This window comes from Carassius auratus, unplaced genomic scaffold (assembly GCF_003368295.1).
Source record: "Carassius auratus strain Wakin unplaced genomic scaffold, ASM336829v1 scaf_tig00016366, whole genome shotgun sequence".
In the NCBI taxonomy this organism is placed as follows: domain Eukaryota; kingdom Metazoa; phylum Chordata; class Actinopteri; order Cypriniformes; family Cyprinidae; genus Carassius; species Carassius auratus.
In genome coordinates this window covers 75865-146659 of record NW_020524669.1, presented here as the reverse complement: position 1 = coordinate 146659, position 70795 = coordinate 75865, and the positions used below count along the sequence as shown (strand labels likewise).

General features: G+C 38.2%; 7 protein-coding genes, 1 long non-coding RNA gene and 1 pseudogene across 10 annotated transcripts in view; 4 read left to right on the top strand and 5 right to left on the bottom strand.

The window, feature by feature from the left end:
* LOC113075097 (uncharacterized) overlaps positions 1 to 3710 on the top strand; it is a 4418-nt gene extending 708 nt beyond the window's left edge. Inside the window, exons 2-3 of the mRNA XM_026247821.1 lie at positions 701 to 1098; positions 2028 to 3710. Of these exons, the coding sequence (XP_026103606.1) occupies positions 701 to 1098; positions 2028 to 2283 (654 nt within the window). The 3' untranslated portion in view covers positions 2284 to 3710. The remainder of the gene's footprint in view (positions 1 to 700; positions 1099 to 2027) is intronic.
* Positions 3711 to 3714: 4 nt separating this feature from the next.
* Positions 3715 to 10793, bottom strand: LOC113075096 (phosphatidylinositol 4-kinase type 2-alpha-like). Its single transcript, XM_026247820.1, has 9 exons — positions 10311 to 10793; positions 7112 to 7312; positions 6748 to 6879; positions 6370 to 6523; positions 6189 to 6250; positions 6000 to 6099; positions 5694 to 5827; positions 5518 to 5577; positions 3715 to 4541 (listed from the first exon to the last, which is right to left on the bottom strand). The coding sequence occupies exons 1-9, from the start codon at positions 10647 to 10649 to the stop codon at positions 4380 to 4382; spliced, it is 1344 nt and encodes a 447-aa protein (XP_026103605.1). The 5' UTR covers positions 10650 to 10793; the 3' UTR covers positions 3715 to 4379.
* A 2842-nt stretch (positions 10794 to 13635) lies between these two features.
* Positions 13636 to 17402, top strand: LOC113075095 (phosphoglycerate mutase 1-like). Of its 2 annotated transcripts, none has more exons than XM_026247818.1 (4): positions 13636 to 13950; positions 15048 to 15322; positions 15415 to 15595; positions 16441 to 17402. In XM_026247818.1, exons 1-4 carry the CDS (start codon positions 13812 to 13814, stop codon positions 16608 to 16610), a joined length of 765 nt encoding a protein of 254 aa, XP_026103603.1. In that variant the 5' UTR covers positions 13636 to 13811; the 3' UTR covers positions 16611 to 17402. The 2 variants fall into 2 exon arrangements, with proteins under 2 accessions (XP_026103603.1, XP_026103604.1); XM_026247819.1 differs by lacking the exon at positions 13636 to 13950 and adding an exon at positions 14784 to 14827 and having other exon boundaries at positions 15004 to 15322.
* A 534-nt stretch (positions 17403 to 17936) lies between these two features.
* LOC113075094 (exosome complex component CSL4-like) lies at positions 17937 to 22190 on the top strand. 2 transcript variants are annotated; one of them, XM_026247817.1, is made up of 8 exons: positions 17937 to 18042; positions 19174 to 19289; positions 19383 to 19457; positions 19605 to 19693; positions 20126 to 20159; positions 20330 to 20380; positions 20459 to 20543; positions 21309 to 22190. In XM_026247817.1, the coding sequence occupies exons 1-8, from the start codon at positions 18015 to 18017 to the stop codon at positions 21413 to 21415; spliced, it is 585 nt and encodes a 194-aa protein (XP_026103602.1). In that variant the 5' UTR covers positions 17937 to 18014; the 3' UTR covers positions 21416 to 22190. The 2 variants fall into 2 exon arrangements, with proteins under 2 accessions (XP_026103602.1, XP_026103601.1); XM_026247816.1 differs by having other exon boundaries at positions 17960 to 18042; positions 19165 to 19289.
* A 1423-nt stretch (positions 22191 to 23613) lies between these two features.
* On the bottom strand, positions 23614 to 26293 carry LOC113075092 (lysine-rich nucleolar protein 1-like). The gene is given in 5 exon segments (XM_026247813.1): positions 23614 to 24352; positions 24464 to 24517; positions 24604 to 24663; positions 25157 to 26127; positions 26130 to 26293. Coding segments are annotated over 5 exon segments (1428 nt in total). The 5' UTR covers positions 26167 to 26293; the 3' UTR covers positions 23614 to 24046.
* On the bottom strand, positions 26061 to 34787 carry LOC113075093 (G-protein coupled receptor family C group 5 member B-like). Its single transcript, XM_026247815.1, has 5 exons — positions 33888 to 34787; positions 29276 to 30346; positions 28005 to 28111; positions 26692 to 27922; positions 26061 to 26296 (listed from the first exon to the last, which is right to left on the bottom strand). The coding sequence occupies exons 2-4, from the start codon at positions 30342 to 30344 to the stop codon at positions 27878 to 27880; spliced, it is 1221 nt and encodes a 406-aa protein (XP_026103600.1). The 5' UTR covers positions 30345 to 30346; positions 33888 to 34787; the 3' UTR covers positions 26061 to 26296; positions 26692 to 27877.
* A 9080-nt stretch (positions 34788 to 43867) lies between these two features.
* Positions 43868 to 50457, bottom strand: LOC113075113 (lipopolysaccharide-induced tumor necrosis factor-alpha factor homolog). Its single transcript, XM_026247851.1, has 8 exons — positions 50288 to 50457; positions 49314 to 49423; positions 48561 to 48644; positions 48444 to 48488; positions 47541 to 47588; positions 47265 to 47291; positions 44654 to 44792; positions 43868 to 44578 (listed from the first exon to the last, which is right to left on the bottom strand). Exons 1-8 carry the CDS (start codon positions 50440 to 50442, stop codon positions 44473 to 44475), a joined length of 714 nt encoding a protein of 237 aa, XP_026103636.1. The 5' UTR covers positions 50443 to 50457; the 3' UTR covers positions 43868 to 44472.
* An 11110-nt stretch (positions 50458 to 61567) lies between these two features.
* Positions 61568 to 65163, bottom strand: LOC113075112 (uncharacterized). The gene is made up of 3 exons (XR_003280891.1): positions 65023 to 65163; positions 64667 to 64772; positions 61568 to 61605 (listed from the first exon to the last, which is right to left on the bottom strand). It is a non-coding gene; the product is annotated as an uncharacterized LOC113075112 (long non-coding RNA).
* Positions 65164 to 68667: 3504 nt separating this feature from the next.
* LOC113075090 (tektin-4-like) overlaps positions 68668 to 70795 on the top strand; it is a 4109-nt pseudogene continuing 1981 nt past the window's right edge.

Genomic DNA, 70795 nt, shown 5'->3' with positions numbered 1-70795 from the left:
TAATCGCTGCGTAATGCATAGTTTAAAACGAATAGTATGCATTGCACACTGTAAAGTACACAGTGTTCTGTTCTGAACACAGCCATGGTTAGTTGAGTAGGGTAACTGCTGCTAGATATCAAAACTACATCATAACTTGACCTTTTCTACCCTGAAGACCATCCAAAATTGATCCATGCATTCTGACTTGATTATATATTTTCCATAGAAAAGAAAATATAACAAGTACTGCATCCCATCCATGTAGTGTATGATTTTTCTAAGGTTATTTTGTCATTAAATAATCAGAGTCTGATAGCCCCTCCCCCTTCGTTGACATAATTACAGCTGCAACAGTTGAGTGCATGTCCAACATAAAATACACTGAAAACGTAATCCTCTGAAAGCTTTGAAATCTATGCAATTTTCTTCATTCTTTTTGCTCTGGCAGCTAATTTTATTTTGATTGTGACTATGTAATACCTCTTGTTGTTGTGGCACTGAGAAAAAGAAAAGTCCTATATTCCACACTTCATTTAAAATGTACTTTTCTGAGTTTTCAGTGTGAACACACTACTCGCACTATGTGTACTACAAAACGCCATAGAATAGTGCATAAGTACGTGATTTGAGACACACCTCTAGTTTATAAAAATTGCTTGTCATCTCAGAAGGGCTACATTCTGTTTAACCCTTGTGACCTACACCTCTTGTTGTGCAGATGGAGGACGTGGCCTCAGCTTCTGTTCTCGCAGGCCCGTCCCAGCCCACGTGTTCCCGCCCGCCGGGCTCCGTGCGCCGGAACCGTAAGTCCGGCACCGCCAACATCTTCCAGGGCGTGAACCTGCGGCAGCTCCGGCAGCTCTTCCAGGCGGCAGGAGACCCGGACGCCGAGCAGAGGGCACGGATGGTGTGGAGGAACCGAGGAGCGGCGGCTGGAGAGGACGGAGCGGACCGGGAGGAGGAGGACGAGGACAGAGCCATGGCGGAGGTGGAGACGGGTCTGGCCCAGGCGCTCGTGGGGCTCAGAGTCCGAGCGCGGACCCGAAGCGGCCTCAGGGTGGAGGCTCATAAAGACAGCACAGGAACACGATGGATGCGAGCGTTGGGTCATCACAGGTGAGACTGAGGGAGAAATGATTCTACAATATCATTATTATCTACAAAATAAAGCCTGCTTTTGTAAACTGTCACTTTGTAAACTGTAACCAACATCATTGTAATATTTTTGTACAGAATTGCATGCACATTCAATTTTATTAGCTTATTGAAATACAACTGTGTTAAACTAAAATTGTGGATATCATTTTTTTTTTTTCAATGTCAAGTTCACATTATACCCAAAAATATAAAGATAAATTTGCATAAAGCGAATTAAGCTTGAATCCTTACCTGTCATGTAAAAGTATTTTTTAATATCAGTTTTTTGTGTGTATATGTATTGTATGTATATAAATAATTCTCCTTATTTGCAATGTAAAAAATTATACATTATAAAAAAGGCATTCTCATATGCAATTAAAAAAATTATAATATTAAAGTATTTATACAAAATTGTGGTATTTACTGCTTGATTGCAATTGATCAAAATCATTACATTGTTTTTTTTTTACAATTATTTTAATAAAAAAAAAAGAATCATCTTCGAGATTGAGAATTATAAAAATGATTAGGTGAAAATCATGCACAAAAATATTTGTACAAAATTGTAAATAAATAAGCAATTTTTTATTCAAAACGTAAGTTTTTCCTTTAATTTTGGGGATGAAATGTGATTTGCATGTGCTTTTATAGAACTTACCCTAGTAGATTTACTAGTGTTTATTCAGATGCACCTGGCGTGTTGTGTGTGTGTTAATGGAAACATGCTAATCTAAACAAAAATAGGTCACAAGCCTGCCACATTAAAGACCCTGTAAACAAACTAGAAAAGGCATGGGTCTCACCCAACCTCCCGTGTACATCAGATGTGCACGATACTGTAATTACATAGCATATAATGATTTACATAGAAAAAGTGCATTCATTATTATTTAATCCCCCATCAGAATCAACGAGGGCTCACTGGCACAAACCTCTGAAGTCATAACTGGAGATGAAGACAATAATGTCAGTGATCATGATGATGCATCTGCTTTGGGAGCCTGTGGAGGGCAGAGCTCTTCTGAGGCTGGATCATGTGACCAAGCTGACTTCCTGCCCCCAGAGGAAGAGCCTCAGGGGCCCTCGGGTGGCCCCAGGTGGAGCTGGAACACGGTTCAGGAGAAGGACCCGGAGCGATACCTGCACCGGATCCGACACTGACGCAGCGGAGCAGTGCATCCAATCAGATTCCCGTCTGAGAGACTCGCAGACACCCTAGATTTACTTGAAGCCACCTCCTCAATCAAACACTAGTCTTAATCAAGCAACAATCAACACTACAGACATTAACAATAATCCCACAGGATTACAGTCCTGCGAACACACTGTTTACGGGTTTGTGCCATTCTCACATCCTCAAAAGTCAAACACTATTATAGGATAGTTCACCCAGAAATTTCCATTCTGTGTCATTTACTCATGCGTTACAAACCTCAAAACACCTTCACTCTTGTGCGGAGCAGAAAAAGATGCTTATGCTGCTCTTTTCTGACAAATATGAGTGAACCGAGGCATTCAAAAGATTAACAATGAGATAATGTTTCTCTTTCATAAATCAAATGACAACAAAACACATTGTCATAAGTTGCAATGCAATAAGGATACTTCTCTATATCGGTTAAGTATTTATACTAAAAAACAAAACTAATTCCCATTAAATGCACTCCAAAAGTATTTATGATACCAAAAAAGTCAAATAATAATACATTTATTGACTTTTTGATAAAATATTTATACATAATGGTGCTATCTGTTTGCTGTCTGTATGTTGATAAAATCATTGTATTACAGTATTTGTTTTACTATTATACAGTAAAAATATAGTATTTCAGTAATGAGAATTTGAGAATTATGAAATCTAAAAATATTGGGTAAAACTGTAAACATTCTTCCTTTTGATTTCAGGGTGAAAAATGACTTGATTTAGTTGGATTCACCAAAGTAGATGTATTTCAGTGAATTAAAAATTGTAATTATTTCATACTGAAAAACCAGAAAATCATACAGGTTTGGAACTACACGTGGGTGAGCAAATGACTCGACTTTCGATGTTTTGGGTAATCTTTTCCTTTAAATGCAGTGATTTCAGTCTCATTGAAGCTTCCAGAGCCCCTGTTCTAAGAAATGTATGGGCCGAAGAGTGCTGGGTTTGTATTATTTAATGATATGTGCTTGTATTTTATTTTTGAAACACTAGTTTCTCAGTAGTTCTCCTTTTTTACGGGAGCATTTTGCCTTCCAGTGGTGTTTAAATGGTTAATAACTAAAAATATAAAAGAATGTATTAGCATTAGCTTTTTATTGCAACACCGCAGTTCTCATTAATCCATTAGTGTTGTTTTCAATACAGATAGTCTTTGGTAAAATGTAAATTATAGTATTATGACCTGTAGAAGTATGCTGGACACTATTAGTGCTGATTATTTAATGTCTTCTTCTGTCACTCAGACAGACATTTAGAAGCAATATGGAAGAAAATATGTAGCTGAATTCAGTAAACACTACATGCACAAAAGTTATTTTTATCCTCGTGATTATGCTGGAACTTCCAAACAAACTGTTTTTGAAATAAAACTCAAGTCTGTTTATTTTATTCAGTACTTTATGGTTATAGATTTAGCATCTCTCATTAAATACATTACATACAATTTATACAAATTATACAGTTCATTTTCACGTTTTAAGGTCAGTTTTGTTGACACCTGTGAAAACATAGTTTGAAAAAAATGGCAACATCTTAAATTTTCAAATTAAATCGAACAACGAACAAAAGAACGATGACACTGTGAGAATGGAACGTTCGGTGTTTCTGCACGCGCTCAGTTGAGCGCCAAAGTGACTCTGCCTCCAAGTAACGAACGCCTAACAGGTGAGCGTTAAAAAAGTAGAAAAATATCATACTAATGGACAAAAAGCAGGAGAAAAATTGTGACTTTTCAACGACTGTGAGAACAACGAAACTAACACAAAAGTGAGGCAAGAACCCCCTGACCAGAATACGCTTATGAATGATATATTTGAGCAGTTCCAGAGCCGTGAAGCATCGAGGTTTCACTACAACAGAAAGTTTCTCCTTCATCGTCTTACTGACTCGACATGCAGGTCACTCTGAACGCGGCTATGTGTGTTCATAACTGTGCAACAGTAAACAAGGCAATGCTTCCTTCAGAATTATATGTTCAGCATCAGTTATTCCTTCTCGTCTGTTCCCCAAATCCCAGTGAAAAACGCAACTTAAATCGGGCTGTGCTGGCGCATCAACACCAGGTGAAGAAGGGTCTTCTGCTCTGGAAGCTCTGTGTGTAGGACTCGCTGTCGGCTCGCTGCGGCGCTCGCGCGGTCTCCACGGTCACCGGCGGCATCTGCACCAGCTGCAGCGGGGTCTGACCCTCCATCAGCGCCTGAGTCAGGTTCAGGATCTACAGCAACACGGGACAAGAAAGAGAGAGTTGAACGATGCCAAACCAAAGGGGGGTTTTCATTCAACTTCCCTGCTCGTGCTGGTCTCTTTTCTCTTCAGTGTGGACATGTCGTAAGGTCACGTCTCAGAGAGATATCTAGAATCTAGGAATGTATTCAGTGTCAAGCAGCTTTGAGAAACGAGTTTCAAACGACGCTCATTGTTGCAAATCTGGCTGATGAGTTTTTTTCCCCCAGTTGTTAACCATATTAAAGTTCACATGAGCCCTTTCCCTTTTGAAAACCTATGAGGACATTTTCAATGTTTACATAATATATTGTGGCCAAATAATAAGGCCGAGTGATAGCATTTAGTCAACATTTTTAATCCCAGTATTTTCCCCATATCATTCCAAATGTTTGTTAGACCTAAAAAAAAAATAAATAAATAAACCAACCCTGTGATTATGGAAACTCCATAGAGAAACCAATTCAGGGCCCCATTTATATATAATATTATTATTATTTATTTATTTATTTTCCCAGTGTTTGTTTTAGGCTTTAAAACTATCAATAATCAAAATATAATTTTTACAACAGAATAAGATTATGCATATCAGAACTTATTGTATATTGTATGCATTAAACATGGACAAAAATATCTCACTTAAATTATATTCCTTAATTCTTATTTTGAAAAGTTAAATTTACTATACAATTGTAATACACTGTCACAATTTCAAATTAAACCTAACTTATTTTGTCATGAAGACCTTCATGGTTTAGTGTGAAGCTTTTCACAAATGAAAATGAAATGCTCATGAGTGTCTCTGAAGATTTAGGCTTAATATAAAATCAAAGCTTTATTATCGGCATTTACAGATGTATTTTTTGGTGAATATCAATATTGCATAGCCCAATCGTATAAAATATTGTAATGTTCTAATGCAGATTATTGCTTTTAGTATCTTTAAACACAAGTGATTAATGACTCACCTGCCCCCTCATTACGGAGATCTGCTTCTTGAACTGTCCTCGGTCAAAACCCGGGTCTTTCTGTCAGTGTTAACGTAAATATTATAAATTCAATACCAAGCATTCATTTCATGGAATATAAGTCAAACAAACTGGTGAAAACCCAGCTGAACATCAAGGTGATCTCTGTGACTCACCTTAAAGAGCTCATATAGATCTTCCTCAAGGTCTTTGATGAAGTTGGGGTCAGATAATTTGGGCAGAACTAATTCTCGGATCTCTTGGGAAAACGCAACTTTAGCCTGAGGCAGCCAAGCCCAGTAAAATGGGTCTACAGGACAAACAATCAAGAAAAAGATTGAACCGACTACTTCAAATGAAACAAACCACCTCAAAATAAATGATACTGCAATGGTGATATATGAATTGTTGTCAAAGAATATAACCATGTGATTGGCCAGTAGCTGGTCATGTGTTTGTGAGGTGAATGGTGATTGGCTTACAGGCTCTCCATGAATCCGGGTGTTTGAGAGGGAAGGCCAGTCCATTGTCAATGGCTGCCAGTTTAATGATGGGGTCCTTCACAACCACCCAATCACTGTCCTGCACAAGAAAAGCATTCGATAAACATATCAATAAAAACACAAACTGGGACAGAATGTCTCCCAAAAAAATCAAATCTGGTCACTCACCCTGTTGCTTGACGTGTCCATCGGACAGTCATATTTGATAAGCCAGTTGTCATTTCCTCGATCTACAGATCCATACAACAAGTTATGGATGTTAAAATAAAGACAGTATATAGTTAATATATATATACAGTGTTTTTGGCTGTTTCGTTTGACCTTAATTCTGCAGGTTTCCGTGAGTTACCTGTGTTTCTGATGATGTAATCCAACACCACCAGCCTCTCAAACTGTAGCAGCAGTTGACGATTAGTGTTTTCTGGTAAAGGCTCTGCCTCGAACCGTCGGAGCCAGAAATCAGCATCTTTATATCCCTCTACGAAGAGCTGGAATGAGCCCACCTATAAACAACCAAAGGAAAACTATTCACAAACTTACACAGCCAATATATTTATATTGAAATGAACCGGGAAAATATTCAAATTAAAAACAAATTAAAATTATACTTTAAATTTAAAATTGCATCTCAATGATACTAAAATAACACTATAAAAAGTGAGTTCAGTAACATCTAAAATGTCTCTTCTTCCTCCAGGCAGACAGGTGGCGCTGTCATAAACCTTACCTTGGGTGGCAGGCCAATCCGGTGGAAACGTTGGCCCACCTTGGGCACTTTTTCTAGCGCTAACCTCTTTCCTCGAGACTTCACTCGGTCGATGGCACTGTAATTAAACGTCTCGCTTGCTAAATACACCACCTGAGGGAAAGAGAGCACAGAGAAGGCTTCATATAGCACATGTCAGTCCACAGTCACTGTTCAGCTCATATGTTCAGCTGTGCGGTTGACTAGTTTGTTTTGGTGCATGCCAGCAACAGGAAAAGAAAGAGGCTGACTAACAAACACCAAACTATCAGAAGTATTTCTACTTACACATGTCCTCACTCACCTCGGTTTTGGTTTTGCACAAGTGTGGGTGTCGCTCTCATACCTTGGTGCGCGGCACGATGTTGAGATCTAGTTTCTGGTCAACCAAACTGGCGCCGGCCTCTGACAGGTAGCCCTGATTCAGGACCAGACAGTCCCGGCCGAAACAGCATGGACAGCAGAGCTTCTGCAGCCATTTGGTCCATTTGGGGTTCAGCTGGCCGTACGGTTCCTCATTCTTTGGTTTGAAGACGCCAATGGTCTTCTGTTTTGAGATTAGAGAGAGAGAGAAAGAGATTTCAGGTCAGGTTTTTCTGAAGCGACACGTGCGGTTCACATCTTACGTGTAAGGCACCACAGTCTGCTCAAACTGAGACTTTCACAAGTTGCTCTGACAGTAAAACAACATTTTTCCTATGAGCAAATCAAATAAAAAATGCTGTCGTACACTTTGCATTGCTTATATTAGACTACGGTCACAATTATAACCAGGGATTTTAAAGTCATTAAACTTAAAACTATAAAAAAAATACTAGTTTCATTAACCGAGATAAAATATTACAATTATTTTTAACTTCATTTATTTCAGATTGTTTTTAAGGCAAGATTTTTGTTTAATTTACTTTAACATGAAATACTAAACTAACTAAAACGCAGAATAAATCAAAACTATTCTGCATAATTAAAAACAAAAAACAAAGAAAATGCACAAAATTGCTAACAGTAAAACAAAAAAAATAATAATAAAATTAACTAATTCAAAATATTCATAAAAACTAAAAACTTTCAAAAGATGAAATCTCTATGATACTTATGCCAATCTTCAACATTCAGTAATCATAGATGCTTTCCAGAACCTTTAGACACATCATTTTGGCTTGAGTTTAAAGCAATTTCATTAAAACAATCAAAGAATGCAGTAAAAAAAAAACATCCAATATGGGAAATGTCAGTTTTCTTTCGAGGTAAAACACTGTTTTCAACACTGATAATAATCAGAAATGTTTATTGAGCAGCAAATCAGCATATTAGTTTGATTTCTGAAGAATCATGACACTGAAGACTGGAGGAATGCTGCTGAACATTCAGATTTGATCACAGGAATAAATTATTTTTACTATATGTTCACACAGAAAAAAGTTATTTGAAATTGTAATAATATTTCACAATATTACTGATTTTATTTTCAATCAAATAAATGCAGCTTTACTGAGCATAAGAGACTTCTTTCAAAAAACATTTTTAAATCTTACCGATGTGTACAAGTGTCACACATTTAATCTTATTTGTCAAATTTAGTGATTTCCCAACTAAAAGTGACCTTTAGCAAAGACTTCATCTGGCCTCCGTGACTCATGTGTGATTTGATTTTACCAGCGCACCACCTGACCATACACGTGGTCATGTGTCTTGTGACTCGTGAGTGAGCAGATGAAGCTTGCCACATGTTCACTGATGAGAGACAACACCAGGCCTGCACCGCTGGAGATCACAACACCGAACTGATACCACATCAACTCAGTTCTGCCCCCTGCAGGCTGGAGCATGAAGCATCACTCACTCAGCTCTCATCTGACTAACTAAACTAATCAGCCTGACTAATAATCAGGTCCTAAACATTAAAAAAAAAAAAACTTCTTGAATGAAAAATGGGTTTGTTTGCAGTTAGGAATAATGTCTTTTGGTCACTTCTGGTCACCTCACAGCCTATTTTCTTTGTCATTTTTAAATTAAACACTCAAAACTTTAAAGTACTGAAATCACTACAACTAAGTGAGAAAACAATCGAAATTGAAATAATAATAAAAAATAAAACTCCTGAAACTCCTGAAGCACATAGTAATATAACATAGTTTTTGGAAAGATCTGAACGATTGCGGAGAAAAACCTCTGAACGTTTGCAGAGTGGGACAGAGATTTTGTTCAAGTGGCAAGATCTGCATCTGTTGACAGCACTCTTGTTGTTTGTAAACAAAGGGTTCAATTGGTATGTATTTCGTAAAGGATATGACAAAATTAAAACAGCTGTTTCACCTGAGAGTTATCTAAATATGTTATAGCTAATTAAAAACATTATTGAATACTATTAGTCTACAATTATACTAAAATAACACCAGTGGATGTACATGCATCACATTTCTGAACACTCTTTATGATGTAAAACAAAATGTTCATATAATATTTACCTTGATTGCCTTTGTTTTATCACACCTCACATCTCTTCAGCTCAAACTTCACTGATACTGTTGTCTACACTAAACATAATGTTAACTGCAATAAGATCCCATTAACCATAAGATTACATAATAACAACACACTGTGCTTTACCACGTTAAATAAAAAACAACAAAGATCAATACATGTGTTACGGTATTTTAAAATGTAATCAATAATAATAAAACTGTTCATTATTAGTTAATTTTATCTGAATCCATTAAATAATTTTAACAGATACAGCTTTGATTTTAATAATGTATTAGTAAATGTTGAAATTATCATTTACAGAGACGAATAAATGCTTTTCATTGTTAGCTCGTTAACTAATCTAACTGACTAAGGTTTCCAAATGAAACTGTATTGTAAAGTTGCCAAAAATAAGAACTCGTTCCTAATCGAGCTAAACTTTGACTTTTATGAGAGCCGTTATCTGTGTTAAGGTCTCATATAAAAGACGTGGTGCATATCTGCTGGGCATTTAGGTGTGTAATGATATGAGCTCTATCACCGCATGATAATAGAGGGCAGTTTCACTAAAGGGAACTTCAACCAGAAAGTGCGGGACAGCTTTTTTTGTTTATCGATCAAACAGATGGTGGGCTGCCTAACCAGACATTGTGAGGTCTCAATGCTATTTAGGTTGATAGATCTAGATTTTGAACTACAAGCATGATGAAGCTGTCCTGTGCAATGACACAATAAAGTCACAATTACCTTAATTTAACCTAGTTTTAACCAAGCATTCGTCAGATTTGATAAATAATGATTGCACAGCTGGCGCCTGGAACAAGAGTGCAATAGAAATGCAAAATAATTAACCAAAACACAATTAAGTTTCACATTCATATTACAAAAACACATAAAAGTGCCTGTAGATGAAGATACACACAGTAATCCAGATTAAACTGTAGAGAAACAGATGTCTGGTGACTCCAGGCCTGAGCTAATGACACAGCTGTTACTCTGACTCTCCAGCTCTGTGTGAAGCTGTGGATGGACAGAAACTGATGTAACGCGTCACAGATCGAGATGTGATGACCTCTCACCCCTGTTGAGTCTTTGACGAAGTAGCTCCCGCTAGAGCCCTGGTAGATGCGCTCGGGGTAGATGCCCTCCTCGATGGCCCGCTCCGCCTTCCGGATGATCTCCCTGAACTCCGGATCCTCCGGGAACTCGTTCCTGTGCGGGTCGCGGGGTGAAGCGCCTCGGTCTCGGTCCAGGAGCGGCTGTCGCTCGCGGCTGCGTCCGGGACTCCCGGCCGGGAGACGCACCACGGAGCCCGGCGTGCCTCCAAATCCGCCTCGGGGACTGGTCGGTTCCACGGGACCGTAGCTAAAATTGTTAGAATCGCGAACCGGAGAGACCAGCGGGCTCGTCTCGTCCATCGCGGAGAAGAGACAGATGATGAGAGCGGGGAAAGGGGAAATTACTCAGGACAAGAGTGTGTTTGTTGCCGCAATGAAATTATGCGGTTCTGTATAACGGAGAGCCAACAAACAAGTCACATGATAATTATCTTCCGGAAAAAGGCGGGGCTCTTGCGTCATCACGATACCACTGGCCAATCAGCGCTTCAGAATTCCCTTGTTTCCATATGCACACGCTGATTGGACAGAATTATACCACCCATATCGAACATGTGATAAAGCACAACGTATAGACTAAATTTTCTCTGCGTAGACACACCGAAAAAAATACAGAAATTATAATTGCGTTGATGTTTGCTTACAAAACCACCACTGGCTCTGCACCCCTATGTGCCTCTCTAGAAGCTTGAGTCCTGCAAGTGAACGTCGCTTTATTGTTCATCCCAAAGAGGCACATAATCACTGTCAGGGACTATTACATTTAATGTTCCCTCCTGGTAGAATGACCTGCCGCGTCCTTAACCATCTTCAAGAAACTGTTAAAAACACATTTCTTTCATCTTTATTTGACCCTCTAACTCTAGCACTCTCTATTATAAATATATTCTTTAAGTCCCTTTTAAACTTCACCACCATCTTCATTTACTGTTTTTTTAATAAACAAAACAAGCTTTTCTATTAGTTTTGCATTCCATTTGTTTTTATAATACAATTAACAAAACCAAAAAAGGCCTCTAACACCAGCTTGCTCTATTCTTTTCCTATTCTATCCGTTTTCCTTATTATAAAAAAAAAAGCATTAAGCTAACAGACTTGTTATAGCACTTCATGTCATTGCTTTTTATCAATATTGATTGCTTCCATTGTCCTCATTTGTAAGTTGCTTTGGATAAAAGTGTGTTCCAAATCAGTGGTTCCCATTCCTGTTCCTGGAGAACCCCCAACACTACACATTTCAGATGTCTCTATTCAAACACACCTGATTCAAATCATTAGTGAAGACATAAATGTGTGTGTCAGATGAGAGAGAAACCAAAAACGTAAATACTAAAACCAAAATACTAAATGTATTTTCTTTACGTATTTCAAAATATTTAAGACGTGAAAAATATGAATCAGAAAGAGCTTTATGGTCAATGTTGCATAAGTATGTACATGCACATACAAGGATTTTGTTTTAGTATAGCTTCCAGTTCACATAGACAAAAATAAAGATAATACACATGTAAATAAACAAATTGAAAAAAACATTGATTTACAGATGTGGTAAATAGAATCGAAGCTATAAATTATACATAAACCTTCAAAGTTTTAGGCTGCTCTTTTTCTTTTTGCATACGAGCTGCATAATAAAAGCTACATGCAAATGAATGCAACGATGAGGCATCACACAACAGATAGTAAAGAGATGACTACACCACCCATGCACCCAGGGAAATAACACACCCTCAGGTGCTACTCAAGGATACACAGATTCACTGCTACTAAAGGAGCAAGAGACAGGACTTACCAAGATAAATTCAGAGAAGTCTATCCTAAAACATGGTCTCATCAACAGGCTACCAATGAAATACCCACAAGTAAAAATAGAGAGATCGTAATTAAGCTTACCTTTATTAGAAAAGACCAGCCCACAGCAAATTAGTGAATAAAAATTTATATAATGCACGTGACAAATCAAAAAGTGCTGAGGCAGTGGAGGCAGACAGAAGAAGACAGTAAAATGACAGTGAAATGTATTAATTATATAAATGGTACATTGAATCCTTCTGCAGGGCGTCTGGTTTTCATTCAGGGAGCAGTGAATCAGTACACTGAGTCTCAGATCCAGAAGACGGTGCATCATCCCTCAGCAGGAGCCCAACGCTTGCCTCAAAACACCTCGTCCTGGAGGATGAGGGTGAAGGGATGTCTGTCTGACTCACTCCCAGAGGAGGAGGGCTCGTCATCACAGAAACGATCATCTTCCACTGCGAGTTCTCATCGGGAAGAAGCCCACATCTGTGAGAAACACACTCCACACACACACAAACACACACATTTGTTTCAGTGAATTGTGGGGACTTTCCATATACTTCTATTACTGACCGAATTATATTTTCAATCCCCAACCCTGACCCTAAACCTACCCCTTACAGAAAACCTGTTTGCATTGTTACACTTTCAGATAAACATAATTTACTATTTTTAATAATTTTTCCCTCGTGTGTCAAAAATTCTAGGTTTTAATATCCTTGTGGGGACATTTCTTCCCCACAGTGTAACACAAACAAGCACACACACACACACACACTGAGACGGGTCAGTGTGTATCTCAGACTGGACTCTCCGGAGCTCGACCTGCTGCTGCTAAATATACATATATATATAATCAAACCAAAACTTCACCTTCAACATTTCTCACATTATCACAGTTTATTTGCTATAGTTTATAAAATAGTAATGAAATATGATGAACTGAACTTCAGAGTTAAACTGTGTCAGAACAAATTCATCTTGTGATGTGTTCCTGTGGCTCAAGTGGTAGAGCATTGTGTTAGCAGCGCAAGGTTGTGGGTTCGATTCCCCGGGAGATCATGTTAGGTAAAAAATGTTAGCCTGATTGCACTGTAAGTCAAAAAAAACACGACATGAAAAAAACATAATAATTGAAAACAATAAAAACTAAATATTTCCAAATAATGATTTTACTGTATAAATTTGGTTTATGCAATTAAAAAATATATCTGCCTTTTAAATTGTAATGTTTTAAAGAAAAATCCCTACACTACATTATTTAAATTAAAACACAGTATATAATGTTTAAAGTGAAAAAAATAAATATTTCGAACTTCCACAATAATAATAATATTTTTTATTTATAAACATGTAATTTTATACCGTTAAAATATGTAAATATTGCACTTCCAACCAGCTGCAAAACTATATTTCCTTCTTTTTAAACTTATGACAGAAGATAAAGACGCTCAAGATCGCGTCGTGACGTCTCTTCCCTCTGATTGGTCGCGTGCATCAGGAAGCGTCGTGCTCTCGCGCTGTCCTCCTTTAACAAGCGACGACCTCCAAACTCACCGGAGCTCTATTTCCGCTCACCGTGACTCCATCTCTTATCCGCCTCCGGGACCGCGTCTCCTCCGTTACCCACGAGCATCCCCGCTGTGTTTCCGTGCAGACCGCGTGATGGCCGCGTACAAGCTGGTGCTGATCCGCCACGGAGAGAGCTGCTGGAACCAGGAGAACCGCTTCTGCGGCTGGTTCGACGCCGATCTGAGCGACACCGGAGCCGAGGAGGCCAAGAGGGGCGGCCAGGCGCTGAAAGGTGACCCGAGTCCGGTCTTGTGTTTGTGTGTGGCCCGCGGAGATCACCGCACTGCAGCAGTAGCAGCTCCTCTCGTGATATAACTGTTATTATAACGCAGGATGACTCAATATCGTGCTGCTCTTCCTCATTTACTCTTTATCTGCTGCAATGCAATATTTTTAGCTTGCCAAGGCGTCAAAAAACCTTCAACTATAACACAGAAGTCATGACAAGTTTGTTTAAAAATACGACGTTGTGAAAATGAGTTCAGTAATTGATTTTTATATGTCTGCTTTTTGAAAATATAATATCTTCTAAAATATTGATATGGAGGGGAAAATCAAAAAGAGGAAAAGGATGTTGCTTCACTTATCTGTCAGTACCATATTTAAAAATATTCTTCTTCAAAAACAGAACAAAAACTGTATTTTAAAAAAATATATATAATCTAATATATTATTGATTTTTTTTTTTGGTAGGACAAATATTTGGTTGTCCCAACGTTGCTTGGAGGTTGCATGAATGTTGATTGGTTATCTTGATGGACCAAGTCTTAATGGATCAAATTCCTGCATTGCAGTCACCGATACAAAAAAAGTTTGAAACCAAGATATAACCGCACAAGTAAAAAATACACTGCACACAATGTACAAATGAAAGCAAAGTTTTCAAAATAGCAAGCAATGGTGGCCGATTGTAAGATATTGTGCACAAATCAAATTTTTTATAATGCATTTAAAAAATAATTAGCATGAATCAAAACTTAAAACACTTAAATATTCATGCAGAATTATCCAACTTTCAAACAAAATCATGTTTTCATTGGTTATATTTCTCTTTTTTTTTTTGTGCTCTCAGATATTTTTATGCTCATTATTTGTATATGCTTATGCTGGTTTCCCTTTGCTCTTGTTTCAGTGTTCTGTGCTTGGTTTTGTAAATGTTGCGTTAGTTTCATGTAAATCAGGGCAGGTTTAAGCATTGCTCCACTAGTTCTAGACACTTAGCTGCTGACGCTCATAAACCACAATCTTACTGACCCCAGAGCTTTGAAGAGTAGTGCACATGCAGTGTGCAGAATGAAGCAAATGCTGTTTTCTCTCTCTCTCCTGTAGATGCGGGGTATGAGTTTGACATCTGCTACACGTCTGTGCTGAAGCGTGCCATCAGGACCCTGTGGCTGGTGCTGGACAGCATCGATCAGATGTGGCTGCCCGTGCATCGCACCTGGCGTCTGAACGAGCGCCACTACGGCGGCCTGACGGGCCTCAACAAAGCAGAGACGGCGGCCAAACACGGCGAGGCGCAAGTGAAGATCTGGAGACGCTCCTACGACATCCCACCTCCGCCCATGGACCCCGAGCACGACTTCTACACCGCCATCAGCAAGGTGAGCAGGACACTGACCGCCAGCAGAAACATGTCAGTTCAGCATGTTAGATTGATTCCTGAAGGATCATGTGACATGTGATGTCACTGCAGGACCGCCGCTACGGAGACCTGACGGAGGACCAGCTGCCCTCGTGTGAGAGCCTGAAGGACACCATCGCTCGAGCGCTGCCCTTCTGGAACGAGGAAATCGTTCCTCAGATCAAGGAGGGCAAGAGGGTCCTCATCGCCGCTCACGGGAACAGCCTGCGAGGAATCGTCAAACACCTGGAGGGTGAGAAACTGTCTCAAACACCCTGAAGATCAGGCCCTGATAGTACACCAGACAGGATATACACCCTAAACACACCCAGAATGAGCCCACGAGGTCTCCTAATCCATAGGACGCTATGAAACCCTTAAATTGTCTGGACCCTGTTTTAATGGTTGAATTAAATTTGAATAATCAAAAAGCATGTCTAATTAATTTATAATTATGAAATTTAGACATTTAAAAACAGTTGTGTTTAACAAAACTTTTAGGGCCTTGTGAAATTGTTAATTGTTCTCAATTCCATTGGATTTAATGGTTACATTGAATTTTTGTAATCAAAAGAATGCTAATTACTTGAAATCATAACATTTTACAAATGAACAATGATTTATTAAAGGTTTAATCAATTAAGTTTAAAAGTATCCCCTCCCCCAATTCAGTTTACTTTTAACCAAAATTCTGTTTTTATGGATTTAAAAAATAATAATTATTCAGAATTGATGATTAAATAGTGGTATTCAAGGGAAGGCATAAAACATTAACATTTTAATTTATATTTTGAAATCTAATCAAATGAAAGTGTAGCTTCTAACTCTTCTGTCTGCACTTCTCTTGAGTTACTCTTTTAAAATTCCGGGACATTCCGAGTTCTACTGAAAATCCACTTTTATCACTGAATTCCGTGATTGCATGTCATGGAATTCTCCAGGCCCTACATGATGCATCATTTTCACTGGCTCTTAATAATAACTGAAGTAAAGGTAGCAGTTTTTCTAAAAATCTTAGCAGATGTATATCAATGTCCTGGCAGCTTTACAATTGCATCTATTTGATTGTGTTAATTATATCCCGTGTGTTTGCTCCAGGTATGTCGGAGGAGGCGATTATGGAGCTGAATCTGCCCACAGGAATCCCCATCCTTTACGAGCTGGACAAGAACCTGAAGCCGGTGAAGCCCATGCAGTTCCTGGGAGATGAAGAGACGGTCCGCAAAGCCATGGAGGCCGTCGCCGCTCAGGGCAAAGCCAAGAAGTAGACCTCAGTTCACACAATCCTCCTCCAAAACACAATCATTGTTCGACCATGAGCCTAGAACCAAACCACTGACCAATCATTCATTTCCTAATGCTCTGAATCGGGACCATCCTTCTAATAAAATTCAATTGAATCTGCTTTGGGTATATGTTTAAATGCAGTGAAATTGAGCCACAGGGAGGGATTTTAGCTTTACGTAGTCTCCGCACTGAAGATCCACGGTTGCACATTTCAGAAGGCGGCACATGTTTGTCTGTGATGACATGCTTTGATCACTGTTGCCAGGCAGCAGCATATATTAATGTCCGGGTGGGCTGCAGAAGGGGTGCGATTCCCCGTCTTTGTGTGATTCCTGCTTTGCACTGCTCCTCTATATGTTTCTCAAGACCCACACAAATGCTCTTGAATCATTGCACACTGTCAAGTCACTGAAAAGATCTGCATAAAGGTTTGTTTTTAGGATTCACTTACATCTAGAGTGGAGGCGTGAGTTTGTTTGGTGATTAAAAGCAGATTATATTCCTGTGGGTTTTTTGCATATGTTTATTGTCACTTTTTCTGTGGTAAATATGATGCTGTGGTACATGTCTTGTTCAATGCATTTTGACCCAAGTATTCTGCAAACATACTGAATATTGTTGTCCCAGAAAATAAATGATAGCTTGTACAGGAGGTTACAATTAGTTTGCTTGACTGAAAGCCATAGTTATATGTATACTTACGCGAGCTATGAGATGTGCAATCCCTAAAAAATTTTGTTGTCTTAAGCAGAAATAAAGTTGCATGCTGTGAATATGTTCTTCTGATTCCTAAAGATAAAAAGAGAAATGCATCTATCACAATAAAAAGTTAAGAAAAAACATGAATATACATAAGATATCTATTTTAAATAAATGCATTTTTTAAAAAATATTTTATTCATGTATCACAGGTTCCAAATAAAATAAAAAGCATCACAACTGTTTCCAACATTCATGTGACACGGAAAACTGGAGAAAAGATGATGAAAAATCAACTTTGCATCTCAGAAATAAATTACATTTTAAAGTATATTAAATAGAAAACCATTATTTTAGAAATACATTTTTTTTTTACTGTATATTTGATCAAATAAATGCAGCCTTGGTGAGCAGAAGAGACTTCTTTTACAAAAACAATTCATTTTCAAAGATTAATTGAAAGGCAGTGGTTTTGAACTTCGTTTTTATAATAATATATGATAAGAAATATATAAGGAACAAAACGTCGAAACCCTTTTCATTCAACATGTCTCCAGTTACATTGCAATGCAGCCACAACAAATATGGCGGTTTACTCAAACCGCATATGACGAAGTGACCAATCAGAGCGCGAGTTGCCCTCTCACTAATAGCCAATCAGAACCCGTCTGTCGCTTCTTGAAAACATGTCGCCCATGAAGCTGTGTGTTCCAGGTGGGTCGCTGTTATTAACATGTTTTCTGCACGTACTTTTATCGACATAATCGTTGCAAGGCTTGGCTATATGTTCTTTGTTTACGCACAGAGTGATATTTTATGAACTTTGATGTGGGTAGTTATAGTTGTGAGCGGTTTGATTCCTCTATAGCGTTCACGTGTGTTGCTACAGGGCTGAATCATCCGCACCCGCAGCATTAATATGACGCTGTAAACACACAAACATGTTCGATTTCGGTCAACATATGGCACAAACAGCTTATGTCGATTAGTTTGCGTGATATAATAGCGTGTATGTGCCATTGAGTTAGTGAGTGAGGTGTTTGCAGGGTTTAAAGACTCGTTTGGCGAGCCCTGCCCACCGCCCGGGGCGCGAGCGCTACTGTCATGCATACCTGCCCTGAACCTGCGCTCAAACACTCACCTGTGTGCCTCTACACGAACGACTCGAGCTGCTTCATCACATACATTGCCCTGGGAACCGTCACCGAAATCCGGTTTAATTTTTTGCATGTTTGTAAAAATAATAGTAATAATAATAATAAATTATGTATAATGTACAGCAAGTTACTGTTCGTGTACACCTCTGGATATTACAGTATTTAAACTATGAAAACATATTTCCTCCACGGTATATAAAAGAGTAAATGCGACTTAAATCTTACAATTCTGACTTTTTACATCACAATTGAGTTTGTATCACATTCAGATTTTTTCTCTGACAGCAGATGAAAGTGCAGAATTGTGAAATAGAAACTTGAGCAATTTTGATATTTAAAAGTCAATCACAGTTAAAAAATTATATTATTATTATTCTGTGGCAGAAAAAAATTGCAAGATATAAACCCAGAATTCAAAGTGGGGAAAATGATCTAGGCTAAATTGTGAAATTTAAACTAGAATCTGAGAGAGAAAAATCTGAATTGTGGGATTGAAAAGTCTCGGCTAGCTTCATTATATTTTATTGCATGGCAGAAATGAACTTTGATGATCTTTTCTTGTGGTTAAACTATATTTTTAGGTTTATTATTCTCCTATATACTTCCATTGAATGTGGATGACTGTATATTGTGTGTGTGTTTACACACAGTTTGATGTGGCTTGGTTCGTCTGCTGTTGTTCACGCAGGTGAAAGGCTCTGCAGCACGGAGGACTGTATTCCCGGGAACGGCACGTATCTGCGGCACGGCTCCATCTTCGCTTCGCTCGCGGGATACGTGCTGAGGAAGAACGAGGGAGAGGAGGTCAGTTCATTTGAACACAACACTTTATTCATTTGTAAGACTTAAACACCCATGCTTCTTGGTAATGCAACAGTGGAATGTAATTCTTCACAGCTCCCGGTGATTTCAGTCGTAAGGGAGACAGAAGCACAGCTTTTGCCTGACGTCGGTGCCATTGTCACCTGTAAGGTGAGATTCTGTACAAAACCTCAAATCATTGGTGTTTAATGCTGGGGTCATATCATATCTACATGCTTCTGATCTTTTTTTGTCATTTACTGTGAGATGTTCTGCTAAATGTTTCTGTGTATTAAATCCATGATTGTTTCTTTGCAGGTGACGAGTATCAACCCACGATTTGCGAAAGTCCACATCTTATACGTGGGGTCGACTCCGCTTAAAGACAGGTTTAGAGGCACGATCAGGTACGGATGATTTAATCTTCTATCAATCCCTAATTCTAATATCAGAATCAGCTTTATTGGCCAAGTGTGCACAGACACACAAGGAATTTGTTGTGGTTTTTAAAAGTGCTTTTGGTCTAAACATATCTGATATGAGAACAGAAAACATTTCAAAAGTAAGACTTAACAATATAATAATGTGTATGGATCTGGAACAGATTTATGTACAGACTTCTGCATTGTTTTCTCTATTTACATCTGTATAAATTAAGATATGCATATGTATTTACATAAAACTTGAGATTAATATCCATCAAATGTCTCAAATAAGCTAACTATGTAAAGTTTCATTCATATTTGAAAAGCAGGTTCTGTTGGATATTTTATTATCAGTAAAAGAAGTTAAATGTTCAGTCTAATCTGTTAAACATGGTTTGGTTTGGATTTGTCCAGAAGAGAAGACGTGAGAGCGACGGAGAAAGACAAGGTGAGATAAGGGGACTTTTTTTTGTTTTGTGATAAACAAATAAAGTGAATGGGAAAGATGATAATGCTATTAAAAATTTTACAGAAATATCTGCAAACATCTAATATGTAACCCTTTTTAAAAAAGTGTGTAGGGGGTAAAAATGTCATGTATTGAATTGGTGTTTTCAGGTGGAGACGTACAAAAGCTTCAGGCCAGGCGATATTGTCCTTGCAAAAGTGGTATCCTTTATGCTTTATGAAAAGCAGTTTTTCTTTTGTCACGGATGTGCTGCTCATGACCCTTGACCTCGGTATCAGATCTCTTTGGGTGACGTGCAGTCGAACTATCTGCTGACCACAGCAGAGAACGAGTTGGGTGTAGTGGTGGCCCACAGCGAGGCGGGTGAGGGGGCGTCAAATAGCATGCACTTTAATAGGAATAGTTCACACATAATAAATATTTGACTAATGTACTCACCCCGAGACCATCTCAGATCTAGATGAGTTTGTTTCATCATGGGAACATATTTGGTGACGTGTAGCATCACTTGTTCACCTGTGGATCCTCTGCAGTGAATGGGTGCCGTCAGAATGAGTCCAAACAGCTGATAAAAACATCACAATAATCCACTCTAGTCTATCAGATAACATCTTCTGAAGTGAAAAGCTTCTAGTTTGTAAGAAACAAATCCGTTTTTAATGCGTTTTAACCTCAAACTCTTGCTTCTGGTCAGAATATGTGTCCATTATCCATAATAACGCTTCCTCCAGTTAAGTCCATCTCCTGTTGTCCTCTCATATCAAAATCCACTACACTACATTTGTTTAGAGCTATTTTGGACCGTAACCATATTTTTCTCCTGATTCAGACAAGTTGATATTTTTCACTGCCGAAAGCAACACTGTGGATAGAGGATTCATATTTTAGCTGGAAGTAAACAGTTTAAAGTAAAAACACTTTAATGATGGATTTGTTCTGATGGCACCCATTCACTCCAGAGGATCCATTGGTGAGCAAGTAATGCAATGCTACATTTTCCAAATCTGATCCTATGTTGACACAAACTCCTCTACACCTTGGATAACCCGAGGGTAAGGACATTTGTATTTATGTATAGTTAACCCAAAATGTTCGTTGTTCATCACGGTCTGAAATCTCTTCCCGCAGGCGCTCAGATGGTGCCCATCAGCTGGTGTGAGATGCAGTGTCCACGTACACATGCCAAAGAGTTTCGCAAGGTCGCGCGGGTACAGCCGGAGTACCTGCAGGCCTGAGCCACGCCCACCTCACCCGCTGACCACACCCACCGGAACACACAGCTTCAAAGACACGCCCCCTCCAGCAGAACTCTCAGCCCAGTAACTGATTGGAATTCTAGGAGTGGATCTGGACTTGTCACATTCCACACTGCTTGTGATGCACACTACTCAGTGAATACTGCATGAGTATCACATCACCGTAGTTCAGTGTAGTTGCATTACTAAGCAGCATTCTGGCATTTCTGCTGCTCTGACACACCCGTGATTGCAATGTCACATGTTCAGATGTCTTTTGGAAGCTCTGATTGTGAAAGCTCATATTTTGTTGTCGGACTTCCATTTTAAATGGTCCTTAATGTTTAGAGCTTCTTTAAACACTGAGTTGGAACAACTGAATCTTAGTAAAACATACTACTTTTGGTCACATTTCATCACAAAATCAAAAGAAAAAAATAAGAAATTATATTGTGTAAAGCAACTGAAGCCTGTTTTAACGACATATTTTTAGCATTGTATAAACGGAGCTCCAAATCCCACAGCTCTTTTCCGAATGTGGAAATTTGAAGTTTATGGAGTAATAACATTTGGCAGCACTGTTTTCTAACTCTTTGAAGCGAATGAACTACAAAAATAGTCACCAGAGATTAATTTTCTCTTGCCGCTTTTATTCAGAACATCTGGAAATGTTTTATTTGATACGTTTTCTTTATTCTGTCTTTTGCCTGTAACCGTTTAGAGAGGACGTGTTTACAAGAGAAAAAAAATAAAGTTCAGTTCCATTTGTCCTGAATGTTGCATTGTTGTTTGCAATATAATGGACAATTTCAAAACAGGATTTACTTCGTCAAACGATATATTCCTGTAGCTCAAACAGTAAAGCTTGGTGTTAGTGATGCCAAGGTAATGGGTCCCAGAAGTTTGGGATCAGTGAGATTTTTTTTTTTAAAGCATTTAAGTGCTTTTATGTAGCAATGATGTGTTAAATTGATCAAAAGTGACTAAATTTAATGTTAAAAAAAGATTTCTATTTTAAATAAATTGTTCTTTTGAGCTTACACTTCATAGAAAATTATCATAGTTTCAACAAAAACATGAAGCAGCCCTATTATGGGTTACGATTGGTTCATATTTTGGTTTTGGGACTCCTCAACAACAGGTTGACATGCATGCAAGGTCAAAAAACACTTCCATTGTCTTTTTTTTTTTTTTAAGTGAAGTGACATTCAGCCAAGTATGGTGACCCATACTCAGAATTCGTGCTCTGCATTTAACCCATCCGAAGTGCACACACACAGAGCAGTGAACACACACACACTGTGAACACACATCCAGAGCAGTGGGCAGCCATTTATGCTGCGGCGCCCGGGGAGCAGTTGGGGGTTCGATGCCTTGCTCAAGGGCACCTAAGTCGTGGTATTGAAGGTGGAGAGAGAACTACATGCACTCCCCCCACCCACAATTCCTGCCGGCCCGGGACTCGAACTCACAACCTTTCGATTGGGAGTCCAACCCTCTAACCATTAGGCCACGACTTCCGGTTAACAACAGTTCACTCAACGATAAGTGGTGCTCAATGGATTGAAGGTTAAAATTGCAGCTACAAAGGGCTCTACGCGATCCAAGCCGAGAATAAGGTAATTTTCTTAAAAACAAAAAACAACAACAAAAATATATACACTTTTTTTAAGGTGCATGTGTACACTGGTTCAAGGGTGGCTATGTCTAGGATGATTTTGATGTTTGAGGAGAAAAATAATCTCCACAGACATCCACTACGTTGTTTGAGGATGGGCAGGTTCAAGTTTCCTGGGTCTGCTCACAAAACAAATATGCTAATGCAGCTTGAAACTGCTTAAGATTCGTTCTGATGACTCTGAGTCAACTCTTTCTTAGGAAAGACAGTGACTTCATACATGGTGAACTTTTTTAAAACTGCGCAGGATGTTTTCATTCACTTAGAGCTGTTACACAATGCATGTAACTTTCAAAAATCTATAACAGGGGCACTTTAAACTGTAATAAAATCTTGCATTATAATCGTTAATACTGTAAACGCAGTCTTTGTGAGCATACCATTTTACCAACCCCATTCTTTTGAACACTAGTGATTATACTCTGAAAGCAATGCCACTTTAGACAAAACTTGCTAATTGCATCACTGTAAATGACTAAATAAATGAACTCCAATCTCAATAACACAATGTGACTCATGATTACCCAAAGGACAGCTCTAATCCAGTGTCTTTATTTGCTGTTGTGTAATTTTATCTTCTAGTATAAACTTCTTGGGCAAATCCAATGATGATTTAAAATACAACTTGTGATATTTCACCTGAGTACAACATCTCTCAGGACCCAAAGAAATTCAATCAGGTTTAAAGGAAACTTACGAATAAAAAAAGTTAAATACTTTTCTTGGTGGGTGATTCCGAGCTCCTTAGTTTCCAAAAAGTCAAATCCACTTTGATTCATACTTTAAAGGAGCAGTACACCAAGAAATGAAAATTTTATCATCATTCAAAACAGATTTCATATGGGCTATTCTGTCCTTTTTCTGGAGCTTGACTGATGTGATGACAGCACATGGGTTTGTAAACAGTGTGAGCGTGAGTACATGATGATCGAGCGTGAACGATCCTGTAACTCTCAGTCATCGAATCGCACGGAGTTCCTTGCGTTCGCATCAATAGCAAACTTCTTATTGGACGGCGCTGCAAACCCCAATCCGGCTCCTTTATTCCTGAAGTCCATACGGCGGCTCTGTGCACGCTCAAACTCTCCCAGAAGGCCTTGCTGCAAAGTCTGTTGGCCTTCTTTCCCCAGCGCCATGCTGGCCTGGCCGGAGGATCCTGAGAGGGGCTGGCTGCTCTTTTTAAAGCCGCCCATCAAGCGCAGGAACTTGGCTTGTCTGTCAGAGCTGTCGAACTGTGCCGTGCCCCACTGGCCAAGATTCTACAAACAGATCAATCCCTTCACATTACTGATCACACCAGCCATGCTCTTACACTCTTATAAGTAAAGACCAAGATCAATTAAATGCTAGTGTTCTGAAGTGAAACTGACCGGCTTCGGCTGTGATTCCTGGTCAATGTCCCTCTGTAGGGCGAGTCTGCGGGCCTGTGGAATAAAAACATAGTTTTAACACAGCTTAAATTGATTTATTTATGGTGTACACGGTATGTGGTAAAGTATCATTGCTGTACCTGATCTATAGAAACCTCATCCTGGTTTCCAGGCTTCGCTGACAGGAACACGACATCAGACTGAACGCAGAGAGAGAACACAATCAGATACAGAGAAGTGAGTGTGTGATTCACTTTTGACAACAAATAAAACTATAAGCAACTCATTTAAACTCAAATTAATGTGTTACACTTTCCTGGAATATACATAGCATAGAAAATGACCATATGTCACAAAACATTACAAATTATATTTATCAAAAATAAAATGAAGCTTATTTTTATGACTTAATGGCTTTTCATGTGAATTAATATAAACTGAAGATAAACAGAAATATATTTTTTAAAATGGGGTAAAAAAAAAAAAAGTGTATTTTTCCAAAACCTTTAACTAAAATGAAAAAATGTGTAAACACTATGCAAGTATATAAATAATAATAAAAATAAATTATGTAATTAAATATCCTCTCTGAAAGTCAGGTTAATTGTCATAACAGTGACATCATACTGTAAACACCTAGTCTAGTCATGATCCTGGGTTTTGTCTGAGCAGAATAAACTCAGTAAAACTCACCGCTTTATTTGCTCTCTCCACGACGGTCTCATGATGCTCCTCTTTAGGTTTTTTCTTTTTCATTTTTTCAGGGGTTTTGTTTCTGTCCTCTTTCCTCCCCTTCTTTCCCGTCGGCTCCTCCTGGATCTCGATGACATCATCAGTCCTCGCCCTGATTTTCTTCTTCTTCTTCATCTTCTTGTCTGATGATCTCTCCTGTGCTCCGTTGGTGTGAGGATGACTCTCACCTTCATCCACGCTTTTTAATTTCTTCTTCAGCTTTTTCTTTTTTTTCTCCGCCTTTTGATTCGATCCGATCTCATCGGGCTCCTCTTCTGCTGAAGATTTCTTCTTCTTTTTCTTCACCTTTTGCTCCACCACTTCACACGCATCTGCTTCTTTCTGTTTTTTTCTTTTCTTCTTTATCTGTCCATCTGCCAGTTCTGTATTTTGCTCTTGTTCGGCCACATCATCGATTTTTCTCTTCTTTTTCTTCTTTTTGACCAGCTCCACACTGTGTCCTAAATCAGCCTCTTCTTCTTCGACCTCTACCTCTTTTTTCTTCTTTTTCTTTTTTACACCTTCCACCTCTTCTTCATACCCTTGTTTCTTGGCTTTCTTTTTCTTGGACACTAAATGATCTCCATCCACACTGACGATCACTTCCTCTTGGATCTGTTCTGCTTCCTCCTTTATCTTCTTCTTCTTCTTCTTCTTGGTCTTCTCAGGAGCGTCGCTGATGTTTATATCGGAGCTCTCTGGTTTGACGGTCGTCTGAACGGCTGCATTGCAACACACAGGGCTGTTCGCTTCCACTTCCTCCTTCATTTTCTTTTTCTTCTTTTTCTTCTTCTCAGCTGCATCGCTCTCCTGCTTCTCTCCATCTCTGATGTTTATGATCAGTGGTTCTTCTTTTTTAACAACAGTCTGGACGGACACATCATGAAACGCTGTCAAGCCTTTATCCTGAACATCCTCCAACTTTACTTTTTCTTTTTCTTCTTCTCCTTGGTCGCCCTGTCCACTGCCATGCTAACTTTTGTCAACCAGCTTCTCAAAAACCTCTTATTCTTCTCGCTTTTTGCATCCTCGGGGCTCTTTTTATTGGTTTTCTATGGTAGTTTTTCCTCTGATTTCTGATCCTGGATCAGCCTTCACTATCTGCAAATGCAGTGAACACATTTCAGACAGGTGCACTACATATAATCTTCATGCAAACTAACTTACATTCATAAATGATAAGAAATAAAGTGATTTATAAGTAATTTGTAGTTCTTGGCTGGTTGGGTCGAGAAGTAAACACATAGATATGAGATTAGTTTGACGTATGTGTGGAATGACAGCTTGGTTGCTTTTTTTAAAATATCTTTTAATACGTTAAACACATTTGAATCTTACTTAACTTAAACATGATTACAACAGCATTGTTAAATCGACTAGTTTAGCTAAACACGCTCATGTGAACAAATACGCTTCGCTGCAGCGGTTTAACATTCCTTGTTTAACTCCTTCAAAACACTGTATTATTTGCATTACATGTTTGTTTTATTACTTACTCGTGTGCCACACGTGGAAACTCTTTCCCTTCAGACTCTAATCCGGAAGAAGTCGCTCGTCACTTCCATGGTAACGCTTCCACGCGTCCCTGGCAACAGTGACCGAACGCGTCCGCGAGCGCCAGTGTACGCATGCGCACGACGCGATACGCAAAGAGTGACAAGGGACGCCTTGAAAACACGGTAGGAATGTTTAATGGAATTTGTTTCAAATATAGACATCAATTATAGTTGGCAGTATGCTTTTCACACTGTATTGCCTTTCAATATCAAACACGGCATCACATTTAAAGATAATACCATCAACTGCATCATAAAGACTGACAATCAAGCGTGCAGAGTCTGGAAAAAAACATCAAAAGTTATATCAAAACTAAACTAGCCTCACTGGTCGAATTTAAAAGAGCATAAAAAGAAGATGATAACTGAACAACTTGATACAAAACATTAAAATAACTGAAATACAGTTTAATACATTTCAAAGTTATAGATTTTGATTATATATCTGAAGTGGAATGCAGGCAGAAGACTTTCTAAGGCTAGACTTTTAATGAAATAACCTCTCTCTCACAATCTCATCATAAAAATAACTGACCATTTCTCAATACACATTTCTGGTTACATTTTGAATAATTGATATGTGCGTGTTTCTTTTGAAATTGGCCACTGAAATAATATGCTTTTTAGTTTCGGCAGACATCACAAATGCCTGTTTTCCCCTCCAGTCAATCAGTTCACACTGAATAAGTGAAAGAATGACATCTATTCTCTCTCACTCAGAAACGCGTCACATTATGTAAGTAAACTGGTCTGTTACCAGCTTTTCATGTTGATTTTTACACTCCCTCTCCTTTCTCTTTCACACATCTCTGTTTATGTAAATCCTTACAGGTCCTCATCAGTATGATTTAACTGATTTATTTAAACTAAACAGACATCACCTGAGTGATATCGAATATGTAGCATGTCCTTTGTTTTGTATTAAGTGCTTAATAGAGAACATGTGCAAAATGAGCTTGCTCCCATGTTGAAAATGTCCATTAAATTCAGTCAGCTCTTTTATTAGAGGAGCATTTCCAAATGATGAACATGGAACCTTAATAAAGTGCCTTTTGACCCTGTGAAGTCACCCGAACTCAATCCTTTTGGGGGGCCCGAGGGGACATTATTGCCATTCTAACCGCTCTCACCACAGATGCCTCCCAGTGAAGTTTGGAGGGGCGGATGGGATCTGGAAACATAAAGCGTGACGTGAATGGTTTGTGAGACTTAGGCATTAAAGTGTTGTAGAAATGAGTAGTATTGTTACTGACTGGTCCGGCGTTCATGAGCAGGGCCATCTCGGTGGGCTGGTAAACGTGACTGCGGTACGGCACAGCGGGACGTATCAATCCGTTATGATAACCTCCAGTCTGCAGAACTGCAAGAAACAAGACAATATAAACAATATATTACATGCTATTATGTAAAACAAAGGAAAAGCTCATTTAAAATCTGTATATAATAATTCTAATCTGGCTAAATAGAATAAATATAAAAATATATATATTTTTTTAAATATATGGCCAGTTAAATGATTTTGAAAAGCTTCAGAAATTTTACATTTTCCTAATGTCCTCAAAAGGCTATTTTTGGCAGAACCAAATAATAACATTCTAGAAACGTTTTTATAACCATCAACTAACCTTCCAGAACGTTGCTGGGAAGTTTTTTTGTAACAGCCTAGAGAACCTATATAGAATGTTCCCTAATGGTTACTTTTAGGCTTTTTTATTACACGGCTCTGTGGAATACTTGATTCTGATTGGTCAGTCATGACATTCCGAGGTATGTTATCCCTGGATAACAGCCTGTAAAAGATAATAACACAGGATTATCCGGGTAACAGCAGTCGGCGCTCTACTCTTGCTTGAACTATCTTTTTTCTTGATGGAAGCTTTGCGTTTTTTAGCTAATAAAATATTAAAACTCGATTTAAAACGGTGTGCAATTGTTTAATAATGTCATCCTGGTATCGTGGACTTGGTCTCGTTTCATACAAACCCAGCTGCTGCCATTTTTCTACAATTGTTTGGTACGCTGTAATGGATTTTTGGAGAACTAACAAACTGGTAAGGTTTTAAAACATTTCCTTCTTAATAATTTTTATTGCCTTAATTATTTTGTGGTGAAATGTTGTGTAATACGTGGTTTGCCGGCACCGTTTGCCCTAAATGTCCATTTGCTCACAACTGCTGTCTTTACGGAAGCTTTGCGTTCAAATATTTCAACTCAAATCAATATTTCGCGTCTAATTATTTATTTATGTGTTAAGTAGCCGTGTAATAAGGTTGATCAAGACGTCTCCGCTTCGCATCAGGGTCGTGATCACCCTGTCGGGGTTTATTCTGCGAGAACAACTGGCTGGAGGTACATTATCCCTTACATAATCATAACCTAATCTTCACGGATGTTGCAGGAAGGTTTTTGTAACAACCTGAAGATAGCCTACGCAAAACATTCTCTAATGGGTTATTTTTAAGTTAAGTTTTCAGAAATGTAAACTATCCTTCCACATGTTTTCTTTTTGTGTGTGGCGTCTTACCCGCACTGTGCTCTTCTACGGTGTACGCCTGGCTTTCTGCGAACGGAGCTCTGGGATTGGTCGGCCGCTCGTCATCATGGTAACTTTGTGCCGTTGGCGGCTGAGGAGTGTCGTAGTAGTTCTGGCCGGTATCTGTGTTCCTCTGATTGGACGGACGCAAGCACAGGTGCGTTTCTGGGATAGCATGAAATAACAGCAGCACCCAACCCTCGGTCACCAAGGCGACTGCTAATGCCGGCTCATCCCAATCCTTCGCTACGGTCGTGATGGTGGTGTCTCCGTATAGATAGAAACCGAGCCAGGCGATCCAGAGGAGAAGCGAAGACAGACATGAGAGGAAAAGCCAGACAGCGTTGCATCTCCACTTCATACTCCTCCTGCTCGACTCCTCTCTGTTGCTCCCTCCGCACAACACCACAGCCAACGACAACATGCTAGCAGCTAGCAACAACGCTAGAGCATAGCTACACACCAGCACAAAGTCTAGAGGCATGTAATCACAGGCTGCATGTCCCTCGCGGACCACCGTAAGCAGAAGCCACTCTCCAGCAATTATGCCTTGAACCACAGTAAGAGCAAAAGCCAATCCGGCGAGAGAGCTGCCCGCTGGGCTCCGCCTCCCTCCGGCCAGCTTCTTCAGCCGCACTCCCTGCACCAGCAGACAAGAGAAACACATCGCAAACAGCGCCCCCCACAGCCCGCGACGCACCATGCAGAGCACCTCGCCACGCCCCACCAAGAAGACCAGCGATAGGCTGAAGAGACCCATGGTTCCAGCCAATAGGAGGAGGAGAGGACCGACACCACAGCGCTTCTCTGGTTCTGTTATGGTTTTCAGCTTGGCTAAAAGAACTATGGCCAGGATCAGAGCGGATACGGTCCCGCCACATGCTATGGCCTCCAGCACCACGCCCCACACAGACTCCAGATCGCACAAAACTCTGTAGGGCGGGTCCACTGTAGCACCACACCCATGAGGAGGGGGCGGGGCCATAACCTTGGGCGGGTCCTCAAGAGCGCAGCAGCCAATCAGAAAGAGAATGACGATGAGGGTGGGCCTTACAGCCATGGCTGGAAGAGAAAGATCACAAAACATAAATGTATTTTTTCCAATGGGTTTTCTGTGTAAAGCCCAACATATACTGTGTCTTATGCGCATATAAATACATATATTTTTACATATAGAAAACAAAACCAGAGATGGAACAACAACAGCAGACACCTGTGTTAAGAGATAGCCACAACTTTAGTTTAAAAGGGTACAAAGATATTTTATCAGTCATACCTCCTGGAGACAAACTTTCTAAAATGCATGTGTCAGCTGTCTGATTTGTGTAATGCTATCAAATGGAGTACACTTTAAAAGGCTATGCTGTTATCTGTATGCATATGCTAGCATACATATACAAAAAAAATGTATACTTTGGGCTTAAGGATTTCAACTTTTTTTATTTTTCAGTAAAAAGACATTAACCAAACCACCAGCTCTGAGATGGATCACAAGTTGTCACTATGAAATTACCATTTTCATGTGAAATATTGCAGGGTTTATTATAAATAATTAACCTGTGCATATCTTTATTTATTTATTTATTATTATTATTGTTTTTTATAATTAATATGCCCTCTTAATAAAAAACAATAACCTTCTACCTCCATCTACCTCCTACCTCTACCTACACCTCTTCTCGAGCTCATGAAATCAAAATTAACTTCATTTACTTAGTGCAGATTGCTAGTCTTAAAGTGCGCAATTAATCTGTGCAAGGTAATAAGAAATAGTTTGTTTTGGTAATCTTTAATCAAAAGCTTCTTCTTCTGCTCTGAAATGGCAGTCCTCTCTGATGACGTCAGTTTGAAGGCTTGGACAGAACATCTTTAACAACGGCCGTGAGGTTGCTATGAGTCAGAGATGAGAGGAGGAAAATAAAACTCAGCCCTCTATTCAATATTCAGTTTCAGTTGGAAACACGTCACAGAAATAAAGACTGCATCCAGAAACTGAAAAATGCTTCCTTTTGAGGACGCATTCCAGAGAGGCATCAAGGCACATCCGAATCCAAAGTTATAGTTTTACTTTCTGTCTCATGAGATACCTTTATCTGATACATTTTTGAAGGCAGCATAGATATCCTTCGCTGCCTTTGATATCCCACAATCCTGTGCGTTCCTATCTATGATGGTTGATGGCATCTGAAAATTACATCTGGTAGGCCTAGTCAGTTTTTTGTGAAAAGATTTCTGACTAACTTTTAGCGTTTTTTATGTCATTTCTAGTGAGAAATCATAAGGTCTATTATAGTAACCAAATATTTGTTTAGTTTCACCTATTTTGTTGTAAATCATCAATCCTTTTCGCTGCCTCAGAAGCCTGTCAGTTTCATCAGATCAGCAAATCAGTTTCATGAGGTGGCTTCATGCCAAAACGCTGCGTACAATGTCAATAAGGCAGCAAGCCCAAGTGCCCAAGTTTTCAGATGCAGTCAAAGTCGGCAGCAACTTCACGCAGACTTTAATCAGGTTAGAAGCCATATTGGAATTTAACGCAGATGAAAACAAAGCTGTGCATGATAGACCTATAGCACACACTAATTGTCACAACTTTCAAACTGTTTTATGTAGTTTCTGAAAGAGGTTTCATCGTTATTTTGTTGGTATGTTGTTAAACAAGAGCACAATCCAATGAACGCACTGTATTCCTCACAGCCTCGTTTTCATTCCTTTCAGTCACAGAAGATCGCTACAATTATCTAATCTTCCAGAATAGATGGAATTTTCTTTTTAATTTATAAAATGATCGTATGAGAATCCTTGTTGCAGGATATTCTTAAAGGGGGGGTGAAATGCTATTTCATGCATACTGAGTTTTTACACTCTTAAAGAGTTGGATTCCCATCCTAAACATGGACAAAGTTTCAAAAATTAAGTTGTACGTTTGAAGGAGTATTTTTGTTCTAAAAATACTCCTTCCGGTTTGTCACAAGTTTCGGAAAGTTTTTTCCGAGTATGGCTCTGTGTGACGTTAGATGGAGCAGAATTTCCTTATATGGGTCCTGAGGTCACTTCTCCCGGAAGAGTGCGCTCCCGTATAGCAGAGCACTGAGAGCACAACAGACTTCACTGATCAGAGCGATTCACTGATCAGAGCGAGAGCGTCGCGAAATGTCAAATAAATGTGTTTTTGGTTGCCAGGGCAAGACAACCCTGCACAGATTACCAAAGAAAAAACATTAAGGGACCAGTGGATGGAGTTTATTTTTACAGAGCATCAACGGAGTTGTGCAAGTGTTTGTGTTTGTTCCCTGCATTTCGAAGATGCTTGTTTTACAAACAAGGCCCAGTTTGACGCCGGATTTGCACATCGTTTATTTCTTAAGGATGATGCAATCCCAACGAAAAAGGGTCACGATCGTGTGTTGGAACCGCAGGCGGTGAGTAAAACTGCTTCAAATATCTCTGCCTCCTTGTTAGTGCGTCCGCCTCCCATCGGAGACCCGGGTTCGAGCCCCGCTCGGAGCGAGTCGTTGCTGCTGCTGCTCTCGTTCAGTTTCAGCCTCGGGATCTGATTCTGGATCATAAATATACGCTGAATCTGACTGTTAGCCATGGTTTGTTTTGGTTGGTTTTGTCCTCACGGTAATGTCACAGCTTCCAAACGCTCTCAACGCAAAAGCCTACTCGCGCTCGTGATTCTTTAGCTCCGCCCACACGTCACGCCTCCAGGCGCTCGTGTTTTTCTGGGAAAAATCGGTGCAGACTATCTTTCTCTTATGAATATAATAAAACTAAAGACTTTTTGGAGTCATGAAGGATGCAGTACTACTCTATAGGTACTCAAGATTAACAGGAGATTGAGTGAAAATGAGCATTTCACCCCCCCCCCCCCCTTTAACAATAGGTAAGAAAACACAATTGCATTTACAGTTATGGTACAAGTCAATGATAAAACTGTACACTTCTTTGTATTCTTTAAATTAAAAAAACAGTAAACAACATACTGACGAGTCACTGATTATAACTACAAAAACATTGTGTGTATTAGACTAAAAGAATAAGTGTGTATTACAGAGTGTAGGTACTTTAGACAGGTATTGCTGTAATTTTAATTTCCAGAGCGACATCCTCTTCTCTGGTTAGGAATTTGGCTATTAAAAACATAAAATTTTAGCACATTTCACTTTTGAATTATTAATTTTTGTTATATGTTTACGCAATTTGTGTGATTTCTAAATAAATGTGATATATAATAAATAGAATCAAATAAATGCTATTTCTAGTGAATGCATTTGCTCATCAGAGTTGTAAAAACCGAGTGTAGAGATGAGTTTGTCTCTCATCCTCTACCCCTTATAAACCCCCCGACAGTTGCTATGGCAACCAGAGGAGCGCGTGGGCTGGCCTAGATGGAGCGGCACGCAATTGATATAAAAAACAAGAAGTCAGAATACACACACATATAAACACACATATAAACACATGCACGACTTCAGAATCACATTTGAGTTAATTTAGTTAATTTAAAGACAGCAAAACCATAATGAACAAGAGTAATAGGATAGATCTGCAGGTAAAACAGTTATATAAACCACAGACAGCAATAGGTGTGACTCACCTGATGAGTTCAGACTGTGTTATAGATAAAGCCTTGAGGTCGATATGTGTTTATTAGTGCAGGAGAGTTTCTACACACTTTCCCACAATCCAAATCTCTTCTTATCGTGTGAGAATATCCTGCAAAATACAAACTCCTGCTCTGACATTACAACCGAACGCCACGCTTTTTCTCGCTGCTCAATAGTTGAAAACCGGTGACAGAAACCAGCTGATGTGAGACAGACAGCTTCACACCCACACACTACATCTGTAAGAGAGCATCCTTATTTCTTGATGTCACTGCTGCTGCTTCTTTCTTCCAGTCTCTCTTTGACCGTGTTAAACCTCCTCTTGCAGCGAGAGATGTTGCTGCGCAGTGTGCTCCGTGGATCCGTGTGCAGTTGAGGGTAAAACTCACGTCTGATTGAATATAGACCTCACTGGACCGCTGTAGTCCATCCTCACTTGTCACATGCATCTCTCTCTCTGAAGGGCTTCATTTGCAGCATTGTGATGCAGAGCCTATAAATAAACCGCAGCAAACTCCTCAGTAATCATGCTTCTCACAGTCTCATGATGATCCAGCGGTCAGACTTCTGGCCTGAAGACTTCCAGTTAGACCTCTCGCTGTCATAGAAATCTGACAGAGGCCACACACACACACACTTACGGCCAGGTGTGTGTCCAAGTGCAATGTCTTCAGGGAGTCTTATGTAATAAGGATCCCAGAGCTTCAGGTCATACGTGTCCATTAGTGTGTGTGTGTGTGTGTGTGTGTGTGTGTGAGTGTCTCTTTAAGTAGCCTTCAGATAATCCTGTCCAGTGGTGCAGTGAGCCATCAGAGTATCACAAAGAGTCTCTTCAACTCTCCTTTCATTATGTGTAGGTGCTATATTTTGTAACACATACAGTGGATATTAACTGGGATCTGAGAAGTTTAATGTAATAAGAGGTATACAATTTTAATGGCTAATTATTTTGTTGAGGCCTTACACACACACATTTGTTTATGTGAATTGTGGAGACTTGTTTTTATACTGACCAAACAGTATTTTCTATCCCCAACCCTAAACAGAATACCTGTTTGCATTGCTACACTTTCAGATACACATTTACTATTTTTAATCATTTTTTCCCCTCATGGGGGCTGCAGGCTGGTCCCCACAATGTCACAAATTTCAGCTTTTACTATCCTCCACAATGTAGCATAACATGTACAAACACAGACAGATATGCTTCAGCACAGCATAACGTACCCCAGATGCTTGTTGAAGATTAGCTTAAGCTGCATTCAGATGACTTGCTAAACTGCACTAGTGCAGCAGAACTTTAAGAGCTAAATGTTTTAGGTGGCCATAAGACCATTCTGTTGTATTTGTATAATGCAAAACAGGGATCGTTCTGAGAACGTTCTTATCAACAAACCATACTCCCAGTAACAGATCATTCATTCATTCTCAATGCGTCAGCACAAAAATGTAGGCTAGATTATACATTGTTTATACACAGAAACAATTTAGTTTGATATTAATCTAATGCTTTTAAACGTTACTTCTTGATTCAGAATGTTCAGAAGACATTTGAAAGTAACGTTCCCATAATGTTGACAAAATGATCAAAATGATCCTCGCATAACCGAGATAAATTATTTAATGGGAACATTTTAACATTTTAAACATCTATTTGAGCAAATAAAGACAAATTTATCTGAAATTAGTACAAAACTGCCAACAACACGTTTAAAGTGTGTAACACCTCATGAATCCAGTAGTAATGATGCTGAGCTGGTAAAGCCTGGACTGACTTCAGAGACAGATTATCCTGCTGTCCTTCTACTAACAGGGTTATTAGGACACAGAGGACAGGGCCTGATCAGATGGAAAAAAATCACACACACACACACACACACACATATATATATATATATATATTTTTTTTTTTTTTTCATATATTTATATATGTTTTCTTTTATTTATTTTATTATTTTTAAGCCCTTGCTACGTGTACTGTGTTTAAGCTAACTGAGACTTGTTATAGCACTTATGAATCATTGCTTTTTTTGTTGTTTTTGATTGCTGGCACTGTCCTCATTTGTAAGTCACTTTGGATAAATATATATATACTAATTTTATTAAATATTCAATTTTACTTACTGATGACATCATACCCTCAGTCGGCTTCCACAGCAGATTTCGCCTTAATAGTTGCACGGGTTGCGTTTGCTTTGGTGATCTTAAATATCAACATTGCTAATACCAGAAATCACTTACCCCACCTTTAAATAATTAAATTTATATATATATATATATATATATATATATATATATATATATATATATATATATATATATATATATATTATATAAAAATATATATGAAAATGTTGTTTTGTTCTCGCAGTAATCCAGCTGAAAGTCTCCTGTCAGGTCAAGCCAAGGTTTATTGTTGTCATTCTCCTGTATAGTGGAAAATAGACTAATGCCTCAGGCTCTGACACAGTACTACCATATCAAAGTGCTCTGCTCCTGCACTGAATAACCAGTTATTTGAGATAACAATAATAATGTTTTAAATCTAAAGGTTTAAAAATTCAAATGAAATGTTTCACCATTTAATTTCTCCACGATCATCTTTTCTTTTCAAGTGCATTGCAAGTCTATCAACAAGCTAACGATGGATTTCATTTGAGGTTTTGAAGGGGAGTTTTAAATTCTTGCTGTTTATTTCAGCGTTTCATGAAGATTGAAGATGGACTGACCATTATGTTATTGAATTCAACAGCTCTCAACTCTTATAGGGCTTGGGCGTCGTGACGTCATTACTCGGCGTAGCCGCCATGTTGATGGCCTCCTTTACTGCTACTCGGACTACTGCGCAGTGTTTAGACATACTCCCTCTCATCCATGTGTCTTAATTTGATTAATTAAAAATCTATTTCAACCATGGTAAACCGTTGCTGTGTTGTGGGGTGTAAATAGCGCAACACATGATCGCCATGAGGAAAATAAAATGAGAATGGATTAACTTTACACTGCTTTCCTGCTTGGAGGCGCGACCACGGAGAATAATATTCATTTATATAGCTTAAGTCAACATTGAAAATAAGGGAAATTTCTCAGGTTACTCATCCAAAATACGGGAAATTTCAACATTCATCTTTTTGTTGCTATCCCTCTGCTGACAGCAAAAATTCGTATCACAAAACTGCTGCATTAACTAACGTTAAGCGATTTGTGAAGCTAGGTCTCACGTGACTTTAGTTACAGATTGGCGTGACATCGTGCTCTCACAACAACAACGCTATCTTAAAAAGCCCAACATCACGCTAAGGTTGCTTTCAAGTGAGCAAAACGATGCTTTGAAAACATCTGTTTCGCTGGAAGGACAAGGAGTAGCAACAGGACAACAGCACAGAGACTTGACAGGTCTGATGGAGGGGCTAACGGCATATTTTACAGGAAAATACTAAAACAGGAAGACAGCGGGAAAAGAGCTCAAATAAAATCCATGTGTGAATGGTTGTTATCACTAACGGTTACTAAACTAGCAGCTAGGTAGAGCCCTATTTAGCATATCCCTATAAATCCCACAACCCTTTTCGCGATTTTAACATATTTTCTTTTTTTCTCCCAACTCTGCTTCTTCTCGTTCAACTTGCTGTATGTTTACATTCGCGAGGCCAGCAACATGGCCGCCACGTCCCAGAATGCAACTTGGCGCCCAAGCCCTATTGAATGAGTGCCTTCTGAGGTTATTAACAGGGAACTAATGTTTTGTCAAAGTTCTCTCAAAGTTACGAACAGACTTCTCCCAGTAACGTTACGAAATCGTTATCTGGTCTTTATGTTCTCGAAAACAAATTAGTCCAAGAAACGTTAGCTAATTATATAGTTCTGAAACGTTTTAGTAGGACGTGTGGATAGCTTAGCTAAAACATTGGAACGTTCCCTTAGTTCTGTCGCAATCAAATCATTTTGTTAATTTTCGCTGACTTCACAACTTGCAGTAGAATGCAGTAGAACATTCAAAGGCATGATTGTTACATGCATTCAAACATTGTTACAAACATTGAAATAAACTTGTATGTAAAAATGCCAACAAAAAAAAAAAAAGCCTACATTCTGCAGTTCATTATGAATTTACAATTTAAAAAAAGAACAAAAAAAGGAAAAATCATATATCATATAAAAATATATATCAATATATAACTTCACAATTCAAAAGAAAACACCACGATGACATGACAAGCCAATGAGTTTCACTTTCCCTATTTATGCAATATATATATATATATATATATATAAATACATGTGCATATATTTTTTTAATAAAGCAGGAAATACATCAGCCTTTTGCATGTTATAATGTTGTTTTTCTTTAGAAAACCCAGTACTGTCCAGAAGATGTTGGCGCTAAAGATGTTTGGTCTTCCATGATTTCTTTATTTCAGCATGTGCGTTTGTACACATAGATGACACTTTTGCATATTGGGCAGCGATGTGCTACGTCCTTGCAGGAATTCCAACAAAAAGGGATCAAACAACACGGCCAGATTCTGGACAGAAAACAGAAAAGAGTGTTTTCTCATATCAAGAAGTACACTTATTCTGATGCGTTTACCCAGCTAACAAAATAACATTTTGCTCATGTATCATTAGTTAATGAAAATATTATTTCTGATCATTCTCTGAACATTCAGAGACCAGTTTTTAAAAATGTTTGTCAAACTTTCTTCCAGTTAACTATTTGAACATTTAGGAAACATTCTATTGTATAATTTTGTACACATAGTTATGAGATCAATAATTGAAGACCAGATAACTCTGAAAGAATGTTCTTTTAAGATTGCTGGAAGAATTCAGGTAATAATCTTTCCGGAATGTTACCAAAATTCTAAAAATGTTTCTTGTTAGCTGGGAACATACTAAAGCACATGTCAGTTATTTGATATTCATTTTAACTGTACTAAAATAACAGCTCCATTATACATGTGTAAATAAATCTATATTTAAATATATCACACACAAATTTTGGTGTACCAGATGGTCAAAAGTCAATGTGAGAAATGAATGCAGTTCCTTACATTAAAAGGGCAAGACCTGCAGCGATGGCCCATGTCATCAGGCCACTGATGAAGATTGTCTCTGTGACGACCTCTAGCTGACAGCGAGGACATTTCATCTGCCCCGGGAACTCAGTCAGACGAGGACGTGAAGCTAGCTACCACTGCAGTTACATGGAGAGACAAATATAATACCATCATAAACCTGTAATGTACAGATGCATCATGTGTATGCTGAAAACTTTTAGTGTCCGAGGCAGAGTGTCTCTTTCTGCTCACCCAGGGCAGGTGGGAGCATGACGGTGGGCTGTGTGTTGCAAACTACTATTGGAGCTGAAAGAAAAAAAAGTTAATGATGAAATCCCCAAAAAAAGATGACATGAGAGAAATCATTGAACTAGGGTTTTTCTGCTCACCCGGTTAAGGTACAACAGACTGGAAGGTCTCAGTTACTGTGGCCGACATTACGGTAGGCACTGGGTTGTAAACTGCCATTGGATTACCTCAACACTGATTGTTAGTATGTCATAGTTTTGACTTGTCTTATAATTTTTTTTAACCTTTTTGTCATTTTGTGTCTCATAATTTCGACTTCTGGGACGCAGTTGTGGCCTTATGGTTAGGATTTGTAACTGGAAGGTTGTGGGTTTGAGTCTCAGGTCTGGCAGGGATTGTAAGTGGGGGCATCTATCTGAAAAGTGATATTAAAGTAGCTGAAGTCATCTTGACAATGCTGAGGCTCCAGTTTTTTGGGACAGCTAGACGAAGGCTACAGGATTGGCATTAGAAGGCACAATGAAGAGGTCACACAAATAGACATATTCTGTCTAGAATAATTGACTGTGTGAAATTGCGTGGCGTGTTTGAGCTGGCTTTGCGTGGCCATGATGAGAGCGAGACATCAGACTATACAATGACCTTGTCTCTTTTCAAAAAAGAGTTTTTAAGTGTATCATTATAGATGCATTATATAAAAAAGTTAATAATAAAAGTATTTTGGACATCAGTTTCATTGATTATTAGCTGATTATATTGGGCTTTATGAAACTATTATATTTTTATATACTGAAAGAGACTCTTTTTTTAACAATTTACAGTCTTTAAACTGATTTAAATGGATTTGTTATTCTTTGGTTTACCCTTGTGGACAACATCTCTGAGTTAAATGGCTGGTGTTTTAAAAATCGGTGTTAGCGCCATGAGCATCAGAAGTTCATGAAGCTTGACTTGTTTACTGATAATGAAAATGTTTATGATGTTTTGAGAGATTCAAACACTAAAACAGTGGTCTCCCTTTATAACCTAAATTGGTCGTTTTAAACGTAGCAGTTGAAACTGACACATTGTCATCACTACATCATTTTTTTATCCTTGGTCTGTGATACCATACTCAGACACACATGGGAGAGGTTCTCCTTCAGACACCACCTCATCAGTGGCAATGCGCTGCAAGCAGACAGGTTTAAACAGTACAGACTGATGTTTCCAGAAGATGCAGTGAGCAGGACTTTGGCCTATCCAGTGCTCGACAGGAGTAAGCTGAAGACAGAGCTTAGTCTCATTCACTGTAAGGAAGAGTTCAGAGCCTGTTGTGGGGCTTTGGACCTATACTCCAGCTATTTATGGAGAACAATCTTAAGTTAGTCTTTTCAGAGACTGTAACTCTCCTAAAGGTTCCTGTAACCATTATTTATTTATTTTTTTTGTGATTTTCTTGATTACTTCATTACTGATAAGAAACCCAAATTGAACTAAAATTCACTGATTTGTGGTACGTTTATTGCATGCTTTAACAGTCGTAAAGCGAAGTCGTTTAGCTAAGCAGTAATGATACATCCTGACCTGTTAAATGGCTTTTACATTCCTGTTTTACTAACAGTTTGATTTTCAGTTGTATGTAATAAACCAGCAAAATTAGAGGGGGTTAGACTGTGAAGATTTAGGAAAAGAGGCAATGCCTTAATGTTACTGAATTTGTTGAAATTCCTGTTCAATTGGCAAACCAGAATAGAGTCACATGACTGAAGGCTATAGGCTAAAAACGGCATCCAGAGGCATGGTCACGATCTAACATTTTCCACCTATTATTCCTCTAATAAACAAAGCTTTTATACCACTCTTGTCATAATCAGAGCTTATGATTTGTAAATAAATAACTGCTGGATTCAAAACAGCAAGTCATAGGCCTAACATAAAAATCACAATTTGGTTTCATAATATTAATATGCCAAATATATCTGACTTAAATAATTAAGATAACAGATTTAAAACAGAAGTGTAGCGCTCCATAAATTCACAGAAAGAAAAGGATGACGATGCACATATTCTGTTTGTTTTATTTTACAAGAGCACAAATCTTCTGTTTTTATTGTGAGTGTGCACAGATGAAGGTAAACACTTTTGCAGAAAAGGTTTTTTTATTTGTATTTTTTTTAATGTTTTGATCGCGCCGGAGCCTGGCACACAGTATTCCAGCAATTCAGACTTACATCACTGTTCATTATCAAAATAAAATACAGTCAACTAAACATACAAGGTTACACTGGTCAGTTTAAATAGACGTAGTATACCAGTCCACTCTGCTGTTATGCCAAGGACGTTTTTGATCATATGAAGAGGATCTTTTCCATCTATGTGCGAATGTGTGTAGTGTACTAACCTAATTTACATTATAAATAATAGTTTAACATTCAAATATATATTGTGAATATGGAAACGTTTGCATTTGTGGCGAATGAGACATGAGCAATAACCTCCAAATAAATCTAGCCAAACCCTATGCTCGCTCATACTCGACTGCACGCATGCACGCACTGTCATGATCTAATGCACATAATGGCAGATTTTTAAAAACAATTACGCTAGGCCTACCAGAATGCATAAGTTAAATTTGAACAGAATCCAGCATGATCAAATTAATGTGAGACACAGTGTGTTTTGCTGCATCAGGGCCGATACTTTGCAGCACAGCCACAGTTACGTTTGAGATCATTTTATTGAGATCATTTAGTTCAGATGATGTGTCCTCACATAACAGGAGACAGACTCTGCTTTAACTCTTCTGTCGAATTTTTCTTGGGTATGGATGTTATGTTTTTAATCCCGAGGGAAATCCATATAACATCTAATGCACATTTCATATTCTCATCAACGGCTGTAAATCACCTGGTCTTACCTCTGAGATCCGCATATGTGACGAAAAGACTTGAAATCTACCCCAGCACCCAAATCTGCTCAGCTGGGTTCAGACTTCTTGAGGCTCGAAAGGAATATTCAGTTCCAGAATAATATGTTACTCATAAATAAATTACTCCGAGACTTTTCTTTTAATAAGTTTTACCGCGTCACCATTTGCTGTGGCTTCACTTTATTAGTAGACAATAACTCTTAAGTAATAAAGACTGAATATAACAGCAAGTAAGTCTTCACCATCGGACTGCGGTTTTAAAGCTCTCCTTGGCCTTTTATAGCCTTGCATCAACTTCCCTGCCTTCCTTATTAGCATGACATTTATCACACTTAATACAGAGTGTCAAAAGCACAAATGGAAGAATTGCACGGGTTTATTAGTAAAGCATGCAACTGCTCATAAAATATCCATTACACCTCAAAAGCATAGTTATAATTGTCTATAATAATACATTGTCTCAACCACATAAGTCACACTTGGATATAGTAAAATTAGTACAAAATTACTAACACATAGCAACTTAAACCCCAAACCTCAGGTGTGATCAAAACACTGCGTCAAGGTTTAATCTTCCTGGCACATGAACCACCCTTAGTGAGAGGAATTATTTCTGTGCCCAAAAGAGGAGGCGACGAGCCATCATGCAAAGAGGGTGTGATCTGAGACCACCCTGGTGATTGATATAAGACACCACCATCATGCTGTCCGACTGGACCAAGACATGGTGCTCTTTCAAGGATGGAAGGAAGGTTGTAGGGCTAAGAAAACTGCCAACATCTCTAGGCAGTTGATATGCAGGCATTACTCCGAGGCTGACCAGGAAAAACAAGAGGGCTTCAGTCGTTTAACAGATTTACAAAAATCAAAACAAATTTAATATTGTCATTATCTTTATCTCATGTTCTCATATAACCGTTATCTGTATCCAAACATCACAAATGTGACTATGTGGATGCACATAATCCAAAATAAAGACAATGATTCCTATCTTTTTCGAGCTAAAACACCAAAATCATAATATATGACACATACCTGTGTGTTTCTGCAGTTGGTTTCAGATCGGGATGTTTGTTAAGAGGTTTGTAAGCATTCTAGTAACAAATAAAGATTTGGACAGTAAGTCTGGAGCTATGTGTTCTCAATAAGATTAAATTATTCCTCCAGACAGTGAGGACAGGTAATAATGCTGATTAGAATCTAGTATGCCATCTAGTGTTTAAGAAAGGAAACACACTATTGCTCTCAAAATGAGTTTGTATGACAATTCATTCAGTATATTTCACACTCTAGTGCTGGGAACGAATCTCAATACGTGAAATAAAACCAAAATCATTGGTCTTTTGTGGTGAAAACTCGTCTGCATGGACCAGGACCTCTGTGAACTGGACTGTGGTCGATGGAGACTCATATTTGGGGTAAAATGAAGATGACATTTCTGTAAAAACACTGAAACCCATCGCAGACATTTTCCCTCAACCTTTGTCTTTGCATTCATTAGACTTCAATTAATTTCCTTTTATTTTTTCATTGATAGATAATTTATTAAATGTTTTCCTGAAATATTTTAGTTGGGTGTTCATCTAACCATTTTTTTTATTTTACTACTTGTTTTAGAATGTTCTGAGTGGAGTCAATCAAAAGCAATATTCCCATAATGTTTGCACAATTATAAAACGAAATGTTCCCTTAACATTTGCATATAAGTGTTATTAAGAGAAAGCCGATGAACATGCACATGTGAATGTAATTGTCTTTATTGTGCATATTGAAAATGTCATCAGGGTGTCCTGGAAATAAAGGTGGCCAGAGGGGCACAGAAATTTTTTTGGAGGTAACTACAGTAAAGGGTAGCTATATAGAGTACAACTTTTTTTAGCATGCACTGAATTTTTTTTTAAGTACAAGGCACACCTTACTGTATTAATTTTAGGGAAATTATTTATTGTACAACAAACATTTTGCTTTACTGTATTTACTTTTTTTTACATGTATTTGTCACAACATTTTATTATATTTTATAATGAATAAAAATGAACAAAATTAATGGTGCCACTTTTTTTCTGTTATTTTACAGATTTATTTCTTAAAATAATTTTAAAGAACCCCTGTTTGGGGTCAATTATAGCATTTGATCTTGTCTGCTTAAGAGCAATTTGTACATATATTATCATATATTCACACATTACAACTGACAGATGTAGGTTCAAAGCATTACAATAGTTTTTTCTAACACACACAGTCTCTGAGAAACCAAAGGAAATGCAAGAAGTGCTGCAACCAACCATGCTTTCCCCCTAAAGACACTCAAAGTTTTTATGTTGGTCTATCAGATTTTCTTTGTTTCAGAGCAAGCTACATGCGTTTGTACACACTGACGATGGTTTTGCAGTTGGGACAGGTATGCTTTACATCCTTGCAGCCGTTCACACAGAAAGGAATCAAACAACACGGCCAGATCCTGGAATGAAACAAATGAGTGTGTTTTCTTTTCTCATATCAGATACATTTGAATCTGATGAATATGATTCCTTACCCTAAAAGGCCAAGAGTTCCAACGAGGACCCACACCAACATGCCATTGACATATTTTACCTCTGTCACGACCTCCTTCTGGCAGTAATGACATTTCATCCGTCCCGCAGCAGTAGTCAGATGTGGTGGAATAATTACAGCTTCAATAAATACATAGGAAAAAGAGTTGAAGGGGTCATATGATGCGATTTCAAGTTTTCCTTTGTCTTCAGAGTGTTACAAGCTCTTGGTGCATAAAGAAGATGAGTAAAGTTGCAAGGACTAAAGTATCAAACCCAAAGAGATATTCTTTAAAAATGTTAAGAGTCAAACAATCACCCCTGAAACAGCTTGTTTAAAGACGCCCCCACATGTCTACATCACAATGTTCACGCAAAGAAAGAAGCGTAAATTAGATTCTTGCTGTTGCCACTGTCACCATGTTGTGTAGACACGATTTCGTTGTAAAAGCAAAACTACTTTTTTTCTTCCAAAAGTGGACATAACTAGAAATCAGTGGTTAAGTTGTTTTTACCACACTGTTTCAGAACAGTTCAACCCAAATATTCAGATGTGTGCTGCACATATTGCAGAGTGTAAAGATATTGCAACTCATGAAACTCTGGCTGTTTCTAGCAGTGTATTACACAGCGTCCCCTTGGAATTATAAGGTTCTATCTGCGTTCTGAGTAGTTTTGAGATATTGAGCTTTAAAGTTTTTGTGTTCCATAGACTTCTGTAGATAGAACCTTTTTGTTTTTTCAATAAAAAATCCCAAAATGTACACAACTTAAAATAAAACATCACATAATGTAAATAAATTGTCACAGAATAAGAATATGTGAATAACTCAATTTTGTCAAAAATGTCAGATAGAACCTTATAATTCTAAGGGGACGACATATTCTTTTTTCTTTAATATATATTGTAAGACTGAACAGTGATGTGAAGAACATAAAGATTTAAAAATAGTTTGTTTAAAAATATTTTGAGTTTCTATGTCATTAACACTCAAAGAGAGACCTCAACAATGTTGACAATGGTGACTCCCAGCATGCATATTATATATATATATATATATATATATATATATATATATATATATATATATATATATATATATATATATATATATATAATTTTTCTAATTTTTTTTTTTTGCTATAATAAGTTCCAAAGACACATTGTTACTGCAAAAAAAAAAAAAAAAAAAAAAACCTTAGTGTTGAAAAGTCACGGTTCAAGAGCACAACTAAAGTAAACACTGATCTCCATCGTGAGAGAAAAAAAACACCTAAACATATTTAACTCTCCATAATATCTTCTGTAGATATCTGACAGAAATAAAGTCATTCTGGTTATTAATAAGTGGAGCTGGTGAAGCTGTTTTAGGAGTTGTTTAATCAGATCTTGAGAGATTTGTGTCTGAAGTCAGTTGTAGTTCTTGTGTTTCTCTTTCCTTTAGTGATTCTGTTTGTTAATAGCAGGTGTTCATCACTAATGCTCAATCATCAGTCAATCACAGAATTATCTCATTAACTTCACTGATTCAGTATTACTCAAACACTCTGTAGTGTGCACACATTATAAGTGTTCATTTAAAACTGAGGATTTTGTTGTGGGGTTTAAAGAGTTAAAGATTTAAACATAATTTAACAGTGATAAACTGTAATTAATTTATGGCAACAAACTGGTAGCCAGTTAATAACTGTTTTTCTACAGTTTGTTGCTGTTAAGTCTAGGAAAAAAACAGCAATATACTGTAAAACGTAAAATTCACAGTTACCAAATAAAAAAAAAGTGAATCTGACTAAAATATTTGTGAACATCCATAGAAAAAAAGTTATGCAAAGTTAAACACTGATAATGAGAGTAAATATTGAACTTGACTGTATTAATGTGTTTTTACACAAGAGAGATCGTTTAGTTTAATGTAGTTTTGTTGTTCACCATTGTGCTGGAGAGTAGAGATTGTGCTTCGGTCAGTGATGAGCCACAAACACTGATCTTTGTTGCTTTATATAAAGACAGTAAATGTGGAGTCGCTGATACAGTGGTGATCTCTGTGTTAAGTACTTCAGCAAATCCATGTGTGCTATAGCTGACAACAATATTTTCCTTCACACTACTAACATCGTATGAATGTTAGTTTTTAAACTTGAACAGATTGAAGCAGTGGGAGTGGAGTTAATTTCCATGGTAGAATTACGGTAAAACACTGTAAAAAGTTGTAAATTAATGGTTGATACTCAGCTGTAAATTATTTTTTATATTATTAGTTTTATTGTTTTTGTATTGTGCCAGAACACACTGCATTACAGTAAGGGGTGTAATGCTGTCACACACTTGAGGTATTTAGCCAATTACAATGAACTGGATAACAGGCCAATCACAGCACACCTCGCTTTTCAGATTGGTGAGATTTGTTAAAATCGACTCGTTTCAGAAAGGTGGTACATAGAGGAGCAACAATAATGAACAGTATGTGGAAAATAAGCAACATCATATGACCACTTTAATACTGATAAAAATGTATAATATTATGATTTTAAACCTCTAACATGTAACACCGATACATTGTGCTTGATGAAACCTTCTAGTATTTGAACACAAAGTAAGGCTTTACTTCTTACCCTGGGCCGGAGCAGGAGCCGCTGGAGCTGAAAGAGAAACAAGCTGGGGATGAAAACCCACAGAACCAGACACTCATAGCTCTCATCTGTTAATAAGTTCAGCTTATTTATTTATCTCAGGTTTAACATTAACAATTATTTGAGTTCAGACATCACAGTGCACTTCAAAAGATTAACAAAACAAAGCACTACTGATGTCCTCTAACATGTCACACAGATTAATCTTGTGCTTGATAAAAATTTGAACACAGAGTAATCTAAGGGTTTACTGCTCACCTTGGGCCGGCGAAGGACCTTGGACCACATGAATTACAGGCTGTGTCACTGGAGTTGAAAGAGAAACAAGCTGGTGATGAAAACCCACAAAACCAGATGCTCACAGCACATCAACACTCACCAGGGACAGGCACAAATGCAGGCTGAGCTGCAGCCACAACTGAGGTAATTTTCTTTTAAGTGTGACTTAATTATGTTATCCACTGTGTTATCATGAGTGATATGACTGATCGTCTTATAGCTAATAGAGTCCCGATCAGCCAGTTGCCAACATTTTAATTTATGCATTTTTCTGCATTCTCTTTTATCCAAAGTGCATTCAGGCTATCAATTTTTACCTATCATGTGTTCCCAGGGAATCGAACCCCCAACCTTGTGCTTAATAACGCAATGCTCTACCATTTGAGCTACAGGAACACTAACTAATTTTAACTGCCAAGAGTTCAAGTTGTGAGGAACCGAGATCAGCGGAATGCGTGGATTCCAAAAAATGAGAGAACCTGCGTCAAACGTTTCAACTCAAACATTGTTAAAGTGAAAGCTTTAATAGTAGCTGCTGACAATTACTGACATTAAACACTGTAACATCAACGAATGGTCAGATGAATAAAAATAAAAGGGATAAAAGGAAGGTTAACGCAGGTAAATAAGATCACTTGTGACCTGACTTACTTGATATCCCTCATATCATCTGTTAGTAACTTCAGCTTTCACAATATTGCTATTTTATCTTTATTTCAGGTTTTACAATAATTATTTGTATCCAAACATCACAGTACACTTAAAAAGATTAGCAAAACAAAGCACTACTTATGTCCTATAACATGTCACACAGACGAATCTGGTTCCTGAATAAAATCTCTAGTGTTTGAACACAGAGTAATCTAAGGGTTTACTGCTCACCTTGGACTGGCGGAGGATTTTGGACCATCTGAATCACAGGCTGTCCTGGAGATGAAAGAGAAACAAGCTGGTGATGAAACGCACAGAACCAGACACTCACAGCACATCAGCACTCACCAGGAGCAGGCATATATACAGGCTGAGGTGCAGGCATGACTTGCATCTGGGGAGGTTGAGGTTGGTAAACGGTGGTCATTGGAGCTGGAAAACAGACAACCATCATCTCCAAATGGTGGCATGACATGAGGATTTATTTTCTTTTTTTAAAAGGTTGGATTTGTCTTATTCATCAAATTGATTTACATTTATAACTTAAGCATAAAAAGTGTTTCCAGTAAACACTGACATTCAGACCATTGTTGCTGTTGTTGTTTTTTAACTTAAATTACAGGGTTTTTTTTAACAATTGCTAGCTTTTCTCAATACTTCGGTCACTTTTCCAAAACTCTTCACACAGTCCCCTAACCAACTTTCATCTTTGCACAGCAGCTCAGTCCACACTCAAAATGCACTTAACTACCAAAACACTTTATATATTTCTCAAACGAACTCATTATTCCAAAACACTGGCAAATATTATGTAAATATATGCTCAATTTTAGATAGCAAATATTGCAGTCAGTCGGAAAAAGTGAAATAAGTCTCATCTTTTCTAGAAATGCTGGGTGTTTACAGTAACACTGTGGAATGCGGAAACATTCCTTCTGAAATAAGTCTCATGTGCTGTGATGTATGCGAGATGTAGATGTTTAAGTTATGCTGGATGTCATGACTGTCAGTGGTGGGCTGTGTACGGTAGACCACGATCATTGATGGAAAAAAATGACGCCATGAACATGGTTATGGTTCAGAACCAGAGGGTCAGCTGACCTGGCTGGGTTTGATAGGCGACCTGCATTCCTGGGCCGGGTATGTTGTTTGGGGCAACTGGTGAATATGGAGGAGGCAATTTTCCTTTTTCCATCAACAGCAGCCTGTAACTGAGAAAACATGTGCTTTACAGATACAGCGTGACAGATCCATATTCAACACTGGCAAGGGGATTTTCTTTTAAGTGTGACTTAATTATCAACTGTGTTCTCATGAGAACTGATCGTCTCAGTTTGAGTCCCGATCAGCCAGTTTGCCAACATTTTAACTGCCAAGAGTTCAAGTTGTGAGAAACAGAAATCAGCGGAATGCGTGGATTCCAAAAAAAGAGAAGAATCTGCGTCAAACGTTTCAAATGAAACATTGTTAAAGTGAAAGCTTTAACAGTAGCTGCTGACAATTACTGACATTAAACACTGTAACATTAACGAATGGTCAGATGAATAAAAATAAAAGGAATAAAAGGAAGGGTAATGGAGGTAAATAAGATCCCTTTTGATCCTGATTTTGAGAATTACCTGATATCCCTCATATGATCTGTTGATAAATTCAGCTTTCATAATATCGCTATTATTTTTATCTTAACAATTATTTGTGTTCAGACATAACAGTGCACTTAAAAAGCTTAAACAAAAATCTAACTGTGGAACAAGCAATAAACAATTATTTAAAAAAAAATTAATGAAACAAATTGGATTTTATTTTTATTATGATAATATAAACCTTATCACTTGTGTATTCAAAACATTTTCTGTTTATTAATAGCTACATTTGCAAAAATCTTTCCTGTTTTATTTATGACTTACAAATATGAATCACATTAAGTTTTCAGTAATCTTAACACTGCGAACATTTATGTATATAAATTATATGCAATTCAAATACATTAATCTTAAATGTATATGGTTGTCTGTGGAAACAGATAATCTGAAATCAATCCAAAATTCCCAAACTCTATGTAATATGACACATACCTGTGTGTTTCTGCAGTCGGCAGAAAGCTGTGAACTCTCTTACAGTATGCTCTTGCCCCGAAAAGACACTGAGATATTATAAAGAGTCTGTTTCTGTTTTTCAGAATTTGGTAAAGATAAGGGGTGGAGCTTAAAGTACAGTCATGAGGGCCCATGATAATTCAGATTCAAAATTTTCACATAGTACTTTTACAAAACTCCCAAATTTTAGTGCAAACACCTCCTTTAGTTTCCCATCACCATTTAAACCATGCTTATAACTGTCAGCTTATCATTTTCAGTCTCAGACTTAAATGCTTGAGATACAGATAACCTCAATTTACATGCTGAAGTAAAAACTTTTGGTAAAATTTATGATGCTTTTTTTAATTTGTGTGTATTCATGGGATGTCACACAGTGTTGCAGCTGCCATTTTTTAGGATCGTCAGTCTGCTATGCTTTTATAACAATAAATCACAATGGATTATTTACCAAAAGATGTGGATGTATGGAATTTCTTTGAATAAATATTTCCTGTAAGCATAGATGCGTCTTTACATTTTAGAATTTATTAACCAAGATCATAGTGAAACTCGCAAGAGGTTAAATTTGCGCGTGAAACTGATGATTTACCAGAAAACGTTAAATTTCCACCTAAAGCTATTATAACATCGAGATGTGAGTCTAGTTACACTGCACTTAACTTTGACGAACCACACTTCGATCTGCAAACAAACAAATGATGAAGAGGAGGATGATGACAGTCCAGCACAAACAAGGAGAAAAGTTTGTAATTTTAGTTTCTACATTCTTATTTTTATTAGTATTAGTATAATATGCCTTATATGCCTTGATATTAGTATAATAATTATAGAAGAACATTATTTTCAAATAATCTCAGTTCACTAAATATAAGCTAGTTGCAGTAATTTTTACGATGACAATTACGACAATAACAAGCTTTTACAGTTGTTATGTAAGCAGATTTGTATGTACAGGTGCTCACCAGCCAAAACACATGTAACTGATTTCAGTCGATGAGTCGATGAAAGTAAGTTCAAGTACATGTCTGCTCTGACCATGTAATATCATGTAATATAATACTTTCTGCAGCAATTGGGGGAATCTTAGCTGAAGAGACTAACTGATCAACAGGAAGATATGGATCTATTGAAAGTGTATTTTTCAAGCATTTTATTATAGGATTCAATGTTAAAATTGTGTGAAAAGAGTTTTTTCTATTTTATTAATTTAAAAGTATAGTTAACCCAGAATTCTGTCATTTACATTATTACATCTTTTTTTCTTTCTTTTTTAAACCCCTGACATTTTGTTTTTCAGCAGAACTCAAAAAAAAATAATACTTTAAAGAATGCTGGTAATCAAAACATACAGGTTTATCGCGTGTAGACGACATGTAAATAATTGATATTTTTGGGTAAACCCTCTCTGTAATTAGGGAGATACACACTTTAAATTTCAATCATACTGGACCCAGCCATTAAATTGCTAGAATTAAATGGGTAAATAACAATAAATAAATAGTATTTTAAACACACACTTTAATATCATATGATTTAATTCCGTTTTCTTGCATTCAGTTAGACCTTTAGTAATAGATACGTGTGCATTAAATGCTCTTTACATGAGAAGAAATGAAAGCTCCCAAGCAAATAACTAAATGGACTAAGATGCGGAAAGACATGCAGCACAGTGGAGCAACAACCAAGAACAGTATTCACTGATAAAATTATTCAAAGTGATAGTTATATTTATTAAAATTAATTTTACCAAGTACAATATGTTTCATTCCGGGCATTGCACTGCGATGACACATTCCTATTTCTTTACATCAATCAGCTTACATTCATCATTAAAGTATGTTTCAGCCTAGTTGAAGGGGGATTCCTAACATTCCTCTCTGTAACAAGCCACACAGGAAAGTACACTTTATTTACTTCTCAGAAATGGGCTTTATGTACTCCTCATAAATATGCTTAAAGTGAAATTTAAGTATACTTGACTAATACTTACATAAAGTCTAAATATATTGGAGCTATACTTGTGCTCTAGAATTCGCTCATGAAACACTCATGAAAGGAATGCCAAATAGCAGCCTCTCTTCATTTTCTCACTGTAATAACCTTCGGCTAAAGTTCTCTGCTCTAAAGTTGCCCTTGCGTCCAACCCTTGCCATAAAGCTTTGGCGGTTGCGAGGTACTTGGGGTGAGCCTAACCTGATTTTACCAAGTGAGACATGTTCCTGGGACAACATCGTTGTTGACCCTGGAACAACATTGTGATTAACCAATCAGATTTGAAGAACCAGTTTATAGATTTTGTGAAGTTTATGCTTAAAATCAGTGTTTGGTGCTTGTACATCAGTGTCATTCATCTATCATTTCCTCTGATTTTAGGGATAACTCATGGTTAAGGTTAGGTTTAGGTGTAGGGATATGGTTAAGAATATATTTTTGGAGTAAAATGTTGTTCCAGGGTCAACAAAATATGTTGACCTAGGAACACATCGGACTTGGCAAAATCAGGACGTGCTTGGGGTGATGTGTGCGACCTGGACTATGAAAACAGTTCTGCACTGGAGTTTTTTACACTTCACACGCACCTCCCCTTCCTACAGTGAGCTGTTGGATGTGGTTACCCACGCAGATAAACTAGTCCTGCACCTGACCACCCCCTTCTTCCCAGACTTCCACCAAGAGGTTTCAAGGTCCTAGAAGCAGCCTTATTCAGAACGCATCACAAACACTACTGCCACGGATTTCACCACCATTGTTTTCGCCCATTGCAATGAGGACACTATTGTCTTCCCTATGCATTCAGTCTTTCATGTTATGTCTTCGCCATTTCAAAGCAGGCCGCACAGTTATGGTGAGTTTGTTCCACAGACTTTTGGGTCTAATGGCAGCAGCGTCCCCTGTAATCCATCTAGGCTTACTTCATATGCGTCCAGTTCAATGGTGGAAGAAAGGCCAAAGGATTTCACCCCATTGTTATCCACATTGAACGATTTCAGTGACACAGAAGTGTGTTCTGACGATAAAGACCTGGATGTCTGCCAAATTTCTTTGGAAAGGAGTTTGCCTAGGGGTCTATTTTTGCCGTTAGACTGTCATGACAGATGCACCATTGACAGGTTGGGGGGCTGTTTGTCAAGGACGCCCAGCCCATGGGACTTGGACAGATGCACAGCAAAGGTGGCACATAAACACATTGGAGCTGCTAGTCTTTTCTAGCTCTCCAATATTTTTCCAAGATTGCTGAATGGCCATCATGTATTAATCAGGATGGACAACATAGCGGTTGTGTCGTATTTATATCACCAAGGAGGATTACGCTCTCGCCCCATATGCAGGCTGGCAAGGAACATCCTTCTATGGTGTCAGAACAGATTTCTGTTGATCAGAGCGGTTCATGTACCTGGACACTGAACTTCAGAGCAGATTTGCTCTTGAGACAGAGCCTGGAGGAAGGAGAACAGAGGTTACACCCCCAAACGATGAGGTATAAATGGCAAGCATTTGGAAAGGCAGAAGTGGACTTATTCGCGTCGAGCACAACTATGTATTGCCCACAATGGTCCACCCCCCCCCCCCAAATCACCCCTGGGACTGGACGTTGTAGCCCACGAATGCCCCAGAACCAGTTTGTCTGCTCTTCCACTTATGTGGCTAATTCCAGTGGTGCTATCTAGAATACGGTTGGACAGAGAGGAACAACTATTGTTGGTAGCTCTGTGGTGGCCATGGTTCAGCCATGGTTTGCTGAACTGATCAGTCTGTTAGTGGGTTCTCCATGGAAGAGTCCCCTCAAACAGGACTTGCTGTTGCAAGGACGGGGAATGATCTGGAACCCAAGGACAGATCTATGTAAGTTGTGGGCGTGGCCTTTGAGCGCAGTGAGTTAATATGTCCCGGTCTCTCAGTAGAGGCCACCAAGACTATAATTAATTCTAGGGTTGTTTCTATGAGACGTTTATATGCTTGAAATGTAAACTGTTTACTACCTGGTGTAGATTTCGTAATATGGGTCCGGCTTACTGCCCTGTCACTTCAATACTGGAGTTTCTTCAAAACAGTTTTTCAAAGGAAGTAACACCAGCCACTCTTAAAGTTGGCTGCCATATCAGCTAACCAAATGTACGTAGATGGCGTTTCAGTGAGTCGTCATTCCCTGGTCTCTCGATTTATGCAGGGTTAGTGATGGCTTCGGCCTTTCCGCCCTGCAGAGTTCTATCATGGGATCTATCCATTGTATTACAAGGGATATCAGGACATCTGTTTCAGCCCTTGGAAACTGTGTCTGAAAAACTCTAAAGACAGCCCTACTTTTAGCTTTTTCTTCCCTCAAGAGAGTTGGGTATTTACAGGCTCTTTCTATTTCACCTTTGTGCATGGACTTGTCACCAGGATTTGTGTACGTTTTGCTGTGACCAAGGCCTGACTATGCCCCCTCCCCCTTCAAATCCTTTTTCTGCTTCAAGCAGGTGGTCTTGGAGGCTTTCTCCCCCACTGAGGTGGGGTTAAGACATCTAAGCCTTTGTCCTTTGAGGGCGCTGAAGATCTATGTTGATCGTACAGCCCAATGCCATGAGTCCGACCAGCTGTTCATTTGTTCTTGGGGTAAAATACAAGAGAACAAGATGGCGCCGTCTGTTGTCGTCTGCGTTTTTTAGTTTGTTTGTGTCTATGTGATTGCTGTTAGGACAAATTGCATCGACACTTTTAGTGTATGACCATCAAACACTTTTAAATTTGAGAATCTCCAATGAAGCACTGCAAGATCAAACACCATCATGATACTCGCCTCCTCCCTTCCTGGCGGATCTACCTGTGTGGCTACATCGCCTACCATACTATGCTCCGGTGAATAAGTGTCGGAAAAGATGGGGTAAGCTTGGCAGTGTGGCCATCAAGCTCAAGATCCTGTTGCAGGCAAGCAATAAGTTGAACACTATGCTCGATCGAATAACAAGGGAAGGTGATAGTAACCGCTCCTACATTTGGCATTCAAATCTGGATGCCTATGCTTGAAATATACACATCCTACCTAACATGGGAGATCAATGACATCTACACCTCTCGCCTCGCCTCCGCCGTTGCTGCCGTGGCATTTCGGTAAATTTTCTTCGCCTGCTGCGCAGAGCATTGCAGCAGACGGAAGACCCTGTGCAGATAAAAATGGCCTTGATCAATGCGAGGACTTTTATTCTTAGAGACTTCTGCACTGCCCAATCATTAGTCTTTCTATTTATCACTGAAACGTGGCTTTCAAATGAGATTTAACTGATTTAAGCTGTTACCACCCAAGTGTATATATTTTAATTCCCCCCACTCTGTGAAAAGGGGGGACAGCTTGGCTAAAATTTTTAAAGACTGTTTTCAGTGTTGGACTGTACAAAGAACTGTATACAACAGCTCCGAATTGCAGTCATTTGTGCTGGACTCTGACACTACACCAGCTGTTGCTGAGGTCTATTGGCCTCCAAAGCCACATAAAGACTTCATAAAGGATTTCTCAGTCTTTTTGGGGGTATTATGCCAAATTTTGAGTGATGTTTATTTGTAGGGGATTTTAATATTCACATATGTTGCCCCCTAGACACATTTACTAAAGATTTTATTAATTTAATAGAAGATTTTGACTTAGAGCAGCTTGTTACAAAACCTACACACATAAAGGGGCACACTCTTGATCTTATTCTGTCCCATGGGATACTGTTGGGTGATACTGAGATATGTGACCAGTTTTTCTGATCATAATCCTATTATCTTTAATATGCCGCTAACACTAAATACTATACATTTCCATAAAACTGCCATTAAGACGCGGAAAATCACTGCTGCTACCTAGCGTTTAAGAAGTTTTTTCACTATCCTGAACTTGCCTCACCAGAATTAAGCCTGGACGAACTACTTTATAATTTTAATTCTGTATGAGGTACAATTTTAGATGATGTCACTCCAATGAGAACAAAACATCAGAAGTCAATCCCTGAGAGTGAATAATACTACTCGGACTCTGAGACAGGCATGTTGAAGGGTTGAAAGGAAATGGAAAAAGGATAAATTACAGATCTCCTATGAGGTGCTTAAAGCCTCCCTTTTTAAGTATCAGAATGAGTTGAGAGTGGCCAAATCAGATTATTTTTCCACCCTTGTAGACAAGAATGACAGTAACCCTAGAATCCTTTTTAATGTGATTCGTACTGTGCTGAACCCTGTTGTTTCTATTTACCCGACTGAGTCAGTGGCTCTATTCTGGCACGATTATTTAAACAAGTGTTTAATGTAATGGTTCCGACAGTTTTACATTTTATAAACAAATGCCTCGAGTTAGGAGTTGTTCCTGAGTATTTGAAACAAGCATCAGTGCAACCCAGGCTTAAAAGGCCTAACTTGGCTTCCTCCGGATTATCAAATTTCAAATCTCCCATTCTTGACAAAAATTTTAGACAAAGTAATCCTGTGCCGGCTTCAAACATTTTTGGTCGTCAACAAAATGTTTTATTTTTTTCAGTCCAGCCTTAGAAAATTTTCACTCTACAGAAACGGCTCTGGTAAAAGTGCTTAATGACATTTTCTTAGCCACTGACTCTGGAGACTCGGTAGCATTCTGGACTTAAGTGCTGCATTTGATACTGCATGACCAAAATGTCTTGCTGTCTCATTAAGAACACATAGTAGGCATCAGAGGCTCAGTCTTACATTGGTTTCAGTCTTATTTGACAAACAGGAGTTTCTCAGTTAACATCGGTAACTATCGATCTTCCTCTGTAAAGCTGACGTGTGGAATTCCTCAAGGCTCCACACTGGCCCCTATATTGTTTTCTTTATACGTGCTAACTTTAGGTACTATTTTTAGAAATACGACTTGAATTATCATTGTAATGCAGATGACAGACAAACATATTTTCCTCTTAAACATAAAAAGTCTAGAACAGATGCTGTTTGCCTTGAGGATGTTAAAGCTGATGTTTGGAATTCCTCAAGGCTCCAAATTCGCCCCTATGTTGTTTTCTTTATACATGCTTCCTTTAGGTACTATTTTTAGAAAATAGGACTTGAGTTATCATTGTAATGCAGACGACACACAAACATATTTCCCTCTTAAACATAAAAACAGTCTAGAACAGATGGCTGCTTGGCTTGAGGATGTTAAAGCATGGATGACACAGAATTTTTTAAGTCTGAATGAGAGTAAAACTGAGGTTATGGTATTTACATCTTCCAGTGTACATGACACAACAAATGTGAATCTTGGTGCCTTGGCACCTTATGTTAAGCCATATGTTAAAAACTTGGGATTGGTACTGGACAGTGCCCTAAAACTTGATAGACAGGTAAATCAAGTTGTAAAGGCAAGCTTCTACCAGCTTCGAACCCTGGTGAAAATTAAGTCTTTCCTTTAATTCTCTAATTTTAAAAATGTTATTCCACGAGGGAGGTTGCTTCATTGAAAGCCTTCCTTAGTGGATCTTCTATGGACGATAAAGGATGGTCCTCACAAAGCACTTTTGTCAAATTTTACAGCCTAGATGTGAGGACAGTTCCTGGCTTCCTGTTTTTTCTTTTATTTATTTTTTCATTTGGCCAGATGCTATCCTAAGATCCCAGCTATGTCAGGCGTGACAGTATAATAGAGTTCCCATACGGTGATGTCACCGCAGCATCGAAGTGACCTATGAAAGGAAACATCTTGGTTAAGGGTGAAGAGGCAACTAAAGCAAACACTATTCACCAAAATGGTAAGTTGAAAAAATAAATACAAATCTCAACCTTATTTCTCAATAAAGACCTTCTGTTTTAGATACTCCAGAAAAAAAAAGTGTGAAGCTGATGATCTTGTTTGTAGAGTTGTTCTATCATCTTCTTCTGAGATCTTGAGAGATTGAATGTCTTTTATTTCAGTTGATTTCATCTAAGGCTGTGGCTGAAGTCAACTGTAGTTTTTGTGTTTTCGCTTTTCTTCAGTGATTCTGCATCGTCAGTAATGCTCAATCAGTGCTTAATTAATCATATTATTATCTCATTATCTTTAACACTGCTTCAGTGTTACTTTAACAGTCTTTTTGAGTGGGATCATATGTTCAGAGCAGTGTTAATGTAACACTCTCGATTTTACTGTGTATGTTTTGTAGTAACCAAGAGACGTGTCATCAATCAGCTTACATTCATCAACAACTATGTTTCACCCGAGGGCCTTGTTGAGGGGGGATTCCTAAAATTCCTCCCTGTAGCAAGACACGCATTCAGGTAAGGTACTGTTTGAAGCCATACTCACAGTTTTACATGAAATGGACATAAACAATCAGTAACTGCTACGGACAACACTATGATAACGCTACAAACATGTCAGGAGTGTACAATGGCCTGCAAGCTCACATCAAAGACATTAATCCACTGGCAAAGTGTTCAAGAGTCACTGATGAACACTACAGAAAACAGCACACAGAACTTGACAAGACAAAATGATACAAGGTCACCGCATAAGAAAAATGAACAAACTAGAGACCACTTTTCTTTGCACTTTGTGCTGTTGATTCGGTGAGATCACTGAAGGAATATATTTTTGGTTTTGAAAGATGAATTTGGTGTGTTTGAGGTGAAAGCAAAAGCAATGTCTCCCACAATTTCAGCAATGCATAGACAAAACAAACAAAGGAAACTAAAGACTCGTGGGTGAGTCTGCAACACCTGAGGCTCACTTGACGAAAAAAGTTCTCATCTGGTGTTTCAAGTTTTTTTCTTTCTTAAATTTTTTTTTTTTTTTTTTTTTTTTCAGTGTACAGTAAAGCTGTAGATACCAGTGAATGATCTTTAAAATGCCATTATAATGAGGGAAGAAATGCCTTATTTACTTTTACATTATATATTATACTCTACAGTTGTTGAGGTGTACTCAGCCTGTATATCATCTGAAGATGTATGCAATCTGTAAAATATTAGCACTTAAGATTCATACATTTATGTTTACAATTTACTGAAATTCTTTATGACTGCAACCTTATAAGGGTTTTGTATGTTTTCCTGTAGTTTATATGTAAAGTTTTGTTGTTGTAATTTTTAAATCATTCTGGTAAAGAAACTGAATTTTGTACATTGCAATAAATACATGATCACTGTAGTCATATAAAAAAATAATTCTATAGACTAGGAATAGCATGTTTTAGAGTGGATAGCTCTGATACATGTTGTGTGTAGTGTTTGTTGGGAAAAAATACACGCAATGCCATTGACAGATCCCAATACTCTGTGTACAGTTAAGCTTTGACATCTAATGGATAAAGTTAAGTACTGCACCTAAACAAAAACTGAAAGCTCATTTTGTATAGATGTCAACCCAAAATAGGAGCACAAATTGTGTGGCTTTGACTTTCTAGCATTTTTTTTGTAATGTGTAACATATTTTTTGTATAAAAATATTGCCATTCAGTTCAACAATGAACTTGCCAAGGTTCTTCCTTAAAATGTTCTTCCTTTATTCTTTATAAAAGTTAAGACTCGTCCACGTCCTCCTAAAACACGCCCCACATGTCTATGTCACTGTGTGGGAAGATTTGCATAACACCACACAAATGTTCACGCAAAGAAAGAAGGTGTAACTTTTATTTTCATTGTTGCCCCCGCTGCCATGTGTTTTGTTGTGAAGGCGAAACTACTTTGTTTGGTCTTCCAAAAGAGGACATGACTAGAAATCAGTGGTTAAGTTGTATTTACAACACTGTTCCAGAACAGTTCAACCCAAAAATTCATGTGTGTGTAGCATTTTTATGTTTAAGTTGCACGATACACAATGCAATGTGTAAAAAGATAGTATAAAGCGCTATTAGGAGGGTAATTGTTTCTCAGGGGAATGTAAGTGATTTTCACCATTTACAGGGGGTAACTGGAAGTTAATGTTTTTCTCTCACCACCCCCGTAAAATCCCAAGGCCAAATTATTACCTACCATTTTTAGACAAACTCAGAGGTCATGTGGTAATTTAATTGCCGTCTAATTCCACATTTCTGAGTTTACAAGAAGTCGATTCAAAATTCAGTGCTGAACCCCTTTTTTGAGCACTCTTGAACACTGTAGGTTAACTGTTGTACTTCAGTGTAATTAGCTAAATAAGTGGATGGGTGATGCCATAAATTCACAATATATTCACAAATTCAAGACATAAATGTCACAAATTTATTCATCCCAATTTATCTCAACACACAAACAAACAAACTGAATATATACTGTAAATACAGTGCTGTGAAAAGGTTTTTGCTCCCTTGTTGTTGTTTTTTTTTTTTTTTGCATATTTGTCACACTTAAAAGATTCCGATCACACAAATTGTAATAGATAATGCAAGTAAATACAAAATGCAGCCTCAAATGGTGAATCAATTTATTAAGGGGAAAGAAAAAAGCTGTACAAACCTGCCTATCACGGCACTGTATATATACAAATTGATAGAGATATCTCAATAAACGTAGTAGAAGTAAATAGACTTTATGATATCTTCAATCACTCTTTATTGAATCGCTTTGAATGTCACAAATTTGTAATAAGGTAACAGTGCATAAAGTGATTTCTGGGCAACTCTTCAGTATTTTGGTGGATCTTCATGTTCTCTTGTGCAGTATGTTCTACATACGTTTGTAAATGCGGATGATCTTTCTGCAGTTTGGACAGGTGTGCTTCACATCCTTGCATGCATCCACACAGAATGGGATAAAACAACAGAGCCAGCACCTGAAAAACACAGCAGACAACCTCTGAATATCAGCGGCCTGTGAATTAAATACAGGCAATCTGTGCATACTTACGCAAAGATCGCAAGGCTTCCACAAATTAGCCAGGTGAGCAATCCATTGATATGTTCAGTTTCCGTGAGGACATCTGTCATGCAGTGAGGACAGGTAGTGCGGACCGGTACATCAGGAAAACTCACAACCACCATCTGTGCAGCTGTATATGTACAAATGCATCTATTAAACACACACACACACACACACACAAAACAGCTAGTGCAAGCTTGTGTTGCACAGTAAACCATTGTCCAAGAACATCAGACACCAACATCCGATCCACAAAAAGACACTTCTGTCTTTTGTCCTCTGCAGAAAACATTATATTTTAGTGAATTTCTCTGAGAACTGTTACAAAATGACAACATTCAGTCACAAACAATACACATGTAATATTCACTGCATGAATAAAAGCATGAGAAAGGATGGGTGTTGGGAGCTGAACACTCACCCACAGGGATCACCGTGGGCTGGACAGTGATGGTCGGATCCCCCAAACCCATAAGGAGGTGGTTGATAAGGTGGAGCTTGTGGACCTGTAAAAGAGTCAAAGCGCTGGCTAAAAACACTGAAACCCACTGCAGCGGAGGTGTACACTACCGGTTCGATGTTGGGAATTATTTAGATCAGAATTTGTTTTCAGAAAGCACTCTAATATGCTGATTTGGTGCTCATGGTCGTTGATTTCCTCTCTTGTATGTCATACTTATCCACCCTCTCCGATAGTATTCATCTAGTAATCATTAACTGATGGACTGGAGACATGTGGTTTACTTGTGGACTACTGTGATGTTTTTAGACTATGACGGTTGGCACGTTCAATAAAGAAAAATAAGGGACGCCTGGACACCCCTTGGGGCCACGATGACCACAGGTCCGATGACGTGCCAGTGATGGTAAATCACAGCTTAAAACATGTTTTCATAAAAAATACCACACGGTTAAACACAACCTGAGCTATAACGTATAACCGTGTGGTACACCTGTATTAACTCCGCTGCTGTAACATAGAGAGGAGCAGGATGAGAAATTGCTAATGAACTTTAGTAATTGTATTAGTTGGCGTGAACACAGATTTTGGATAAAATATTTGTCATTGTTTGCAGACAGTAACACCATCCAAACAGTGAAACCGCATAATAAATAACTGATCTACAAACATTTCTAAATTCATGTAAAACACAAAATTTTTAAAAATTATTATTGGTAAGTTAATCTATTTTATAGAGTCTATTGTTAATTCTACAGTAGCCTATTGTTCATTTGCTTCACATAGGCACTATATTTTTATTATTAACTATATCCATCTTATTAAAATAATGCTTTGTCTGACTGAACACCTTAACCATATTAAACAAATCAGTAACACTTTAAAATAAGGTTCATTAGTTAACTACATTAATTAACATTAAAGGGGGGGGGGGGGGGGTGAAATGCTATTTCATGCATACTGAGTTTTTTACACTGTTAAAGAGTTGGATTCCCATGCTAAACATGGACAAAGTTTAAAAAAAAAAAAGTTTTTTTCGAGTATGGCTCTGTGTGACGTTAGATGGAGCGGAATTTCCTTATATGGGTCCTGAGGCACTTCTCCCGGAAGAGTGCGCTCCCGTATAGCAGAGCACTGAGAGCACAACAGACTTCACTGATCAGAGCGAGAGCGTCGCGAAATGTCACAAAAGAAGTGTGTTTTTGGTTGCCAGGGCAAGACAACCCTGCACAGATTACCAAAAGAGAAACAGCATTAAGGGACCAGTGGATGGAGTTTATTTTTACAGAGCATCAACGGAGTTGTGCAAGTGTTTGTGTTTGTTTAGCTCCGCCCACACGTCACGCCTCCAGCCGGTCGTGTTTTTCCGGGAAAAATCGGTACAGACTATCTTTCTCTTATGAATATAATAAAACTAAACACTTTTTGGAGTTATGAAGGATGCAGTACTACTCTATAGGTACTCAAGATTAACAGGATATTGAGTGAAAACGAGCATTTCACCCCCCCCCCTAACTAATAATGAACTGCACTTATACAGCAATTGTTCATCTTTGTTCATGTTAATTTCCACATTTAATAATACTTTATTAAAATTGTGTTATTATTAGTTAATGAACCGTGAACTAACATGAACAAACAATGAACAGCTTTATTTCTAATAACTAACATTAAGAAAGATTAATAAATACTGTAACAAATGTATTACTTACTCATTGTTAGTTCATGTTACTTAATAAATTAACTAATATTTAATAAATGAACCTTATAGTGAAGTGTTACCAACAAATCATACCATATCATGATTCATTAACATTTTTTACATTATTTCTTAACAAATAGGCAACCTATGAAATCTACTGTGCCAGTAAAATGACTTGTTCGGTTTACTTAGTTTTGTCGTGGCCTCGAGATGCTATGTTGAGGGAACAACATCCATTTCTCGTGGCCACGACTTCTTATGTTGAGGGAACGTTATGTTTTTCTCGTGGCCACGAGTTTAATGCGTAAACAAACCTGCGTTAATAATAAATTCACATGATAAACTTCATGTGAATGCTGAAGATCACATGTAATACAGCCCGGTAGCCAGAGCATATGGTTAATATAATAATTATTTAAATCAAAATAAAAATCTGAATGAATCCATTTCTGATAGTCCTGGGTTGCTATGGTCACACAGATTTGTTTACGCATTAAACTCATGGCCATGAGAAAAACATATCGTTCCCTCAACATAAGAAGTCGTGGCCACGAGAAATGGATGTTGTTCCCTCAACATAGCATCTCGAGGCCACGACATAAGGATTTCGTTACCTTGACAAAATGATCTTGTGGCCACGGCATAATATGAGGTTCCCACGAGTTAATATGAGGTTCCCACAAATTAATATCCCTTGGCCACGACATATTATCACGTTCCCACAAGTTATTATTTTGTGGCCACGACAAAACTAAGTAAACCGAACAAGTCCCTTTACGGGCACCATAGTTAACAACACATGTAAACAAATCATGTTTTGCCACCAGGATCCTGCCAACATGGCGGAGAGGGAGCTATCGAGGGGAGGGGCTCTGTACTATGACGACAACTCCTCACTCTCAGTTGACTTCATTACCCGGGTTTTTTTCTTTCTGTAAATTGGGTTTTATTTTGATATTTGCTCTTTGCTGTTCAACTGTACAAAAGGAAGAAGTTGACTATGGCGTTCATGTTGTTTATTCATTAACCAGCCATTGTATTTGTGTAGCTCAGTGTTTTCTGTGGTAATATTATATGCTTTAAAACCAAGAATATTCTTTCAGGTACCCATTGATAAGCAAAGATATAGTGTGAATCATAGTGTTTTTAGACAGGGTTATTATACAATGGGATATCCCTTTAACCTTTTTACCAAGCATTAGGGTTAAGAGGGTTCAATACTTTATACATTGCTGTATAACGTACTTGCCTCATCAAGAGCCTATGGTGAAAAGGGTTACATCTACAAAAGACACTATTGAATATTGGCTCACATATAGAGGTTGCCATTGTAACTTCTATTACACAGCTGTGTAATCATCCTGTTCCTTCTTATTAGTGAGCGTGAAGTGGAAGATCAGCTGACCTGCTTGTGGTGGGTACACGGCCTGCTGGCCAGGGAAGTTTACGCCTGTCTGATTCATCTGAGGAAAAGAAGGAGGGGCTCTGTAGTCTTTCTCCATTATCAAAACCTGTGAATGCGAATAGTCGGAAAGTAGATGTTTCTTTATATCCGCCAAGTCATATTCTCTCCTTCCTAATCTTGTTCTAGTAATTTTCCTATTGCTAAAGTACATGCCACGAACAGTACACCCTTGTATATTATCATGATAGCCTTGACTTATCAATGCAAAGCTCAATAACATATGCCTTTATGTATTAGACGTATGAAAAAAAAGCATAATCTTCAATCTAAGTAAAAAATGTGTCCACAACACGTACCTGTGAGTCCCTTGTGTTGCTTCTCCTCTGAATGTACAGCAGAGTCTGGATGGCTGAGAGACAGCGAGAGGGCGTGGACCAAGATTATAATAGAATCAGTCAGAGAGAACAGCAGGCTACAGTCATAAATGGTGGAATAAAATTACAGGCTAGATAATGGTGGACTTACAGGGTCATCTTTAACTGGTTAAAACACGTGGGTTTGAATAACCTGCCGATTTTGCAACACAAAGAAAGCATTATTATCAGTTCAACTAAGTTATTTTTCCATTTGTTTATACTTGCTGTTAATGTTGTAGGACATTTTGGCTGATCAGCAGACAGACATGCTTTAGATGGCATTCTACACCACCTGAAGATTCTGAACATTTGTTTGATTTTCTTCTTGTAGTAACTTAAGAGGGTTGAATAGTTGTGTTTGATGAATGCAGTCGACACAATTACACTCATATTTTAATTTAATTTATTTTACTTGTCTTCATGCCATGCTGTAAAAAGGTCAAAATGATGTCACTTCCTGGGTGTCATAGTTTAAGCAATGTTACATCTTATGTAATAGGACAAAGACATGTAACAATGCATGTAAAATATAAGTTTGAAAAATTTTTTTTCAAAATAATTCAGAACTCCTATTTTTCGTTGTTATTTTTTTTATATAAATAGCCTTTTTGTGTAAATTACCATCTACAGACTATAAACCACTTTGTTTATCATGTTCTTATTTGATTTTAATTGTTTGATTCCTCTCTTATTATATCTGTAGTGTGTTCATACCCTGCTTATTTGTAATTTGTGACCAGATTGTGACCTTACTACAGTTGAGTTCCTCTCTTCCACTTCTTATGGGTGATGTACACACACTGTAAATGCATCATTTTATTTTGCTCTATCTTTTGTACTCATTGCTCATAAAACTTTAATGTGATAGTCCACCATGGGAGGAATTTTTCCATTAACCCACTAAAACAGATGATTGCTCTTCTATTCTACACTGAGTCATATCACTTCAATTTGTGTCCGGCGTTTCCTGGAACTAGTCAGTCATTAACCTCAGTGAGGCAACATGATGTCAATTAAAATCTTGCTAAAAAAAGAGAAAGATACGCTTTGAGAAACTCAGCTCTGGACATTCAGAAGTGCCATGAACAGGATTATAAATGTGCATCACCTTGCATTAATCAAATCTGGAGTTTCCTTTTCTGATACTGTTTTTATGGGGAAAATGAACCTTTTTTTTTTTTTTAATGAACCATCGTTTTATTGATTAAGTGTAGTAACCATGTTTTTTTTTTATGTATTGGTTACCATATGTATAACCAGGGGTGCAACTATCCAGTGTTAGAAGGGTATGCAGCAAAACATTTTGGCAATAAATAATTGTGCCGGATATCCTCATGTATGGGCTTGAAATAATAAATGTTTATTTTAAAGTATATCAGACAGCCACTGTAAGCCTACCATAATTATATGGTATATATGTACACATATATTCCATATTTTTAGGGAGGTTTAGCATTAGTTTTTAGGTACAGAAATTGAATAAACCTATCAAATGTAGAACAGCATCGAATATTTGACTGTATAAATAAAGATTGTTCTTTATTAAAGTTACAAAAGCTTTTTAATCAAGAGTAGTGAGTAATTTCTTAGTTGTTGCTGTTCGATTAATATAAAGACTGTCACTTTAAGAGAATGCACTGATCCAGTAGGCCTACGTTCAGCCGGCTGTAGGATACTTACCAAGACCAGGGGGCAGGGTTTCATATTTTATTGAATCATCCCTGGGCGCTGCCATTGATTAGCGGACCCCCAGCTGCTGTTAGCATTCCATTGACTCCCATTCATTTTGGCGTCACTTTGACAGCGAATAACTTTACATCTGAGGTGTTTAAAGACCCCATTTGTCCATTAGTTATTTCTAAAGAAACACGAAAATGTATAAAAGGCTCCATTACCTTCTATCTAACGTTGTGGCCCTGTAGAAGCAGTTTTTGTAAAAATAGGCTAACGATTGCGTCATAAGCCTTGACTCTCTGTCGCACAGTAGAGAAATTACCGCATGGACAGGAGGAGAAGCTCGCAGGCAATCTTTTACTGTCTCTATGAGGCTATCAGGGCAACGTGGAGGCATGAAGTCAAGGGAGAAGCCCATAGAGAGTCCATAAAAGCAACGGAACAAAATTATTCAACAACGTCTGCAAGATTCGGTGGGTGATTCAGATATCACTTGGCACAGCGATTAGAAGACTTACAACTGTCAGACAGGTTGCTCACGTGACCTCTATGTCATCAAGCTCAGTTGAGTCTGCACAGTACGCTCGACCATAGACAGTAAAAGAAATGGAAACAGCGACCCCATTGGAACTCAATTGAGACAAGTGAAGCCCATTTTTAGTGTTTTTTAGCACTTCCGTTTCTGAAACGCAGACTCAAACGAAGCTTGACGACGTCAGCAACCTGTCTGACAGATGTAAATCTTCTAGTAGCTGTGCGTGCAAACTGCCATCGTTAATCTTGCAGAGACGGCGAGCTTGAGCTGGGAGTTCTCTGTCGTGAGTGAGCAGGAGTAAGTATTATGATTAATTATTTTGTATAGTATTTTAAAATGCAACGCCAGTACGCCATATTAAGTTAATTGCCTGCGAGCTTCTCCTCCTGTCTTTACGGTAATGCGACAGAGAGACGAGTGGTTATGACGCAATCGTTAGCCTATTTTTACAAAAACTGTTTCTACGGGGCCATAATGTAACATAGAAGGTAATGGAGCCCTTTATACATTGTCGTGTATCTTTAGAAATAAATAATGGACAAATGGAGTCTTTAAATGCCTCAGATGTAAAGTTATTCGCTGTCAAAGTGACGCCGAAATAAATGGGAGTCAATGGGAATGCTAACGCAAGTGAAGTTCTGCTAAAAGATGGCGGCAAGCGGCCGAATTCAACTTCCGGTCGCCTATTTGTACCTGTTTCCTTATTAGTCAATTTTTTTAAGGATGTGTTATTTGGTTCTTATAACTCTGACAAAAAATCTGAAAGACAAGTATTTTCTTGTAAATCTTTTTATTTTTCTAGCCAAGTTTTCTGCTCACAAGTGTAAATTTTTTCTGTCAAACCTCTTTTTATTGTCTTTTGCAATGACCTTAAATATTATTTGAGTACTATATCTTCTTCCAACAATGCCAAAGCTTTAAAATCAGTTACATTATGTACAAAGTATAATATTTATGCTTTTTTATAATGAAAACAAAAGGGAATCAAGGCATGTCTATCTCTCTTGAATATATTTAAAGGATATGTTACCCCTGGCTAAATTATTATTATTATTTTGTAAATGTATTCTTTTTTATTTTGTTATAATTTTGTTTTACTCTTGTCTATTTTACTTGGTTTTTACTTTACTTGCTCTTTGTCTACTGTTTATAATTATATTATTTTTTATTTTTGTAGATGAAACTGTATTTGCTGTTATGTTTGTTAAAAAAAAAAAAAAAAAAGTACTAAGTCTAATTGTCTATAACTTTGGTTGAATCCCAAATCCAAGGTCTGTATCTGAATAGCAGGTTTCGAGTCAAAATAATAAAGACTGTTGAAACGTGAAACGTTGGAGCTCTCGCGTGCGTAACGCGTCCTAAGAAACCGTCGGTATCCAAGCAACGGAATACAAACATTCTGGGACTTAAACCAGCACAGCAACTACAGGCTGTTAAATACTTTAATCTACACCAAAATATGATGTCATCCCAAATTTTAGTGTCTCGCCCTTATTTTGACACGCGGGTAGCGGCGCAGAATGGCTCGCAGCCGCCGGTCACAAACCCGGAGACCGCCGTTAAAGAAAGCGTGTACGCGGGTACATCCGCCGGTCTGGCCACGGCGGGCTACCGGAGCGCCAAATACACCCCCGAGGAGTGGCTCGCCAATAACTCTGCTCTGTTAAACCGGTCCGTCGCGGACCGGGATCACGCGGAGAGGATTTGCACTGAGTCCAAAGCGCTGAAAGCGGAGACCGATGCCGGAACTTTACGCACGCAGACCGCGGGCACCAAACACCTGGGCAACCGGCTGCAGGACATCCACCGCTGGAGGTCCGAGCTGGAGCATCTCATCGAGCGGCTGGTCGCGGGAAACGGACCTGCTGACGGCCTCCAGGCGGCGGCTGGAGAAAGCACTGGACGCCACGGAGATTCCCTTCGCCATCGCCACTGATAACCTCACCTGCCGAGAGAGACGCTTCGGACCGGACCTGGTGGAGGACCAGGTGGAAGAAGAACTTCTTAAGGTAACTGAAGGACAATAAGATGGGAAAGTTTTATTTCCCCCCCAAATCAATAAATAAATATACACACACATACACACACACACACACACACACACACACACACAAATGATAATTGTGATTAATCGCATCCATGATACAAGCTTTTGTTTACATATATTATACATGTACTGTGTGTGTGTATTTATTTCTAAATTGTTTATATATATATATATATATATATATATATATATATATATTACACATATTTAAACTTATATATATTAAAATATAAGAATATTAATGTATAGATGTATATACACGTAAATATTTATATATGCATAATACTGTAAATATACACAGTGCACATACATTGTTATATACTTTAAATAAAAACTTTTATTTTGGGTGTGATTAATCATTTGACAGCACTAATACACACACACACACACACACCAAACATGTCTTCAACTCCCCACAAAGTGGACATTTTGCAAATGTTTTATGTTAAGAATATGATAAAGTTGTTTTTCTTTACTAATTAATAGAGAACAATAATAATACATAGGTCTATAACAATACAATTATTAGTAGTTGTAGAATCCTTAATTAATAAAATATTTAAAATAATATCTGACCATTATTGTTACTAGTAGCTGGCATAGTGAATAAGAAAGATGCCATTAAACACAAAATGAGTTCAATGTGTCAACAACCAATCCTGAAACCATTTTTTCAATGATTTCCAACAGGAAGTGGAGCTGATCAGAAGCATTCAGGCCTTGCTGAAAAAAAACTCTGGATCAAACTGTCGACCAGATAAGGCCAGTTGTCCAAATTATGGATCTCTCTTTAATTCTGTTCAAATTCTATACTATATTCTATACTATATCAGTGCAATAAATTCACATTTATATCTTACAAAGCATTCCTTAAGGCAATAGTACACCAGAAAAGTAACATTTGGTCAACATTTATAAGTGTTCAGCACACAATTGTAATTGATTTTGATTGGATTGCAGATTGAAGTCTTAAACCTGTCTGTGTCTGTCAGGCTGAACCGGGAGATGAAGCAGACTCTTGAGTTAGACTGGTCTGATAAACAGCATGCCTACAGTCTGGATGACCAGTGTGGACGCTTTAACAACAGGAGCACCGACACACAACGGCATCCCAGCTCAGCCATGCTGCAGGACCAGTGCGTGCCAAACCTCACCTCAGCTCAGTTGGAGTGACACAACTTTAATATTAAAGCGGATGATCAAGAACAAATTTTGACTCCACTGGGTGTCTGATAATGCATAACACTGCCAGCACTTTTAGATCGCAGCTGTTGTGGTGACAGCATCTCAGATGTGTTTCTGTGTAGGGTGTGCGATGAGGAGGTTTGGCGTAGGTTTACTCGGGATAACCTGCGTCTGGCGGAGAGAGAGGAGGTGGCGAGCCAGGCCTTGAGGCGGCTGATAGAGCGGGTCCTGCAGGAGACTTCTGAGGACCTACGGGCGCAGTGTGCTGCTGT

Coding starts and splice junctions, on each gene's coding strand:
- LOC113075096 (XM_026247820.1), bottom strand. CDS start 10,649: ATGGACGAGACGAGCCCGCTGGTCTCTCCGGTTCGCGATTCTAACAAT. Junction 7,313..10,310: donor TCGTCAAAGACTCAACAGGG/GTGAGAGGTCAT, acceptor ATCTCAAAACAG/AAGACCATTGGCGTCTTCAA. Junction 6,251..6,369: donor TTACATCATCAGAAACACAG/GTAACTCACGGA, acceptor ATGGATCTGTAG/ATCGAGGAAATGACAACTGG.
- LOC113075095 (XM_026247818.1), top strand. CDS start 13,812: ATGGCCGCGTACAAGCTGGTGCTGATCCGCCACGGAGAGAGCTGCTGG. Junction 13,951..15,047: donor GGGCGGCCAGGCGCTGAAAG/GTGACCCGAGTC, acceptor TCTCTCCTGTAG/ATGCGGGGTATGAGTTTGAC. Junction 15,323..15,414: donor TCTACACCGCCATCAGCAAG/GTGAGCAGGACA, acceptor ATGTCACTGCAG/GACCGCCGCTACGGAGACCT.
- LOC113075094 (XM_026247816.1), top strand. CDS start 18,015: ATGTCGCCCATGAAGCTGTGTGTTCCAG. Junction 19,458..19,604: donor GTGCCATTGTCACCTGTAAG/GTGAGATTCTGT, acceptor GTTTCTTTGCAG/GTGACGAGTATCAACCCACG. Junction 19,694..20,125: donor AGGTTTAGAGGCACGATCAG/GTACGGATGATT, acceptor GGATTTGTCCAG/AAGAGAAGACGTGAGAGCGA.
- LOC113075093 (XM_026247815.1), bottom strand. CDS start 30,344: ATGGCTGTAAGGCCCACCCTCATCGTCATTCTCTTTCTGATTGGCTGC. Junction 28,112..29,275: donor CGTAGAAGAGCACAGTGCGG/GTAAGACGCCAC, acceptor TGTTTCTTGCAG/TTCTGCAGACTGGAGGTTAT. Junction 27,923..28,004: donor TGCTCATGAACGCCGGACCA/GTCAGTAACAAT, acceptor TTATGTTTCCAG/ATCCCATCCGCCCCTCCAAA.
- LOC113075113 (XM_026247851.1), bottom strand. CDS start 50,442: ATGGGCCCTCATGACTGTACTTTAAGCTCCACCCCTTATCTTTACCAA. Junction 47,589..48,443: donor AAATCCTCCGCCAGTCCAAG/GTGAGCAGTAAA, acceptor TTTCAACTCCAG/TGACACAGCCTGTAATTCAT. Junction 47,292..47,540: donor AGGTCCTTCGCCGGCCCAAG/GTGAGCAGTAAA, acceptor TTTCTCTTTCAG/CTCCAGCGGCTCCTGCTCCG.